Source organism: Pinus tabuliformis, chromosome 7 (genome assembly GCF_031772625.1).
Source record: "Pinus tabuliformis cultivar Carrire ecotype Pingquan chromosome 7, CPIR1, whole genome shotgun sequence".
Classification (NCBI taxonomy): domain Eukaryota; kingdom Viridiplantae; phylum Streptophyta; class Pinopsida; order Pinales; family Pinaceae; genus Pinus; species Pinus tabuliformis.
Window position 1 is genome coordinate 1893551515 of NC_142293.1, and position 72089 is coordinate 1893623603.

Consider the following 72089-nt stretch of genomic DNA (forward strand, 5'->3'; position numbering starts at 1 on the left):
CCGTCGTACCGCCACGTCACCCGGCCGTACTGCTGACGCCATCCTGCCACGTCATCGTTGTATTGGGACCCACTGCTGACGTCATCCTGCCACGTCACCGCCGTACTGGGACCCACTACTGATGTCATCGTCAAAAAGTGCGAAAGGCGCAAATCGCAGCCTAGGAAGCCCGGAATCAGAATCTGAGGCAGTTTTTCATGCGCGACTAATCACGCATGGCTACGGGAAATAGGCCAAAATGGAAAGCCCCTCACCACGTGGCCCTCAGCAAGCCCGAAAGGCGCAGAATGACCTGATTTTCTTCCTGAAGCATTTAGAAAGGGGCAAACACAGTTTTTAAAGCAACAGAGGGCCGAACAACTGCCATGAAAGATCGATGGGACAGTCTAAACCACTCAGAAGATATTAAAGACTCCAGGATCAATGCCAAAGAGTATCAGAGGGAAGATGAAGTGGCAAAGAGTATCAGTTCAGCAACATCAAAGTAGGTGAAAATTAAAAACCTTCATCAAAGTCAGCAAAGCAGTGAAGGCCATTTAAAAGCCTATCTGGTCGGGATTAGTGCGCATTAATGCCAGCAAATAGCAGCAAAACCAAGTTAGAGGTGGAGATAAAGGACAAATCACAGTTATTACAGGAGGACTACACCGAGCCACCGAGGACAGACATTAACTCAGTTTGATACAACTGCCCTCAGCGCAGCTCAAAGATATTTTCATGCATTTATTTCTGGATAAGATTAGGTTAAAGTAATCATTTTCTTTCAGACCTGTTTAGGTCGGCTGTAATAGATTAATTTTTGGATAATTTTCCCTATTTATACCAACCCTCTGTATTGTTTAAAGGGTTGGTTGGTTGATAATTTTCATTAGAGACTCGCACTGGGTATCTGAGATGTTTTACTTAATCAAAGATTGCTGAAAAGCTTTGGGGAAATGACTGTCTGCTCTGTGTCTAATGGTTTCAAGAATTGAATGTGGAATTCTTGTGCTGCAATATGAATCAATAAGTGTTCTTCACCTCTGTTATTTCAATTTCATTTATGCTCAAGTTGCAGAACGAAGGATTGGTTTAGAATTTGCTTAGCTGCACTCTATGCTCAGTTTCTGTGGCTTCTTAATGTTTTCTTCTTGATCTAGGCATAAATATGAATTCTGTTATGGCTCATGTTTGACCTATTTCACATATGGATGACTGTTATCTAGGAATTCTTAACTGCTCCTAGATAGGGCTCATTTATCTTCTTTCTGCTAACCTGAATGAGAGATTCTTAATTGCCCCTCATTCCTTAGCCTTTAATCCATCTCTTTTACCTTGAATGATTGTTTCATATGCAGCTAGCTTGCTCCATATTCCTTCTTGTGACCAAGAAAACGCACCAGCAGTCCTACTCCTTGACTCCACGCCCAATGGTTCTAAAACTTTCATGCTATCCCTGCCTCTTTACTTGAAAGCATCATCCTTCCCACCAAAACACAAACAAAACCCCTTGAACCCAATAACTAGCCTAAAATCATTGTTAACAACGCTAAATCACAAAGAGAGAGCCCTCTCTGATTGCAGGTGGGCTAGAACCTGCAGTCCAAAGATTGGTTTATGGTTACCTCGGCCGTATCCTTTTGAGCCGACCAGAAGGACAACCTGAGTGATGACAGGGCTCACCCATTCAGATTCTTCCACAAGTTTAATTATTCTAGTTGCAACCATCTTCTCAAGCTCCTCCTTCACCTTCTCTTTGTATTTTGGGTTTAACCTATATGGTCGTTGTTTTATGAGTTTCACATCTGGCTTCAAAGTGATCTTCATTACGCCCAGATCGCCTACAATGCCTTTTAACTCAGTGAACTTCATCGGAAACAACTCTTGGTACTCATGCAGTAATTCAACAACCTTACCTACTGTATCCTCATCCTAGTAATCTCCGATGCACGTGAATTTGGGCTCCGCTTCTGAGCCTATATTGACTTGCTTCGTCTTAACAAGCTGTGTTATGTCAGGTATCTCAACTTTTGGTCCCACAACCTCGCGTTGTCCTTCTAATTCAAGGATGTTAATGTTGTGCAGATCTTCCTCGCCCTCTTCCGTGGTCATATTATAGCATTCTATTGTGTGCTACAACTATGCATTCCAATCAGGCTGTACCCAAGTCGTTGGCTCATTTGGTGTCCGGAAAATTGTTGCTTTGATTTCCTGAAGGGCATCATCGATACACTGAAAACCATCTTCGAAGCTAAAGGTCAATATGAAGCTTTCCTTCAGACCGTACCAGTCAGCAGTGCCATGGTGCAACTCCATTTCGAGATACCAATTCATCAGTATCACATCCAAAGTGTGGACAAATATGTGTACCCATTCTGGTTGAGGTTCTTCGCCCCATGTCGTAGTCCAACGAGACAAATGTTCTCAGGGATCATCCTTACCATTATATTTCTCTGTGAGCCTTGTGTTTGCATGACCAAAATTGAGCCTCATTAATTGGTGATACTCCTTCCAATCTCCTATATTGTCTTTATATGTGCCCCACCATTGTGCAAGTGTAGACCTCAAAGCTATATCCAAGGCCTGGAATCGTTGTTCTTCCGGTACATCCCTTTCAAACTCATCAAAAAATAAGATGACATCACTTATCCCATCATAGTAAGGTAAATTACGTACCTCTGTTGAGATGTAGCGAAGAGATTTTGTAAGTCTATTACAACACAGAGTAGAAACTTTGTGCAACCGGTTCTGTCAGTTCTCCAATTCCTCATCAGAGTCCAAGACACACAAACTATCCTTTTCCTAACTTATCCTCCCATCTGTGGTGGGGTTGATCCAATCCTTGTCCTGTGTAATTAACTTATAGATATTGTCAATATCTTCATTGACATATTTGTCGGGGACAAGTTCTGTATATCATGCTCCTTCGTAGGGGTCCAAAGGAACAACGACCCTAGTACCATTCTTCTCGAATACCATACTTCTTATTTTCAAATTGATTATGGCATCCATATCAAAATCCCAATCGATTCCAAGTAAAGTCGGATACAGATTTCTGTCATCCACAATCTCAATGACTTTGAAGTCCGCCACCATGCTTTCTCCTTCAATGTCCACAACAACGCCATGCAATCAACCCATCAGGATGATTTTCTATTGATTGGCCATGCACAGCTAAATCGGTGACCATTGTAGCTTTGGTTGCCCCATTCGTTCCCAGGTCTACTTCAGTAATACATTTGTAGCTAATCCCATGTCTGCTTTGGTAATACATTTGCATCTGATCCCAAGTCAAGAATTACTTGATCCATTTCGAATTTGCCGATCTATGCAGTGAATCGCATCTCTCTGGCATTTCTTTTCTTATTTATGCATACTTTGTTTACTACGCGTTGTTTAGGTTGTGGCTTCTCTTTACTAGCACAATTGTCGATTAGTTCTTGCAATCCTTCCACTATTTTTTGATCCCTTAACAACTTCATACATGTCTGCAGAAAGAACTTCATAATGGTGGAATCAGGGTTATCCGTTGCAGTAACCACTTAAGGGTTATTCTTATGTGGTACTAGTTGCATCTACGTCTTCGATGTCGAAGCTCCTGGGTCCATGAAACTCTTCTTCACTTCCATGAAGGTTTCTTTCTCTCTCTGCATATTGAATATGAAACTCTTTTATCAAGCCTTCCTAACCCATGTATCTGCCATAGGCTTCTTTCCTTTTGTTTTATCTTCTCCTATAGTTGCGACACTTCGGGTCACTATGTTAACTCTTGGATCATCTTCGCGTCGTTTAGCCCTCATCATTTGCAAGTTCTGTGCAGGTTGTTGATTATTCTTTTCCTGCATTTTAGCCATCAAAACAGGATAATCTTCTATTACATGGTCGAACTATCTACAATACTTACAAGAAGGGGTAGTGGGGTTCTAACAATCCAACGCAAAATGTCCAACTTCACCGTAGTTATAACATATAATATGACCCCAACCTCGTCCAATGCCCCCTCCTCGACCTCGTCCTCGACCCTAAAATCCTCCGCGGGCAGCAGGTGAATCGTGATCTTCCTATGCACGGCCTTCAGCTTGCATTTTGTACGTCGCAGTTTGCTCTATCATCAAATCATAACTGCGACAATTTATTTCGTCATGTCCTACTGATCGGTAGAGGTTACAAAATAGCTCCTTTGGCGACTACACATACTTCTGTAAAAAATAACAATGGTTAGTCAGGTGTTGGCCTGTGACTCAACAAATACTACACCAGACACTCGATCTGGTACTTGGTCCAACACTAGGTTTTGACTTCAGAGGATTAGGACCTCCAACAACCAAATAATCACAATAGACAAGACATTGGTCCTTATAATGACCTTCCACTTTACACTTTATGCACCAAACATCTAAGTGCATATCAGGTCAAACTTCTTTTCCCTTCTTTAAATCTTGTAGCTCCATATATAAGCTCACTAACTAGGTCTATATCTGCTAAACTCCTACGTGAGTATCCTGTACCAGCGATGCTTCTAGCTTCATCGCAATTTCTAATGCCTCAGCTTGTGATGCGATCTTTTGTTGTGATAGCGGTAACCTAAGATGCGATAATAACGCAACTATATACCACTCTTTGTGTTTCTCATCGGAGATCTAAAAGTTGACTTGTCCCAACAAACATTTTAATCTCTGATCTAATTCCCAGGTAGTCTCATTGATTGCTTGCTTAATCTCTTTTATCTCCGTAATGCACTGCAACTGCGACTTTGGTTTCTTGAACTCTGTGTTCAGTGCTTTCTTTGTCTCAGCTAGCGAAGCGGCTAGGTTTGTTGTACTATACTTAATATACCATGACAACGCTCTATCCTGCAACGTTGTGACAAGCTGATATTTCTTCATATCTTCATCATTGATTTGTTGCGCTTTCCATACAAATTTTGCAACAAACCAAAATTGCTTGGGATCCTTTGATCCCTGACCCTTAAAAACAAGCATCTTTACTGCGTTAGCCATATTAAATGGGGGAAGTGGAGGTGGAGTGGCCGGATGGGGAATCCCATAAGTGCCTTGATTATCTGATTGCAACACACCTCTAGGCGTGCTTGTTGAAAATGCAACAAGATGATGGAGCTTAGTGAAAATAAGTCGCCTTCACTAAGTGGGCTCGCAGGCTATTTTTGGCGCAAAGTCTATTTTTAGACTATGTCTATTTTTAGACATATGGATCATGGTCTATGAGTTGCAGGATGCTATTTGTGGATGATTGGTCATGTTGGTAAAAATAGATGGACTTCTATTTTTAGACATATGGGCGGAGTCTCTTTTTAGACTGCCAGGCTAAAAATAGAACAATCGAATATTATTAGCTCATAATAATATTTGGACTATAAACATTATCTTATCCTCTTGGAGCACTTCAGTTTGAGCTACAGATGTGGCACATGCAGCTGTCAGAAGGAAATACGCTTTTCTTATGAGTCAGTTGAGCTATTGCATGGTGGACTTCAATTAGAACTCAAGTGGTTGAGTTTGGTGGAGTTGATTGAGGAGTTGATGGAGTTGTGTTCAGTTTGACTTGGTTAAACTAGTTGTATTTTGTCTAATTGCATAATACACTAGTGATGAGTGATGTGAATTGATTGTTAATTAATTCACTAATTATTAACTCATAAAGCAACTAAAGAATACATCAGTTAACTCAGTGCATGGACAGTTCAGTGGAGACAGGTGTTAGAGGTTGAGATTGCTGTCAGTTGTGACTATAGTTGTGCATCAGATTTGCACAATCAATGGATTGAGTAATGCCAATGAGGATTGCGTGGTTCAACCAAGGAAATACGAGTTTGGTTCAGCCATTCATCATTATTCTCATGCAGGATTGCGCAGTGGAGGCAGGCAAACAGTGGAGGAGATTTGGGGCATCAGATCTGAGCTAGTTTGTGTGTAACAGGTGGAGATAGTACTAAGTACTTGTGAGGAGTATTGTACTATGTATTGTTACATGTTCTCAATCATTATAATATACAGATAGTGTGGGGTTTTCAGTTGTATGCTTTCCCTGGGTTACATACTGTGTTAATGTGTGCATGCGATTGATGTTTCATTGTTTTTAATGCTGCTAAATTAATGATCAACATAGAGGAGGTTATGTATTATGCATGTATTCCGCAATAGTGTATAATTGGGATTTGAACCTGTGACTTGTTCGGATCTGAGCTAGTTTTGTGTGTAACAGGTGGAGATAGTACTAAGTACTTGTGAGGAGTATTGTACTATGTATTGTTACATGTTCTCAATCATTAATATACAGATAGTGTGGGGTTTTCAGCTGTATGCTTTCCCCGGGTTACATATTGTGTTAATGTGTGCATACGATTGATGTTTCATTGTTTTTAATGCTGCTCAATTGATGATCAACGTAGAGGAGATTATGTATTGTGCATGTATTCCGCAATAGTGCATAATCAGGATAATCTCTATGAATAAGTGTTTATTATTCAAAATTTCTACATGGTATCAAAGCTAGTTGATTTGTAGAAAAAGTTCTACAGGATATCAAAGCGAGGATTGATCATCAGATCTATTATTCAGAAAGTGTTTACATTTTATTTCTTCAGGCAGAGTTTGTAATCGGGCCAGGTAGCCTCTGGATTCATCCTTCCTTTGGAAGGTGAGATATCCGGTAAAAGCCCATACAGTCAATCTCTGTACGAGAAATACTTTGTTCTCACGAATTTTAGATCAGAAGCGAATGAGTTTTGAGCTGGTGGAATGGCGCTCAAGGATAAACTAAGAAACATCTAAGTGTGAGTGATTCTCTTCAAGCATTGTGCAGTGGAGGCAGGCAAAGCAGCGGAGGAGATTTGAACTTGTGACTTGTTCGGATCTAAGCTAGTTTTGTGTGTAACAGGTGGAGATAGTATTGAGTACTTGTGAGGAGTATTGTACTTGTTACATGTTCTCAATCATTAATATACAGATAGTGTGGGGTTTTCAGTTGTATGCTTTCCCCGGGTTACATACTGTGTTAATGTGTGCATGCGATTGATGTTTCATTATTTTTAATGTTGCTCAATTGATGATCAATGTAGAGGAGATTATGTATTGTGCATGTATTCCGCAATAGTGCATAATCGGGATAACGGACTGTAAATAGCTTCAGCGAACTTATCGTAGTCTATTATGAATCTCTTTCCCCTCCATGTAGATCTAATCTTGCTTTTAAACATCAATCCACTTGCATGTGTAGTACGCCCAACATCTTAATCCAAAGCTTTAAGGAATTCAAATACTAACCTCGTAGACCCTTGAAAAACCGACGCTCAACTTCACTGTAGGATACTGATTTATTAATCACAAATTCCATAATAAAGCCTCCGAGAACACTATTGATCCAGTGATCAACAACTCTTGTGATCTTATTTTCAGTCTCCTTGAGTCGCTTAATCAGCTCCGGGGTCCACGCAGTAGGCTTGTCGCGCTTCCAACGGGTCTTACTTTCAACTAGTTTTGAAATCCATTCGTGCAACTCGTTAGCGAACGATGTAAAAAAGATCTCATGTTGTTCTGTAAAGATATACCTATGCAACGACCTTTCTTTTGACAGGCACGAATTTCTATTCTTTTGTGCTGCAAATTCGTGCAACTTCGTATCGAACCAATCTTGAATCTCTTTTCGGGTTGGATGCCACATCACATATCCCTCTGATAAATCCCTGTCTTGACAATGGAACCATTTGTTGGCTTGAGGGGCTGAGACCCAAGTTCAGAATTAGCTGCGCTAACCAACAAAAACCTTTATCATCGGCCCTTTCAACAATGATTTGCTCGCGCAGACCATAGTCTCACCTGAGGCGATATTGGGGGATGCTGGAACCAGGTTTCAGCATCCAGAAGGATACGGAGTGTGGATCTTGGCTTAGTCTGTGTTGAAAATAGCAACAAGAAATGCTAAAAATAACATTCAATATATTCCAATTTTAGTTTGTCCTTGAATTAGAATTTGAATTTAGTCTCGCTAGCTGCTTGAAAAATAATTAATTAATTCATCTTGAGTTAATTAGTTGGAGAAATTCAAGCTAGAAGTCTTTGTGAAGTCTTGCAACAATTATCCCTTAAATTAAGGAGATAAGGATGAGTTGTATTTGAATTGTAATTAGTTAGCTCAGTTAACTGAGTTATGTCCAGTTAGATTAGTTCCAAACAGTTTGAGGAACTAAATGTGAGTTCAGTCAGTTAATGCATGCATGCATCAAACTAGTGTACTCAAGATAACTGAAGATTCTCTCATAAATAACTCATGCATGTCTATTCAGAGAAAGACCCAGTTGAGATTAAAGACAAGGACAATGTATTATCAGTTGGAGGAATTTTCCTATAAAAGAAACTCATCCATGTAGAAGGAATAAGGTTCCTTGATGATTGTGCAGTTTTACAGGGTGTGAGATCAGTTCGAGTGATCAGTGTTACACTTGGTAATAGTAGGATCACCCAAGAGAAACTACGCAAGGAAATAGGAGGCTTGGAGGGTTGAGGAGAAGGTTTGTGAGAAGCCTTGATTGCATGTGAGCATCCGGGAGGATTGTACTAAGAGCTGGTTAGCTGTGAGAGCTAAAGCTTTATGTAATTCTGATGTATTTCCACCTTGTATGATAATACAGTTAATGGGGTTTTTAGCTGAGGCTTTCCCTTGAGTATTCTCTGTGTTTCATGTGTATTGATTCTTCTACTTCTAGTTATATGTGTTCAGCTTTGATTCATCTCGATCTTTAAGCTTCCGCAAGTTTGATAGTAGAAGTAGATTATAGTATTTTGCTTTGGTATATTGCATTATCGAGTTAATCTACAATCAGATTTTCTACATAGATCTTAGAGGTATATTTGTAGAGAATTTGCAGGAAATTCTACATGGTATCAGAGCAAAGGTTATCGGAGTAGTGAACAGTATATGAAGAAAGGAAATTCAAAGTTTGAAGTTCTTGGTTGGAGGAGTAAAATTAAATTCGTATCATACTTCTAAGTTCACCAATGGCATTCTATGGCTTGAGACTCGAGTATGCTCTGGATGGCAGCTTGGATTACATAGCATGGAAGGATCGCATGGAAGCGGTATTAGAAGACAATGGTTTGAAGGATTTCATTGATTAAGAAATCCCCAAGCCAACTGCAACTAATGCACAATAATTGGTTGAATGGAAGAAGTGTGTGGTGAGGGCGAGACAGATCATCCTCAAGGGAGTTCGAGATCATATTGTCTCGAGTCTCCATGGGAAGGATACTCCATATTCAATGTGGAAGACATTGAAAGACCTCTACCAGAACAGTAGCGACCAGAGGAAACTTGCGCTCAAGGATAAGCTTCAGAGAATCAAGATGGAGAATGACGATACTATTTCCACATATCTGAACAAGCTCACCACCTGTAGAGATGAGCCTGGAAGTGTGGGAATAACTAATGCTGATGAAGATATGGTGAGCCTTGTTCTCCTTAACCTTCCAAAGAGCTAGAATAGCTACCAGGACTCTATGAATTGAAAGGAGAAACTGCCGGATTGGGAATGACTGTGATCGGATCTCATATAGGAGGAGATCTGGAGGAGCACATGAGATGGTTCTTCATCTAAGGATGATGAAGAACATCTGGCCTTAGTAGGTAAGGCAAGGAAAGGGAGGAGAAGGATTCTCATTCCAAATCGAATTCTTCTCATGGAGGGAAGAAGATTGACAAATCTAAAGTGAGATGCTTTAATTGTCATGAGATGGGTCATTATGTGACTAATTGCCCATCGAAGAAGTCCAAGAAGGGATCCTTGGAAGGATTTGAAGGTGAGGTAATAGCCTCTCAGTTCGAATTGGATTTTACCCTCATCGCATGCATGGTGTCATCGATGATGGGTAGTGGTTGGTTTCTTGACAGTGCAGCCTCATTCCACATGACTAACGATAAAAGTTTATTTAGTACCTTGGAGGAGAAAGACCTCAAGATACTCATAGAGATGGGTGACGATGAAAGGTTTAGTGTTTCAGGAGTGGGCACGGTTGCTTTTCAGAGGGAGCATGGAGCTCTCATCACCTTGACAGATGTGAAGTATGTGCCTGGACTGAAGAAGAACTTGGTATTGATCGCGATGTCGGAGGACAAAGGCTACGATGTTGTCTTCAGTAAAGGAAAGGTTTTTCTTAGACACATCACCACGAGACAAGTGAAGCAGATCGGTTCACGAGTCAAGAACCTATATGCTCTTGAGGTTCAAGATGCATGCAAAGCCTTGAGGAGCAAGGCAAATGTTAGAGACTTGGTGGTTGAGAGGGAGAGTAAATTACCTCTCGACATGTAGCCCCAAAAGAAGTCTGAGATAATTGTGGAGGAGCCATAATTGGAGATGGTGTGAGGAGATCGAGTGGAGGCATCCACTCACGTAGAGACCTCCAGTAGGGGGAATTTTGATCCAAGTGGGCAGAGGGATCACATGCAACCATACCTCCAGGTGTGAGGTGGGGCGATGTGAAGTGATAGTCTCAAGAAGGCTGAAATTGGGTAGGGTCCATTGAGGTTTTATCTCATGGATCGTACCTTGCTACGGGAGCCCAAAGTACAGAGTAGCAGGAGGAATCAGTGGGATTGATGCAGTTAGAGATCAAAGTGACAGAGGCTAGAGCAATTAGATACTGAAGAGTGCAGGGAAGGACTGACTAGGCCGAGTCAGCAGAAGCGCAGAGTTTTCAGTCGACAGAGGCAATAGCAGTCAGAGGCTTTGATGACAGAGGCATATTCTAATTCAGGTTGGATTTTTTTTTTTTGTTTCTAGAGTTGTTGGAGCAACAACACTAGTGAGAAGTGTTGCATGCATAACATTCCAAAGGTTCAGGATCGGGATCGAGTTGAATTCCTTTCTTGTTGAGAGGGAGTGTTGAAAATAGCAACAAGAAATGCTAAAAATAGCATTCAGTATATTCCAATTTTAGTTTGTCCTTGAATTAGAATTCGAATTTAGTCTTGCCAACCGCTTGAAAAATAATTAATTAATTCATCTTGAGATAATTAGTTGGAGAAATTCAAGCTAGAAGTCTTTGCGAAGTCATGCAACAATTATCCCTTAAATTAGGGAGATTATCCCTTAATTAAGGAGATAAGGATGAGTTGTATTTGAGTTGTAATTAGTTAGCTCAGTTAACTGAGTTATGTCCAGTTAGGTTAGTTCCAAATAGTTTGAGGAACTAATTGTGAGTTCAGTCAGTTAATGCATGCATGCATCAAACTAGTGTACTCCAGATAACTGAAGATTCTCTCATAAATAACTCATGCATGTCTATTCAGAGAAAGACCTAGTTGAGATTAAAGATAGGGACAATGTACTATCAGTTGGAGGAATTTTCCTATAAAGGAAACTCATCCATGTAGAAGGAATAAGGTTCCTTGAGGATTGCGCAGTTTTACAGGGTGTGAGATCAGTGTGAGTGATCAGTGTTACACTTGGTAACAGTAGGATCACCCAGGAGAAATTGCGCAAGGAAATAGGAGGCTTGGAGGGTTGAGGAGAAGGTTTGTGAGAAGCCTTGATTGCCTGTGAGCATCCAGGAGGATTGTACTGAGAGCTGGATAGTTGTGAGAGCTAAAACTTTGTGTAATTCTGATGTATTTCCACCTTGTATGATAATACAGATAGTGGGGTTTTTAGCTGAGGCTTTCCCCTGAGTATTTTTTGTGTTTCATGTGTATTGATTCTTCTGCTTCTGGTTATATGTGTTCAGCTCTGATTCAACTCGATCTTTAAGCTTCCACAAGTTTGATAGTAGAAGTAGATTATAGTATTTTGCTTTGATATATTGCATTATCAAGTTAATCTACAATCAAATTTTCTACATAGATCTCAGAGGTAGATTTGTAGAGAATTTGCAGGAAATTCTACAAATCACCTACAAATCTATTCTTGCGCTACGCGATCTTACTTAATATTATACCGAATCTGATCTATTCATACAAAAATACTACTTCGCAGATCTAAATCTCTATCTATTGTGCATAAATCAATGGATCTTAATTGTAATTAACTATAACAACATTCATATACTAATTCTGATCTTATCTTTCATTGCACAACACAAAAGTAAACAATAATTGCATAAAGTAAAGTACAAAATGTAAGTACATAGATATGCCTTCAAAATCTTCTTTATTATCTTCAGATCTTCACAATTACAATCCTTCTTACCCTGCACACACAACGACAGGGGCCTGCACACACAACTGCAGACTTACTAAGGTCTCCGCGCACACAGCTGCAGGAGCCTTTCCCTTCATTTTAACACACAAAGATATGACAATTACAAACTCAAAAACACAATCAATTGATGATCCTTCACTTACTAAGACAACCCTTTATATATCTTTTTCTCTTACAATACCATGGTCCGCAAACCATGGGCGGAGCTCAAAACATACAAATTAATCCCATCATTTTACAAAATAAGGGGCTTTGACCCGCCCTAAAACCTCCATGACTCCTAAAACACTACGCGAATTGTGCTCCTCTCCTTAAAATACGAGCTCTTTACAAAAATTTGACCTAGGGGGACCCTACCCAACAACTATAAATAACACATTAAGGGTGTATGGCTAAATATTTATGAGAAAACATAATGAAAATATCAAATTTTGACACAAGTGCTCAAAAAATTTCAATATTTTCCCAATAACATTGTTTACCTAACAATTTCAAGCATTTAAGCTTTCATTGCAACTACTCTCCTTTCCTTTCCTTATTGCATTATTGACAGCAAATTCATCACAACTATAGATCATCACAATGTTTCCATCATTTCCTTTCCTTATTGCAGTATTGACAATAAATTCATCACAGCTATAAATCATCTCAATGTTTTTTTGATTATAACAAGAGGACTATATGTTATTGACACATTTTTGCATCAATACCCTCATAACCAAAGCATGAATATAGTAAGATGATATTAATTACGTTATTAAATTTCATCCAATTTTCATCATGTTTAATTAAGTTTAAATATGGAAAAATAATTATGATTGCGCTGAGAGGTGCTCTCCAACTGAGTATAAAAGAGATGTTGTAATGTCCTATCCTGTTATGTTATGTAAACATTTTGATTTGGTCAAATTACATAAGAATAATAAATAAACAAAATTAAAAATAAGTAATTATAATTATAATTAATAATTAAATTAGTCTAGTTCCATCCAAACTCAGTATCTACCAAGCACTGAGAGAGATCAAATCTCTTAAGGTGCAAACCTCTTATAGAGTGAAAAAAATTTGATCCCCTCAACACTTGGTAGATCTAGAATTAAAATAAATCTACACTAGTTTAATAGACATTAAAAAATTTGAGAATATAACTTTCTACAATTATTTATAATGTTTTGAGTTAATATTAAAGATGAATTATATAAGAGAGTGAACATTTTAAGTTTGTAATGTAAACTCCCATTATTTTTTTCTCCCAAAGGAAAGATCATAATTTCCATTAAAAGATAAAATGAAAATTACATGTAGTAGATGTTGTCAAACATATCTTGCAGTATAAACCAGATCTGCTTGGGTATAGAATATACCAATCAGACAAGAGAACCTCCCACATAGAGATCATCACTGATATCTATATAGTATGAGCCTGTTCATATATCACTTCAATGCTATATAATATGTACATAATATCAAAAAGGGAAAGATAAAAGACATAAGTAGATGTCATGAGAAGATCCTCTGTAGCCGCATACAATCATAAAAAAAATTGTCCCAAATTTTTTGTATCATCTTATGTTGTCTGTGCATGATAATCTGAAAATGGTCGATGGTAGTACTGATAAAAGTCTGTCCCATTGTGCTCATGAATCATCCATATGCCCAAAACCTGCTGCGCCCCTTCTTTGGATAGCTGATTAGAAATGGTGTTTCTCTCCTTGTAAATGTGTGAACATGAAATGTCATCAAAATGGCCTTTTATCATGAGAGTATCCTACAATAATTTTTTGAGAGTGTGTGTGTGACAGTGAGTTGTCTGATTGAACCAGTTAATGACAATTTTTGAGTCTCTGAATACTTGCAGTTTTCCACATCCCTTCTCTAGTGCGAACAACATAAGTAACTTCAAACTTAATAGCTCGAAAAGGTTATTTGTACTTGACCCAAAACCAAAACTCATTTTGAAAAAGTGATTCTCATTTAGGTACATAATGACTCCCCCTCCACTGCAATTTTCGTTTGCAGCACCATCAAAATATGCCCAAGGCTTTGAATGATCAATGACCTCAGCCGTGATCGTGCGAGTTGTACAATCGATTCATTAAACTCCACCCATTATTGAGTCGAGAGGCTCATTCTACAACCCAGTATGAGGAGATGTGTAAGTTTGTCTGTTCGTCCGTGCCCCTTTAAAAAAAATAAAAATAAAAAATATTTTCTAAATAGAAAAATAATGTCAACTATAATTTAAAAAACAATGAATATGTTGTAAAGTAATTAGAAATAAAAAAAAATGTGTGAATGTTTAAATCTTATACTTTTCAAAAACATTTCAACAAAAAATTTAAATAAACTATTTAAAGATATATGTTAACTAATTTATATATATTTATAATTTTTTTTAAAATTTTTATAGTTACATTTTTTATTTGGTCGTATATATATTCTATTTAACATTCAAAAATATAATTTAAACGGTAAAAAATAACACATTATATTTTGTACTTAAAAAAATTTAAACACATATTTTATACACGTTAAATTAACTCTTAATTAGAGACTCCGTTAACTCCAAAACACCATGGATGCTGGTTAAATTAACTCCGAAAATTACACTTTTGTTTATAACTTTTTTTTTTTGTAAGCTAGTGCGGTACTCTATTTTCCATTACTAAAAACCAAAAGAAAATTATAAAATTGGACAGGTCTCCACCCGCCCTTAAGGGAAACCTGGCTTCGTTACCATCTGAAATGTTTCAAAGCCATCCAAAAATATCTATCCATGCTAAATATACATCTATCCTTACTTTTGTTTATAACTTGTTTGCTCGTTAAATTACACTTTTGTTTATAAGGGAATGACTTTTAATTATAAAAACTATAACAATATCGCAAAAGTTTTAACTAGAAAATTTTAGTTTATATAATATATATAAACCAATTCAGTGAAATTATAAATAAGTGTATGTAGTTAAATGTATATACATATATGACCTAAAATTATAGGGATTACAAGCATAAAGATTACCAAGGCTATATAAATATTTATGGATTTAACTAATTTTATTATATAATTTTTTTTTATTCAATAAATTTGACATGAATTTGAAATAAAGGATAAAACAAATCAACACATAATTAAGTTCTAACATAATCTAAATTTTACAAATGATGTAACATTGTCTTCAAAATTTTATCTTATAGTTTTTGGCCAATTTAAAAATAATTATAAATGATGTTAAATATTTTTTCACTAATTTAATATATTATAAATATAAAAGCTATCAAAAATATCCTTATATGGTTAGATGTATATACATATATGTCCAAATTACACTTTTGTTTATAAGGGGATGACTTTTAATCATGATTCTCTTGAAAATGAGTGTGTGATGTAAATATCATTTTGACGGAGCAATAGCATATAACTTTGCGAAATTCAGGATCCGCCATTGTTGAGAACAGGAGAAAAGACGTTGTTGAGGCAGGAGAAAAGATCGGAAGAGGGATGGGCATGTTTGTGTATGGAGGCACCAAAGCCGCCGCTCCCATCGCATGGAGTGCACGCCTGTATATAACTCTTGTCAGGGGCCTCCCTGGCACCAGGCAACTCCACAGACGAACTCTCCAGGCTCTGGGCCTTCGTGTGTTGCATCGCACTGTCGTCAAGAATAACACATCCACGGTCAGAGGTATGATTAACCAGGTGGGTCATTCAATCACTCATGCCATGTCATTTTTTTTAATCTGCTATTGAAACACCCTTTGTTCAGATGGAGGAACTATGAAACTCTGTATCGTGTACAACAACAGCTTAAATGTGGTCTCTTTTTCGCTTTACATGCTGGATAACTAGGGCATAAAATGCACCTTTTTTCTGGCGAGGCATTGCTCTGCTCCAGCGAGCCAAATCCAACCCAAACACCCAAAAATGGTTGAAATATATTACACGGATGCCACAGATGCAGTCAGAGACGTAAAAAACCCTAGGGCAGCCAAAACATGCAGTCTCAACAACTGGATTTCGTCATTACATCAATGAAAAACCAAATTTTAACTGATTCCAATTAAAAAAGGCCAGAATTGGACGTCGTAAAGGGGTTATTTCGTTCACTTTTGATTTCAGAGCTTTTGCCTTATTAGTGTCGGTTATCAGACGGCATGCCTACGAAGAATAAAACCTGGGTCATAGCGGTGATTAACAGGATTGCAAACATAATTCTCCTTTCGCAGGGTATTGTTGCTTATACTTCGTTGATTTTGTATTGCTCGGCAACTTTTGCCCTATTGTCTTTTGAAACTTTTGTACACAATTTTGTTCAACGCATAGGTTAAATCTTAAAAGTGGTTGAGAGACACACCCAAGAGGCTGCACCACAAAGAGTGGGCTTCATTCAACATAGGTGCCAGGTATAAGGGGTAGTTATTTTGCCGATGTTGCCTAGCATTTGCAACCAGCCTCATCCCTTAGAATCTCATTACATTTAGTTACCTGGTGGGCAGCTAAATAATCTGTTGACCTCCTTCACTCTTACCATGGCAGTCCAGATGGGTATGGCAGAACTGTTGGTAGACATAGTAATGTCAGCACTGAAAACACCTCAAATTTTGACGCCATATAAGCAAAGACCAAACTGTCCTAGTCAGGCTAGTTCAATCTTAATTTTGGAAGCCCCAATATCGAATAGATTGGCAGGAAGCTAGTGTCAATATTACATTGGTAGACAGGGAAATTCCTGTTCTTTCGGCAAACAATGGGCCAAATAAGATTATCAGACCCAAGTCTCTCTGCTACGGGCCAGTAAGCTCAGCATGTGAATCTGTATATTCTGTATAAATGAAAATTTCCTTTTACTCGCTTAAAAAGATTCTTTTGACCTCACCAGTGCACTATTGCTCTGTTGGTACTATATCTTGCCTAAAATTTCCGGACAACTTTCTTCCAAACTATCTTTGCAGAAGGACATTGCACAAATTATTAATTGAATGTTTCTTCTTCTTTGCTCATTTGAAATCTGAAAGAACCAGCAGGCCCTCTCTTTGTTGGTTTTCCCTGTGGGAATTTTTAATGAAGTGTTAGGCACCTAAACATTTGAATATTCTGAATTTCGTTTCCTTGTTCTAATGTTGAAAAGTGTAGCGAGTAAGGTCTTCTTTGCCAGAGATTGATCGGTCGAATTGCTTATAAGGTGGATGAAGGCACATCTTTGATCGTCGTTTTGTGTGAACACAAGGTTGTGAGACAAGACAATAGAGAGCACAAGTTTGTGTGTGTGAGCTAGCAGAGCTAGGAAGAGCGTGAAGGAGAGGCCTATACGCAGTATTTGGTAGAGGAAATTCTTGCTGGTATGCGCTAAGAAATAGGAGGAAATTTCCAGGGCTAGCACAAGGATTTAGGAGCTAAGGGCAGGGTTCTTGCAAGTAGGTTTTGAGCTAAGTACTAGCAGGGAGAACGAGCTTGTTCTCTAGAGAAACAATTTTCCTTGTAATAATTATATTTGCTCAAACTTTGTCAATAAAATTTCTACAGCTAGCAGAGGGTTTTCCTAGTTGGGTTCCCTAGAAATTATTGTGTTTTTGCTATCGTGTGACTGTGTTTTATTTCTGTTCTATTCCGCTGCAAATTGGTAGAGAAATTATGTGTCTTGGGTTACAAATTAGTTTCAGATTTGTTCATTCAAGCAGTAGCAGAATTTCAAGGAAATTCTACATGGTATCAGAGCAAGGAATAGAATAAAGACCAGCACAAGTCACAAGTGCAAATATCATAAGGTGAAGGATAGATAAGGGAGCTGCAGCCTAAAGGAGTCTTGCCAAGAGAAGAAAGGACGAAATTTGAAGTATCTTTTCTGTGTTTGGGAGGTTGAGATAGGTAGAGGGCAGGCCGAAGTGTTTGAGGACAAATTTGGGCAAGTTTGCTGTGCAAGTTTAGGGTGCTCTTTCTCTGTTCAGGTGGCAGGTTGCTCTGTGTTATTGCAGGTGGACGAATCTCCTTTTTGGGAGGGCCGAGAGGCCTAGAAGGTGGCTAAACCTTGGCCGCAATCACATAGAACAACAGCACAGGTGTAGGAGCCTTGAAGTGGAGGAATTGCACAGTTGTATGAGGAGTTTTAGGGCAGAGTATTAGGGCTGATGTGGATTGTTAGAAGCCCTAACCAGAGCCAAGAAAAAAAACTCAGAATACAGTGCACAGGCCGAGGAGATTTCTAGGGCATAAATCGTCATCCAAACAGAGGTTTGTTGTGTCCTTCCAAGTTTTTTTTCTAGGTTGATGTGTCCAGGTTGGACAACTTGTAGATCAGTCATAGTACAGTATTGTGGAGGGCTGTTAGTGGCTGATTTGTGCCCTAAGTTCAGCCTATTGTGAAGGACTACAAGGCTGTTAATGGGCAGGTGTTGGAGAGCTCTCTGGGGAAGCAGGATGGTGTACCAAGGATTGAGAGCAGACCACTGTTTAGAGGGAGCCTCTAACTTTGTCTCTTGGAAAGGGAGGATCACGATAGTGTTAGAAGATAATGGGGTGGGAGAGTTTAACAAGCAAGCGATAGCGCCACCACAAGTTCCCTAACAATTGGATCAACATAACAAGAGTGATATCAAGACAAGGAGAATATTCTAGAAGGGGTCAGAAATCATATAGTTCCTCATATCCTTGAGAAGAAGACAACACATGAGCTGTATCAAGCCATCTTACAATTATATTAGAGTACTAGTGATACTAGGAAGCTTGCTCTTAAGGAGAAGCTAAGGAGTATTCAGATGAGCCCATTGTCACGTATTTGTCATAGTTCTCTAAGGTACGAGATGAGCTAGGTGGTGTGGGTGTGATTGTACCAGAGCATGACCTTGTGAGTTTTGCTTTTTAGGACTTCACAAGTCTTGGTATGGGTTTTAGGATGTTGTCAGTGGTAGAGAAATTTTCCCTGTTGGGAAAGGTTATGGATTGACTGCGTTCAAGAAGTGATTTGAAGAGGGACCAAAGAGATGGTAGATCGATGAAGACAGAGGAAGAGGAGAACTTTGCTTTGGCAGGCCAGAGTAGCAAGGCCAAGGGCAAGGAGGGCCAAGCAGTGGCGGAGTCCAGGTAGAAGGGCAAGAAGAAGGATCTAAGCAAGATCAAGTGCTTCCATTGCCATGAGTTTGGACACAATGCCACTAAGTATCCTAAGCGGAAGGAGTCCAATAAGGATCATGTAGTTGCATCAACGAAGGTAGATGTATTTTTTGCCTAGTTTGAGAAATATTTCTCTATGATAGCTTGCATGGCAAGCTCAATTAACAACAGTGTATGATATATTGATTCGACAACATCCTTCCACATGACCGGGAATAAGAAGAATTTCAGCCACTTGAAGGAAAAGGACATGTGGTTTCAGATTGAGCTAGGTGATGATTGTATGTATGTGGCTATAGGAGTTGGTATTGTTAGTTTTTAGAGGGAGTCAGGTAATCCTCTCCATCTCAGAGATGCCCTCTATGTTATAGGATTAAAGCAGAATCTTGTTTCGGTAGCTACCCTTGAGGACAAGGGTTATGATGTCATCTTTCATAGAGGTAAGGCTTACCTCCGACACTTAGCTTCTGGATGTAAGAAGAAGATTGGTGTAAGGAAGAAGAATCTCTACAAGTTCCAGGTAGAGACAAGTGCAACCTTGAGCAACAAGGTAGGGGGAGCTTAGAGTATAGAAGTGATGGTTGAGGAGAGCAAAACTTAGAGGGATTCCTTAAAGCAAGAGCATATTAGAGTACCTGAGAAGAAGCTACTCAAGATGGAGCCTCAGCTAGTATCTCAATTTGAGTCTAAACTAGTTAGCAGTTGGGTTGACCAGCAGGATGATGAGGAGTATAGCCCAGGGCGAGTGGAGGCAACCACTCATTTAGTGACTCCCAGTAGGGAGAGTTTGAACCAATTGGGTAGAGGATTTGTTTAAGGGAGATCAAGAGAGAGTCGAATCTTCCAGTACCACCTTTAGCCATAGTAAGCAGGCATAGAGGTACACAGGGTACATGGCACTTATGACTGAAGTGATGGACTCGCAGTGCATGGTTGGAAGGAACAGGTCTTCAGATCAGGTTCCACAAAAGAAAGTAGGGAATTCTTCTAGTTTAGAGGGAGCAATTGTAGTAGTGGAGAACGTGGTAGTGTTGGAAACAAATTCAGGTGGATGAGGTTCTTCCAGAAACACCTTCCTCACTAAGAGGGAGTGTTGAAAAGTGTAGCAAGTAAGGCCTTCTTTGACTTGTGCCTTAGTCAAAGAGACCACAAGCAATCTTGCCTTTAGCGTGCACAAGTTCCTAAAAGTTAGGACGAGTTCATGAAGCATTTTAACTCATGCAGATAGTTGGAGGCTTAGTTGTTTGTCTCCTAGTGCGAGTTAGAAGTTTCAATGGTTATTTGTGGCTAGTACGAGTTACATGTGTCAATTAGACTCAGTTAACTAGTCAATCACAAGTTGGAGTTCCAAAAATAAATTTTCTAGATATAGATGGGTTGAATTGCTTATAAGGAGGACAAAAACATATCTTTGATCGTTTTTTTGTGTGAGCACATGTTTGTGAGACAAGAGGAGCATGAGTTTGTGTGTGTGAGCTAGGAAGAGCGAGAAGGAGAGGCCTATACGTAGTGTTTGACAGAGGAAATTCTTGCTGGTATACACTAGGAAATAGGAGGAAATTTCTAGGGCCAGCGCAAGGATTTAGGAGCCAAGGATAGGGTTGTTACAAGCAGGTTTCGAGCTAAGTACTAGCAGGGAGAATGAGCTTGTTCTCTAGAGAAACAATTTGACTTGTAATATTCTATTTTCTCAAACTTTGTTAATAAAATTTCTACAGCTAGCAGAGGGTTTTCCTAGTTGGGTTCCCTAGAAATTATTTTGTTTTTGCTATCGTGTGACTGTGTTTTATTTATGTTCTATTCCGTTGCAAATTGGTAGATAAATTCTGTGACTTGGGTTACAAATTAGTTTCACATTTGTTCATTCAAGCAATAGCATAATTTCAAGGAAATTCTACATCTAACAGGTCATAACAACCGTTTTTTTTTTTTTTTTTTTTTGAAATAGATCTTTCATTTAAACTCTATTAATAAGAAATATGTATAGGAATTTAATACAAAAAGGTGGGTCACAATTGCAACCTCCACAGTCTTATTCCAAGTTCAAACTGAGGGTTGGTCTATGTCAACTCACTCACTAACATACAATCTACCTGACAATAATCAAAACATCGAACAACAGTTAGGCCTACATACTATAGTGATAAATAAGAAGCAAGTAACAATGATTTATGTACCAACAATCTTATTCCAAGTTCAAACCGAGGATTGGTCTCTGTCAACTTACTTACTAACATACAATCTTCTTGACAATAACCAAAACATCGAACAACAATTAGGCCTACATACTATAGTGATAAATAAGAAGCAAGAAACAATGATTCATGTACCAATTGGTTTGTGTTTCTTGCTAATCTGCTTCTTTACGTTTATCTAGCCTTCTTGTACCTTGGATTGAACACCAGAGTGAAAGGTAAGTCTGAGTTGCATTTTATTCAAATGATACACATATAAATTCAAGATGTATGACCTTTGGATTCATCTTCCAAGGTCTCTTAGACTCTTGATGACAATTCATATTCCTCACCAAAACCCTAACATATTAGGTGTCTAACATTCCATTCATTAATTTGAATGGACATATGTGACAAAGCAAAAAGATGAAAGACAATTGCGAATGGCTAAATGTGCTCTTTGAATTTGGTGGTTTGGGGATTGCCACAAACCCAATGGGAAGAAGCTGAAGTCTTCTACTAAATGGTTGTTTAAGGCTTACCACCATTTTTTTGGAATTTGACTCTAGGGCTCAATAATACCTAGAACATTTCTAAGTTTAACTAAGAGTTGATGTCTTCTGTTGATTAAGTGCTTGCCTAAGTTGCACGAAGCACTGAACCGAGAGGGAGAGAGAGAGGACCCATAAATGATAATTTAGAAGGAAAACCAAGTTTACATTAACTCTCATAAATGATTACATGATGGTCGAGTTTCAGAGTTTTGAGTATGGGTACGACCCAAAATGCTGGGTTCCTAGAAGTGCAACATAGGTGCTCGCAAATGGTGATTTGAAGATTATTGCATGCTAATGGTGGTTTGAAGATGATTGCAAACTATGGAATTGTCGATTTTTGGGGAGCATCGGAGGTATTCCCTGCATGCCAATGGGCCTCCAAAATTGGCCAAAAGATTTGTTCACACATGTGAGTTTAGAAGAAGAATTTCTGAGGTTTGACCAAGGATTGAAGCTGCTTATTGACCACCATTGACCAAGTTTGATCTGCCATCATTTGACTAAGATTCTTGCTATTGTTTGACCTAGTTTTGACTGAGAAAGAAAGCAAGTTTTGACTGCTGAGTTGGCCACTGAAATTAAGACCTATTAGACTTGTTTTGGTTGCAGTTCTAGGCGCTTTGACAGTAGGGGATTTGACCATAGGGCTAAGCTTACCTCAGGTTGAATTTTGGCGCTTTGACCAGCTGACCTCAGGTTGAATTTTGGCCTCTTTGACCAGAGTTGACTTTCATGCAGTTTTTGGAGGCTTTGATCAGTTTTGACCAAATTTGATTGATAATTTTTATTGAGGTTTTGGCGTGGAATTTGACCATATTTAATTGGTATTTTGGCACAGATTTATATGGAAATATTGGACTTGAAATTATACCTGAAGAACAATTTCTCCTTAGTAGAAAAGTTTATTGGGTTTTTCCCAAGGTAAAAGTTGTTTCTATTGTGCTAGGCTATCTCTTTTGATCTTATTGTCTTTACTATATTATTGTTGAGATTTTCTGTGTATAATTTCTCAGTGATATAAGTGGCATAAAGATAATTTGATTGGAAATCAATAGGAGTAATTATCAAAATCAGAAGATCAATTTCAATGGTAGAAAAACCAACATGGTATCAGAGCCTTGTTGAAAAAGAGTAGCCACTAAGACCAAGCATTTGAGACAAGCATTGTAGCAGCTACTAAGATGAAGCATTTGAGTCAAGTACCCTAGTAGCTTGATTAATTTTTTGGACTACTTGCTTCAAATAGCCCCAAGTGTTAGAGTTGAAGATAGGTTGGATGCTGCCATAAATTTCAGATCTTGGAACACCAGAATAATCTTTATCATGGAAGAAAATGATCTTCTAAATCATTTAGAAAAATATATTCCAGAACTAGAGGGTGCTGAAGAGAAGACCAAATATAAGAAGAATGAAGCTATGGCAAAGAGAAACCTAGTAGATTCTGTAAAGGATCATTTGATCCCTCATGTTTTTGGTCTAAAGAATGCCAAGGCAATGTATGGTGCTATAGTAAAATTATATGCAAATAGCAATACTAATAGGAAGCTAGCCTTGAAGAATTGTCTTTGCAACATTAAAATGACTGGATCAGATTTTGTTGACTCTTATGTTGTAGGGATCTATTCAATCAAAGATGAACTCGTAGCCATTAGAGAAACTATTGAGGATAAAGAACTTGTTTCAGTTGCTCTCAATGGGTTTCCTTCCTCATGGGAACCATTTATTCAAGGAGTTTGTGCACGTGGACAACTACCTTCATTTGATGATTTATGGATTGATTGTGTTGAAGAAGAAGCAAGATTATTGTCTAGAAATGACCCATAAGAACTCGAGAATGAAGAATCTCAAGCACCTACAACCCATACTAGAAAAGTAAGGGAAAGAAGAAATTTTGGAAAAATTGGCATAAGGAACTTTGGAAAAGTTGATAAGAAATCCTTTGGAAAGTTTGACAAGAACTCAAGAAGAGGACATGGTCCCTCTCAAAGAAGGAAAGATGTGTTACCCACCACCAGTTGGTGACCCCATAGGAGAATTCTTCTCCTAGATTTGTCTTCAGCTGGCAGTTAGTAGCCCTCGACAACCACCAGTGTAGCCGATATATGTGCCAATTGATCTCTGCTCCTTAAGCCAGTTGTATGACCCCTCACCCATCTGTCAAGAGTGTATGTTTCAAGGTGGGCCATCAAATCTTAAAGGTATGTCTTTCATTGTGCCCTCACCCATCTGTCAAGGGTGTATGTTTGAAGGTGGGCCATCCAATCTTAAAGGTATGTCTTTCATTGTGCAATCAGGTGCTTATGCTTTTTCCTTAGGCACATTGGGTATAGATTATTGGGTGACTTGGAAGGAGGGAGGGTTTTGACTGTAGTCTAGGTCCCTCACCTTAAATGGGGGGTTAATCCTCAAACCTAGTCCCATGGGATCTCCTTTATTAGCTTATAGCTTCAAGATGGGCACTACTTGGGAAACCCCGATTTTGGTTACGTGGTCTCGTTTACCCGTTCCACATTTTTCACTCCACTCTACACATTACATGCCCTATTTCATCATCTTCCCTCTCTGGGTCCATAAGGCTCTGACATGTTGAAAATGTAACTAGTTTTGATCTTCGTAATTGTCATTGTACTCGTGTCATTATGTATACCTTATGTTAGAAGAAAAAGAAAGAAAGAAAAATATTATTTTCTAGCATGGGTTTCATGCTTCATTAAAATAGTCATCTAGGTCAAGCATGCATTTCAAGCTTCTAGGTTTTGTCAAGTCAAGAAAATATTTATATAGAGTGTAGAGAGTCATTATCTTTTGTATAAGACCCTATTGGGCAAGTTGTAACTTGTAAATAATTTTTTTGAGTCTAAGAAAGTAAAAAAGATCTCCAAGACCAAGTCGGCCCAGTCAAGAACAAGTCGACTTAAAAGAGGCTTGTTACTTCTCAAACTAGCAGGAGGCATAAAAGGGACTCCTAAAGGGACAATTGTTACGTCAATGACAACAATGGAGGCTTAGTCCACTATCACCTCAGCTAAGACTTCCTACTCTTTACGGACTTTCACCGATGGGAGGAGACCTGGTATATAGAAAGTCACTTGTGAAGGATGAATCAACCAATGGATGTGAAGTGACCTTAATGATCCTTTTCCTAGAAGGGGGGTTAAGAATGGAGCTTACTTGCTCTTCAAGCAAGGTACAAAGATTTATAGGATAAGGAGGTGAAGATTTGAGGGTTAGGTTAGAGAAATATACCTTGTAAAAGGAGTTTCCCAATCCTAAAATCCTTATTGAACTTGACTTCCCGAATAGTTCTTAAAGAATTGACCTTTCAAAGATATGGGACCAAGTGGACCCACCATAGGTTAAGGAGAGAGATCTAGCAACCAATGATGTTCTTAACCCAGACAAGGAAGGGGAAAGGATCAAAGCAAGAATTTCCAATTGAGAGTGTCAAATTGATCCTAATGAGGTGCTAGCCTAGGGAATACCAGGGCAAAGTTTGATCTCAGAGCTAGGGCTTGGGTTATATCACAACTCCACTGTCGGAATGGCTTCAAATTTGGAGGAGGCCTTGAGGACACACCAACGCAGTAGATTGGAAGGCTTGTGATCGGTCGAAAGGTCTTTGTTTCTTTCACCGTTCGACTTATGCTAAAATTCCTCTATTTTGTAGGTTTAGTAGGAAGTAGAGATCCGTGGCATTGAGCTCAGCTGAGGCCGAGCACATGGCTGCCAGCTTGGTAGCTTGCAAGGCTTTTTGGTTGAGGAAGCTACTTGTCGAGTTGTTCAATCAGAGGTTGGAGCCCACAGTTATAAACTGTGATAATCAGAGCTTGTTAATTTTAGGTATGTTCTATGCTTAGAGCAATTTATTTCAATTTTCATAGTTAGCTCAATATCTTTTCCAAATTAGCAATCACATCAACATTAAAGTAAACTACAGATAGAACATAAATCACAAAAGACAAGCCAAGACAAGAGGACACAAGATTTGGTGCTAGTCAGGGACAAACCCCAATGTGGGGAAACCCTTGATCAATTTTTCTTCTATGTTCTTCAATAGTTCAGCAGAGAGAGAGAGAGATAGTACATTTACAACAGAAGTCAACACTTTGACTTTCTATATCTACATGAGATCAGTTGAAGACATGCTGCTTCAACTGACTCTTTAAGGTGACTTCTTCACCTATCATAGTGCTGCATCTCGTCCACTTGCTACACCTCACCGTGCTGCACCATGTTGCACTTATCATCACAGTGTTGGACCCAATGACCATACTATGCATTTCATGTTGTTGCTCCTGTCACTGTGCCGCTCCAATCATTGAGCTGCTCTTATCAAGGATCTGCACCTAATATTGTACTCATCACTGATCTGCACTCAATGACTGCTATGCCGCACTTCATCATCAATTGCACTGCTGTATTGCTGTCACCTACATGCTACATATGGCAATACTGTAGCTCTGTGATGGAACAGCCTTAGCTGCTTGCTATGGCTTGCATCCTAGCAAAGCAACTAGCTGCAACAAGAGATTCTTCCAACAGATCTCATGAACCCTTTATACATACCCAGACATAATCTTGTTACAACGCTGATTGCTATACTTGACTTTGCTGTCAGCGCTTTGATTCACCAACAAAGTGAACAGTCCTAGGAACAAATCATGTCCAAGCATCTTGCTGTAATACAATAACTCTTGCTGCAGTTTTAGATCCACTTTCCTTCCTGTGTCTAAGGGTCTTTTCATACATAGATAAGGGCTCCTTCAATTAAGGTTTTCCTCCTATATATGCTGCAGCCAGGATGTCCTCTATTAGGACTATGACAAAGGGCAACACTGGCCCTCCTTTGACAGCGGATGTGGGCATACCGGAACGCATCTTAAACCTCTGTTTGGACAACGATTTAATGGACAATTTGACACCTGCTAGGAACCTTGTTAGCAATGGCTTGAACCTCCTTGGACTGCTGTTAGGGTAGATAGGAGCCTCATTAAACTGCAAATTAGTGCTCCTAGATTGGGCTACGTAATAGTGCCTCTTGACTGCGTTAAAACTGCGGATTAAATCCCTTCCTTGGACAACATATAACTCTCTTCCTTCACTGTGTGTGCATCTCTCCCTTGACTACGTTTATGGCATCAGATTCTGACACTTGATTGAACTGCGTTTAGAGCTTGTCAAGCCTTTCTCTTTTAGCAAATACATGCCTCCTTCTGGTGCCAATGAAACCCTCATTGATTGCGGCCTAGGAGTCTTCTTTCTCTGTGGATATGACCCCTTTAGGACAACGTTAGGTTGCTTAGCATATAGGTCTCTCCTTGAAGCGTAATGGGATCATCCTTCACCTTCTTGACAACGTTATAGAGTATCTCCTTCCATGGCTGTGATTTGATCTTCCTTAGGGCATTAGGGCATCATGAGGCTTCTTCCTTTTACAGTTGATTAGGGCATCATTAGGCCAGTGTATATCCTAGGGCACTCCCTCTAGATCTCATCTTCATCAAACCCAAAAATAGGATAAAGAGAGATCACAAGAGTGAGTGTGTCAAATGACTTAAAGTCCTCTTCTATTTATACTAAAACGTAGAGCACAAGAGGGGGTTATTTGGTTGTTGGCCGACCTTGACGAATTGTCCCATAACACAAATAAATTCATATCTCCATGAATACTTATTGGAATCGGATGATCTTTAGATCAATCCTACACCTCTTGATGAGAGGGATCCAAGAAAAATATCAGTTTCCGTTAATAAGATGACCCACATGGAGGCCCTAGTTGCCAATTTTAACAGAGTTGCATCAAGCTTTTTGAAAATCCAGTGTTTCATGACTGCTCCAAGCACATCAAGATCAGGTACCACCATATCAGAGTTTGTGTTTAGAGGGGTAAAGTTAGACTCTAGCATGTGCCTACATAGGAACAGACAACAAGTATATTGACCAAGTCATTGGCAAGGGGCAGATATGTCTACCTCAGTGATAAATTGGGTGCAGTACAAAACACCTTCGTTTCTAAGAGGGAGTGTTAATTGGAGTTAGATATGGAAGGGTTTTGCTCAGTGTTACTTGGGAGCGGGAGCGAAAACGGGTGCGGGAGAGACATTTTCAGAAGCTCCCGGTTTGGGAGCGAATCCCAGAGCGTTTTTTATATAATAGATATATATATTTTTATATTTGTTTGATCAATGAATGGATTGAATTGATTTACAATGAGCAATGAAGCTCAATAAATAATACAAATGTATTTACAGAAACAACAGGTTTCTACTAAGAAATAGAAATAACAAGTTTCTAATAAGAAACTGCTAATAAGATCACAAACAATCTTATCTACATAAATGAGCATTAAACACTAAAATAACATTATTCTAATACCCTCCCTTAATGCTCAATCTATTTACAACACCTATAGACCCTTTGAATTTTACAAACTTATCAGGACTAAGGGGCTAGGTGAAGATGTCCGCTGGCTGCTCCGTGGTGGGAACATACAACAACTGAATGGATCCGTCTTCAACAAGCTGTTGAATGTAGTGACAATGGGTTTCCACATGCTTTGTTCGTTCATGAAAGACTGGATTCTTGGCAAGTTTGAGCACTCTCCTGATTATCACAGAACAAGGGAGTAGGACCTGCCTGGGAAACATGCATATCCGCAAGCATACGTCGAAGCCAAACTGCGTCACAAGATGCCTTACTGCTCCCCAATACTCTGCTTCTGTCGAGGAGAGAGCCACTGCTCGCTACTTCTTACTAGTCCATGTGACAACCCCTGATCCCAAACTAAACACATACCCAACTGTAGATTCATGGTCATCAACCGAACCTGCCCAGTTGGAATCTGTGTAACCACTGAGTGTCGGATCTGAACTCTGAGTGTACAAAAGTCCATTATCAAGAGTGCCACTCACATAACACAGCACACGCTTTGTTGCTATCCAATGATCAGCCTTAGGAGCTGCCATGAAGCGTGAAATGTAGCTCACTACAAAACTGATATCAGGTCTAGCGGCAGTAAGGTAGATGAGACTGCCCACTAATTGCCTGAATAAAGATTCATTTACAAGTGGTGAGGATGACTGAGCTGAAAGTTTGAGCCCTGGTTCCATAGGAGTCGTGGCAGGTTTGCAATCCTGCATTCTAAACATTTCCACAAGACTTCTGGCATACTTGGATTGAGAGAGAAAGATGTTGTTCTCAGTCTGCCAGACTTCAACCCCCAAACAATAATGAAGAAGTCCCAAATCTGTCATATCAAAAGTGCTGCACAAATCCTGTTTGATCCCATGGATCAAATGTGCTGAACTGCAAGTAATGATAAGGTCATCCACATAGACAACCACAAACAGAATATCATCACTAGTATGTTTGATATACAGGTTTGCATCAAATGGACTCCGCTGAAAGCCATGATCTGTTAGATACTTATCAATTTTCATGTACCAAGCCCAGGGGGCTTGTTTCAGACCATAGAGTGCTTTGACTAATCTACAGACTTTCTGTTCTTGACTGGCAACCTTGAATCTTGGAGGCTACGTCATGTAGACTTCTTCCTGTAAGTCACCATTCAAAAAAGCACTCTTTACATCCATCTGATGGACTTTCCAATTGAACTGTGCTGCTAAGGCAAGGACGAGTCATATGGTACTCATCTTGGCGGTAGGAGAAAAGGTCTCCTCATAGTCTATGCCTTCCTTCTATGAGAACCCTCGGGCAACAAGGCGAGCCTTATACTTGTCTAGGGTTCCGTCAGCTTTGTATTTCACTTTATACACCCATTTGCAGCGAATGGGCTTCTTCCTTGCAGGAAGATTAGAAAGGGTCCAAGTGTGATTCTTCTGAAGACTCTGGAATTCAGCTTCCATAACCTATCCCCACTCAGGTATACCCTTAGCCTCTAAATAGGTTTGAGGCTCAAAAACACTGTGTAGGTTAGCCATAAGAGCAAAATTTACTGGAGGTTGCTGTTTGCTCTTATTTTTGGAAGTTCTACCTTCAAGGAGCTCATTATCCCGGAGATCACCAATAGTTTTAGCCCATCATTTAGGCCGGAGAGTAGAAGAACCAATATCTGGAGTAGGTGGAGAAGGCTCAGGAACAACAGGAGCAGCGAGAGGAGGATTATTTTCCGGAGGGAACTCAAGTAGTGCATCATCAAATACTGATGCTGCATCATCCCTTCCTTCAGGTGGACCTAACGGAAGAACACTGTGAAGCTGATCCTCAGAACACTACTCAGAAGGAGGGGATTGAAAGAACCCTCTATCTTCATCAAATACTACGTCCCGACTGAAGATAAGATGACCAATGTCTATATCTATCAGCTTATAGGCCTTGTGGTGATCATTGTACCCTGTCATTATGAGTTTATGGCTTTTGGAATCCAACTTAGAGCGCTTGGCAGTTGGAATCCAAACATATGCAACTGAGCCAAACACTTTGAGGTGACTGATCTTAGGCTTACGGCCAGACCAAACCTCTTCAGGAGTCTTCCCCTTAACAGCCTGAGTAGGTGATCGGTTAAGAAGATACAGTAAACACTGCTTCAGCCCAAAATTTGTTCGGAACACTCCTGTGTTGTAACATGGAACGAGCCATTTCAACAACCGCACGGTTGCAACATTCGACAACACTGTTCTTCTGAGGAGTGTAGGGTGTAGTTAACTCGCGTTCGATGCCATGGGTATCACAGAAGTTGGAGAAAGCAGAAGAACAAAATTCCCCCCCGTTATCTGTCTTAAGAGTTATGATATTACAACCGGACTCTTTTTCAACTAAGGACTTAAACTTCTGAAAGATACTAAATACATCAGATTTATGTTTTAGAAAGTACACCCGCATCTTTCTATTGAAATCATCTACAATAAGCAAAAAATATTTGCAACCAGTAACTGAAGATGTATTCATAGGACCACAAATATCAACATGAATTAACTGGAGTACCTTAGATGCGTGCCAAGATTCGCCATCCTTCAATGAAGACCGATGTTGCTTGCCAGCTTGACAGGCGTCGCACACTCCCAAATGCTGAGTCTGAATATCAGGTTACCCTGACACAAGTCCCTTCCGAGATAGCTGAGAGAGATACTGGATGTTTAGATGCCCATATCTCTGATGCCATAGAGTGCTGATGGGAGAAACACGCGCTGCTAGAGCCACTTCTGGAGAGTCACCAGTGTCAAGAAGCCTGTGTAGGCCATGATCCTCTAGGCCAACAGCAACGTAAGACGAGTTTCCCTGTCAATAATGGAGCACTTGTGCGCACTGGACACCACGTCGAGCTGAGGAGAGTTCCTCATAATCTGGCTGACAGACAACAGATAAATTTCCATACCAGGAACATAATACACATTCAGGAAGATGAGTGTGCGCTCATCAGACTGGATCTGAACTATACCTCTGCCAACCACTGTGTACTCCTCTCCTCCGCCGAATACCACAGAATCATTGAAAGATGAGAAGTCAGTAAACCAGTCATGCCTGTGAGAGAAATGATGTGATGCACTAGAGTCAATGTACCAGGCAAAAGACGGGGCATGATCTGAGGACCTCCTAGCCATAAAGGTGTAAAAGGCAGATTCATTCTGCTCGACATGTTCTGCAACATTCGCTTTCTGATGAGACCCTCCCTGCTTCTTCTGTTCAGAAGCAATCCTCTGTCGGCAATCTTTTTTCATGTGGCTGAACTTGTGACAATAATTACATTGCACATTTTTCTTCTAAGCAGGACCAGAAGGCTGAGAAGAACCTTTCTGCTGAAAGGATTGAGAGGACTGATATTTGGCAGCGAAAGCATTTTTTGAGGAGGCTGATGAAGCACCACTACCAAACTGTTGTTTCCAACGATCCTGCTGCAGGAGTTTGGTGCATAACTCCGGAAACTTCAGATCAACAATAGTGGAGGTAATGTTGAGTGTTTCTATGAAGTGCTCATAAGGTTTTGGTAGACTTTTCAGAGTGATGATTACCATATCTTCTTCCTCCATGGTCCGACCAATGGCTTCGAGTTGATCTCAAATGTTTTTAATCTTGTTAAGATGTTCCTATAAAGACATACGTTCGTCCATCATGATGGAGAACAACTGATTCTTTAGAAAGAAAGCTCTGCTTTTGTCAGATGTCTTGTGCAATTCCTTCAAATGTTGCCAGATTTTGGCAGCTGTCTTGTCGGAAGGAATTTGTGGTAACTGATCATCAGTCACAAAGAGTTTGAGAAACATAACAACCTCTCGATTTCAATCATCAAGCTTATCTTGATCTGCACCAGGTGTACCAGGACTGAGCTCTTTGCCCAAAACGAGCTGGTCAAGACGCCTATATTAAAAAATGGTCAACATTCTCTGTTTCCATATGTTATAATTGGTGCCATTAAAGCGCTGACTGCCTTCCAACATCAGGTTGGTTAGCAAGGCCATTTGCACGTTTCCCAAGACACAGAAAACACAACACGAATTTCAATGCAGATGCCGGCTGATCCGGACAAAATCTGACAGATAAAGAAGGGGATTTGCTGCTGCCCTAGGTAGCCTCGGAGAGAAAAAACGAGATATAGAAGTGCCCTAATTCCTTCAGCTTTAACCTCGGACAACTAGCTTAATGCATGAATTGCTAGCAAAATGTCGTAAAACATCCGTCCGGCAAGTGTATTTGCAGAGATGCAATCAATTCAGTTCTTCATGCAGTTGTCACGCCTTCAAAAAATTCCAAAATCCTATACATTTTGGCAAAGAAGCGGCTGTCGAAAATGAGAAAGTTCAACGAGTAACATACTTAAGCAGAAACTTCACCGTTGCGTATGAAGTCCAATTACGAAACCAGAAATTTCACAAATAAAGCACAAAAAATGTGCTGCCGCAGCCTACTGAAATTGCAAGAACGCGTCTCAGAACCCTTTTTTCTCAAGCTTGGAGTGTCCAAACATACCACAAGAGACTTCCGCGGCTCTTGAGCAGAATGCGTTGACCAATACGAAACCACATAGAAATTCTGGCCCTAGGGCCTCTAGACAAAACCCAAACGCCTCGTTGATGTACCGCAGACTGGGTCTCAGTATCCTTCCGCTGCCTTAAGACTTCCTCAACCAGAAATTGTGGTGACCAGCCCACCGAAATTTATAGAGGAGATTTGCTGCGTATGGATATTCCTAGACGGACCGTAACCTTTGACGATGCCGAAATGCGAGGCAAAATGAGCGTAAAAATAACGTTTTCCAGATTTTCTGTAGGTTGACGCCAAAACGACCAAATCGCAGGACGAAAACGAAGAATCGCTTTCCTGCCACAAGAAAACACTAAAGTCGGTCCTTGTGAAAACCCGCGATACAAAACACAAGTGCGAATTAGCGACGAGATCGTTCACCCTCGCAGAAATCGTCCGCTTCAATTTGGGATCTCGGGGACCAAATGGCGATGGCAGCAATCTCACAATGATGATTCTCGGTCTTCTTAAGAGAATTCGGCTACAACCATGAAAATATTCACGTCTAGAGATATTAAAATCCCAACCCCATCGGACGATCAACAACGTCAGATCAAAACAACAATGACTCGATTAATACTCGGTGAATGTACCCAGTAAATTTTTTTTTTCAGACTCCTAGAGAGCGATTTCGAAATGAAGCACGAAATTTTTCAAACAATGAAAAATTATTTTGAAAAAAATACTCGAGCTTTGATACTATAATAATGAATGGATTGACTTGATTTACAATGAGCAATGAAGCTCAATAAATATAACAAATGTATTTACAGAAACAATAGGTTTCTACTAAGAAATAGAAACAACAAGTTAAGAAACTGCTAATAAGATCACAGGCGATCTTATCTACATAAATGAGCATTAAACACTAAAATAACATTATTCTAATATTTTTATATTTTGATACATATATGTTAACAAAAACATGTAGAATGATGAATTAGATATAAAAAACATAAAAAGACATAAAAAAACATAGATTGATCATTGAACTATATAACAACAATCATCTAGAAGTTATAATCTTCATCAATCACATCCACAAGTTAGTAACATACAACATATTAAGTCTCATGAATCATGATTCATAAATCTTAAAGTTTCAACTTCAAGCTTTCAAAATTGAAAATTCAATATATAACATTTATCATCATTGACCACCAAAGTTGTAAGCTAAGTAACCATTACAAGAAATAATATCTAACATGAAATGAAATGTTATAAAATGAAATGAAATGAAACAACTTTCATGAAGCATCATATTCATAATTCAGAATCATTACCAATGAGTTATAATTGCCAACTTCAAACTTCAAACTTAAATTGTCATATATTGTTTACAAAAAATATCATAATAAATATGAAAGAGTCAACAGTTATGAAAACTACTAGAAACTAGAAAAGACAAGTAAATTGTAAATCTATTATCTACTACTTCATGTGGCAGATCGTGGTGGTCTTCTAGGAGTCTCCTCCCGCACAGACCGACGACTAGAACCAGAAGGCACATGCCCTCCACATGAGGGTGTAGATGGAGGCAGTGACAACAAAGGAACAAGACTCGGAACTCGAGCACTGCTACTGGATGGTGGAGGTGGCATGGTTGTTGCTTCATCTTCCTCTCTCATAAGTTTTGCTTCCAGTTCTTCAAGGTGTATAGTGCCATCCTCCAAATTATCATCCTCTGGGTGGTTGTCCCAAATTTTATATGTTAGATCCTCATAAGCCCGATCACAAAAAATATCATAATAAATATGAAAGAATCAAGAGTTATGAAAACTACTAGAAACTAGAAAAGACAAGTAAATTGTAAATCTATTATCTACTACTTCATGTGGCAGATCGTGGTGGTCTTCTAGGAGTCTCCTCCCGCACAGACCGACGACTAGAACCAGTTGGCACATGCCCTCCACGTGAGGGTGTAGATGGAGGCGGTGACAACAAAGGAACAAGACTCAGAACTCGAGCACTGCTACTAGATGGTGGAGGTGGCATGGTTGTTGCTTCATCTTCCTCTCTCATAAGTTTCGCTTCTAGTTCTTCAAGATGTATAGTGCCATCCTCCAAATTATCATCCTCTAGGTGGTTGTCCCAAATTTTATATGTTGGATCCTCATAAGCCCGATCACGGTAATGACTTAACAACCTCAAGTTGTAGTGCACATAAACCAAGCTTTCTGCCCGATTTTCATTGAGTCTATTTCTTTTCACATTATGTATGACGCTATGGGTGATCCAACACCTCTCTGTAGAAGAAGTATTTACAACCCGTGAGAGAACTTTTTTTGCCAATTTTGGCAAAAGTCCCTGGCCGCCATATGCTTCCCACCATGTGAGAGCATCAAATCTGTCTCTATCTTCCATTGCATGGAAGGTACCAAACAAACCAGTGCAACTGAAGTATCTGCCTAATTCAAGACGCAGACTAGCACATTCCTCCCTGTCAGGTATCAACTTGTCTAATGCTTGCAAATATCCTGTAGATACCTCTTCATCTATATGGGGTTTGACCCTAACCCCACCCCCTGGTGCAGGTTGGCCCAACCAAGATGCATAGTAGTATTTTGGCGTAATGATATACGCCAAGGCATATAGTGGAACATTAAGTTTATCCCACCGCATAAACACACAATTGTGAATCAGTGTATACAAGTTGGAATCAATTTTATGAACAATATCTTTTATTTGCCCCAACATGGTATCGATTTGCTCATACACCTCCCCAATCACTGGTTTATCTGTATTTGCAAACCGAATCATGTGATAAACGAGCTTGGTGAAATCCAATACTTGCCTCACATGTGCCCAAAACATACCATCAAGAGTGGTCTCCTCCACTTGTTCAAAACCTTGCCTGTCAACTGCATTTGTAGCCCTTTCCTTTAATACTTGCCAGTGTGGACTTGATACCATGCTAGCCAATGACTCTCTTACCTTCAAAAGGCCCCTGAAGGCGAGGTAATAGCTACCAAATCTAGTTCTCGCAATCTTCAACAACTCCAATCTTGAGTGGCTGCAGAAAAGGCCATCGGAATTGCTATGATTTGTAATAAATTTTATCATTTCTTTGGCTCTCTTGTACAAATCACCAATCCATTTGTATTGTTGGTTTTTGTTCTTAACAATATCATGCATCAAAAGGTTCATTGTGTGAACCAAACATCCAGACCAAAATATGTTGGGGTATTTATCCTCAATAATTTCTCACAATTAGGAGCATTATCAGTGATGACTTGGAGGACATTGTATGGCTCAATACGGTCAATTGTTTCAAGTAATGGTTCTGCAATGTTGATGACGGTCTTGAACTTGTCTGAGTAATCATATGCTGAAAGAAAGATGGCACCACTAACAAACACAACAAGGACACTTATCAATGGTTTGCCTTTTACATTTGTCCATCCATCAGATACAGTGGACACCCCATGGTCGGTCCAAGAACTTGTCATTCTACTCAAAGAATGTGATATTTTTGCTTTTTCATGATCGAGTCCAATGGTTCTAGCCTTGTCATACCCAGGGCTCTTGTATCGTTTAGGGGCATCATTTATGGTAGAAACCATTTCGTGCCAATAAGGTGAGCGAAGAACATTGAATGGTATCCCACATGCATAGAGAACCCTGTAAACTTTTGAATCCACATCATTCCTACACCCTTCATCAAGGAAATCTGATATGCGTCTACGCCTTAAACTTGGTGACGCTGTGTCTCCATATCCACTGCCTTGGGAGGATGTTGAAGGAGTTCTTTGTGCATGTGATTGTGAGCTTGGTTCAAAGAAACCCTTTGACTTTTTAGATTTGTATTGGGCTTCCTCCTCTTCCCTTATGCATTTGGCTTTATCTGCTGCTGACACACCTGTACAAGTTTTGATTCCTATTTGTTTATCTCCATCCCATGGCCTTTTCCCGCAGAGGTGCTTTCTGGCACGGGTGCATGAACCTATGTAATTATTGTTGCAATTGGGGCAATGAAATTTAGTGGTTCCACCCCCTTTTTCTGCTTCAGGCCTATTAACATATTTCCACAATGGAGTTTGGTCTTGTTTATTTTTTTGAGACTCATGTTCACTCTCCTCCAGCTCCTCCTCTCCGGGGTTTTCATCAAATCCACTATGACCCACTTCTTCATCCCCTTCTTCATTTTCAACCCTCCTTTTTCTACTCTCCAACACCATAATAACCAAAAAAGGAACCAAGAAGAAGAAAATGCCAAGAAATATAACCATGATGTTTGAAATTTGAAGTTTTGAATCTGCAAAAAAATGGAATGGGAATGGGAGAAAAAAATTTATTTATTTATTTAGGAATGAACATAAAAAAAAATTGCTAGAATAGAGCCTACCTCTTTGGCCTCCAATCTCCCCTTGCAAGTCCTTGCTCCTTTCTCTTTGCTCTCTCCTTTCTCCTTGCTTTCTCTTGCTCCTTGCTCCTTGGCACTTGCTCTCTCCTTGCTCCTTGCTCTCACTCTTGCTTTCTCCTGCCCCTCACTCTCTCTTGCTTCTCACTCTCTCTTACTTTCTCTTGCTCTCTTACTCTCTCTTGCTCTCACTCTCACTCTCTCAATTTCTAAAATAATGAAATTCATTGGAGGGAGGGTTTATTTATATTCGCTCCCTCCCTCCCTTTCCTCCCTTCTCTCCCTTTTTTTTAGTAGTTTGTTTATTTTTTAATATTTTCTTTTGTTGAATTGGTTTTGTTATCTTAATTTATTCATAAATATCTTATTTGAAATGGTGTTCTTGTTGTTCTTTAATTTTCAACGCGATTTTTTTGGGCGTTGCTCATGCTGCCGGGAGCAGTCAGGAGCGATCACTCCCTGACCGCTCTTGAGCTATAAAAATTGCTTTGGGAGCGATGCTCCCCAATTTGATCCGGAAATAGGTAGGGAGCGATTTTTTGTTTTGTTTTTGTTTTTATTTTAATTTTTGGGAGCGTGCTCTCGACCCGCTCCCGCCCGGAGCGCGGATTGGGAGTGGGGTGGGGGGGAGGCCACTCCCCAGCAAAACTGGTTTTGCTAATTTTAGAAGTGCGCTAAATTTGGTAGAGGGACCCACAAGTGATGGTAAGGCTTAGCACATGATTATGCACTGGAGAATTGTGTGTTTCAGCTAGCGAAGAAGGGTTTCCAGATCAGCGCATTAGGGTGGGAAGAGGGGCTGAATAGCCTCAGCGATTTCTTCAATCAACATATTTTTCTTTCAGGGCCGAGTTAGCTTGTGTAGAGAGGCTGTGTTAGCCTTTAACAAATGCGAGTTAGCCTATAACAACTGTGCAGACAGGAGGGCCGAGTTAGCCTGTAACAGCTGTGCAAACAAGGAGGGCCGAGTTAGCTGTAACAGCTGCGCAGAAAAAGAGGCCAAGTTGGATAAGAGTGTGTAGATCAGTGTGTTGAGGAACAACGAATTGAAGGGAAAATTTTCCCTCTGATTTGTAATAATTATTTAAGATCTTTGTTGAGCAGAATAATAAATATTAAAAACACACAAGTTGGCAGGTTTTCCCCAGTTGGGGTTTCTTGAGTAATGTTTTGGTGTATTGTTTTATTGATTGCTTGTGTCTTCATGAATTTATTTTCTGCTGCTATTATTTGTTAGAATTCTCAGTGTACTTAATAAAAGTGTATGGAGTTCAGTTTTCAGTTTCTTCATTGCAGAATTTTTATTAAATTAGCAGCTGGGTATTAGAAATTTAATATGATTTAAAGCATTACATTTTTGTTCTTCAGGTAAAGAGGCTTGTTGCAGTTGAAACTGAAGAAATGTACAATGCTAGAATGCAGGCACATGCTGCATCACGTGCTCTTAGGCCACCTATTGTTATCTATCATCCACCACCTTCCTCTGCTCCCCAACAATCCCAGCAGTTGGAGGGACGAGTTCAGTCCTGAGCTGCCAGTTCTCAGCTTTTATTGTGTTCAAAAAGTGATGAATTAACATTTTTTATACTTCGTGCTTTCAAACTGCCATATACCGACCAGGAACACTAGTCTGTGTTCTATTTGGACCATACTTGTGATGGTTTGATTATACGAATCATTGTCTCAAATACAAAATTTGTGTTCCATTTTATGTGAGACCAAAGGAGGGTTGTTTGTTCATTGAGAACTTAACCACATTTTGTTTTCTTTTTGGTTGTAAATGCTCAAATTATTGGCCACTAATATTATGCTGTTTCATTCTCTCCCTCTTTTTGTTTGTTTATAAATATATACTTCTTTAGTCGAAGATGTAAATTAATTTCTGCTGTTGTAGGTCCTTAACGCTGTAACAATCAGCCCATCTGGCAGATTATAACAAACCATGCAAGATACAGATGTCATTTGTTGTCTTGGTTTTACTGGAATATGTCAATCTGGACTGCTTTTCGTATAGCTCTTCCAGTTTTTGGTTTACAATTCAGCACAATTAAGAGAATCTTTATTAGTTGTTTCCAGAATCTGACTGATTTGTTCGACACAGGCATTTATATCATGTCAGGGTTAATAGCAATCAGAAACTTGCATTAACTAACTTTCTTGTTAGTGACATTTTAAGTAGGACAAATAGATGTTGGTGATGACATTTGTAACTGCCTGATTTATCTATTCTAAGACTCGAATTAAAGAGGTGACATGATGATCTATCAAAAGTTGTCTGGAACAGATATCCGACAAATTTGAGATACTGGGGTATCTAGTACCAAATCGGTGTCATGACAGGCTACTGATGACATGAACTATCCTTTCAGTAACATACCATTATAAACTTTTTATATTTGTGCCAACTTTTTGAATTGTTTAGCATGAACGAATTAGTGTCCTGGAGGATGCTGTCAGATTAAGTGCTCTTATTTGTCTAGGTAGTGATATATGCAGTGAGTAATTCTTCATGGTCAGTTAATTATGTTGCCTGTGGAGTGAAGTGAGGACTAGATGATTGAGATGATGAATCCAAGTGCAAAATTTTTGTATGAAGTTTCATCACAATATGAAATGTTATGAGTCTTTATATTCAATTTTTTTAAGAAATTACAGTGAAGATCTTATTACAGAATGAGCTAGATCATTAGATGAGGAAATCCTATAAATAATGTTGGGTCACATAACTAAGCTCAAAGGAAGAATAACACATATTATGAATAACTAGTGCATCTATTACAATAGAGTGTACCTTCTTATACATGATTGCTCATCGAACAAGTAATTTCCACTTGTGAATGTGTGATTTGTTCTACACAAAAAATGAACGAAAGTCTAAACTATAATCTAAAGTCTTAAAGTGAATTTTAGTATAAAAGCAAGCTTTATATCCTAACCTCTATTATGGCTCACAATATTGACTTTAGAAGCAAACATTCTTTAGAAGCTTCTTATTTGAAAACAGTTATTGGCTTAGGTAAAGCTCCATCAACTTGCCTTTAGTAATCCGCATGCATACTCAAAACCCTAATGAGGGATAATTTCCAAGGTGCACAAGATCTCAAACTATCTAAGCAACCATCCATATCAATCCGTATCTACACTGCATCCATTCATGTCTTGAAAGCACAAACTTCTTAAAATGCATAAAATTCCCTTTCTTCACTAAGATCATCATTTGTTAAATATGGCTTGTGTTCGAACTTTCACTTGAGAATGTTATTAGCTCGAAATCAATAGTTCCAAGCTGTGTGAGCTGTTTTCTCACAATAATGATATTCCATCTCCTCTTTGTCTTTAATTGATCTGCTACAATTGTATATAGAGTGCAACATAGTCCTAGGTTGTGTATCACTCTTGTGTCACATGCAATGGTCTTTTCTTCAACTAAGTTGAAATCATGTCTTTTGGAGTTTGAGAGGACATGTTGGTGACGCCCCAATCCATTTTTATTGGCAATAGTCACTAGGTGTTTGTGCTTGTACAAACTTTGTGACTATTAGATTGCTGAAGTTGCAAGAGTAGAAACCTTATCTTTGAAAGGTTTGAGACTTTTGTTCTGGTTACAGATTCTTGGACTCTTCTGTGCTTTGACACGATATTACAAAATGAGCTTGATCATTAAATGATGAAAGCCTAGATAGGGTTGAGTTGCATCACTGAACTCAAAGGGAGATGCAAAATAACACAATATGATATTATCAATGAAGTTCTATAATTCCACTTTCTTGAAGTCTTGTAACCTCATTATGGATAGTAATCCGCATGCATGCCTCAAAACCCTAATGAGGGATAATTTCCAAGGTGCACAAGATCTCAAGCTATCTAAGCAACCATCCATATTAATCCGTCTCTACACTACATCCATTCATGTCTTTAAAGCACAAACTTCTTAAAATGCATAAAATTCCTTTTCTTCACTAAGATCATCATTTGTTAAATATGGCTTGTGTTCGAACTTTCACTTGAGAATGTTATTAGCTCGAAATCAATAGTTCCAAGCTGTGTGAGCTGTTTTCTCACAATAATGACATTCCATCTCCTCTTTGTCTTTAACTGATCTGCTACAATTGTATATAGAGTGCAACATAGTCCTAGGTTGTGTATCACTCTTGTGTCACATGCAATGGTAATTTCTTCAACTAAGTTGAAATCATGTCTTTTGGAGTTTGAGAGGACATGTTGGTGATCCCCCAATCCATTTTTATGGGCAATAGTCACTAGGTGTTTGTGCTTGTACAAACTTTGTGACTATTAGATTGCTGAAGTTGCAAGAGTAGAAACCTTATCTTTGAAAGGTTTGAGACTTTTGTTGTGGTTTCAGATTCTTGGACTCTTCTGTGCTTTGACACGATATTACAAAATGAGCTAGATCATTAAATGAGGAAAGCCTAGATAGGGTTGAGTTGCATCACTGAACTCAAAGGGAGATGCAAAATAACACAATATGATATTATCAATGAAGTTCTATAATTCCACTTTCTTGAAGTCTTGTAACCTCATTATGGATAGTAATCCACATGCATGCCTCAAAACCCTAATGAGGGATAATTTCCAAGGTGCACAAGATCTCAAACTATCTAAGCAACCATCCATATCAAGTCGTATCTACACTACATCCCTTCACGTCTTCAAAGCACAAACTTCCTAAAATGCATAAAATGCCCTTTCTTCAATAAGATTATCATTTGTTAAATATGGCTTGTGTTCGAACTTTCACTTGAGAATGTTACTAGCTCGAAATCAATAGTTCCAAGTTGTGTGAGCCATTTTCTCGCAATAATGACATTCCATCTCCTCTGACTTTAACTGATCTGTTACAATTGTATATAGAGTGCAACATAGTCCTAGGTTGTGTATCACTTTTGTATCACATGCAATGGTGTTCTTTTCTTCAACTAAGTTGAAATCACGTCTTTTGGAGTTTGAGAGGACATGTTGGTGATCCCTTAATCCATTTTTATTGGCAATAGTCACTAGGTGTTTGTGCTTGTACAAACTTTGTGACTATTAGATTGCTGAAGTTGCAAGAGTAGAAACCTTATCTTTGAAAGGTTTGAGACTTTTGTTGTGGTTTCAGACTCTTGGACTCTTCTGTGCTTTGACACGATATTGCAAAATGAGCTAGATCATTAAATGAGGAAAGCCTAGATAGGGTTGAGTCACATAACTAAACTCAAAGGGAGATGCACAATAACGCATTATGATATTATCAATGAATAGCTAGTGCATCTGATACAATGGATGTCACCTCTTTATATGTGATTGTTCATTAAGCAAATCATTTCTACTTATTTCTGGAGTATTTTATACAAAAAATAAACAAACACAAACTGTAACTGAAGTCCTAAAGAGACATTATTATAAATTCCAGTTGCATTTCCTAATAGATTTAGTTACACAAGTGATGAGAAAGCACAATAAAGTTATTATTTAGTTACTTTAAAATATTTCTGGTGACATTCAAATAAAATACTGCTGACATTTTCTCCTAAAAGAATTTTGTTACAAATTATATATTATTGAATATTTTTTTGTTTAAAAAAATTATTTTGTATGTTTTTTTTCACTTGTAATTGAAGTTGAGAGTAAGATAAGATCTAAGTATAATATTTTTAGCAAATTATGCATGTTAATTGCAGAATGGTTTTATTTAATCCATGTAAAATGTCAATTTTATGTAATTTCGTTTTTTAAGGAACTCCTTGTAATGTAATAAAGGCTTGCCAATGAATTATAGTTAAGATTAATAGATGTATGGTAGTTAATTATTTAGTGTAGCCATATATATTAAATGGCTAATAAATGTCGATAGCCATCAATACTTATGTGCCATATGTAATGTTGGGATAGGAGTGGAGGTTGGAAATAGAAAAATAGTTTGGAAACCCTTGAGTCCCATATGTAATGTTGGGATAGGAGTGGAGGTTGGAAATAGGAAAATGGTTTGGAAACCGTTGATTTCATTTGGTGGATTGTGTATACGATGAAAAAAATCTTCACAATATTAAATCTATGCCATACATATTTAAAAGAAATGGAAATTTTAGAAGCCCTATCCCAAAATATACCACACTTATTGGTGTAATTAGAACGGTCCCCAATCATTAATAAAGTCACACCATACAATTAAATAAATGAAAAGTTCACTAGAGGTGGATTAAGGTAAGGGTAGCTACTGTAGTGATAAATAAGGATGGAGTTGTTATGCAATTATGTAATTTTTATTTTCCCAACATTTGTATTAGAGGTTGTTCTCTTGAAGTGGTTAAAGGGAGTTCCCTCGCTCTCTAATAGGGTAAATACTATTCTTTTGGTAGTGAACTATTGACTCTTATTATTATTGTTCCCTTTGGTTCTTAGCCAATGGTACAAGGGTAGTGACTTCCACAAGCATACATTTTTTTTGGTTTTTTAGATTATGGTGTGACGCAATTTTGTTTTTGATTGGGAATTAGATTACAATTGCACTAGTGCCACGAGAATCAGAGTGTTGAGTGTCAGATGCAATTTTTAGAATAGGCTCATATTAGAATCTTCAGACAATACTGATATTTTGGACAATATTGAGGTAGATAATTCATTGTGAAGATAGCTTTCCAAATCTATGATTTTGTTTTCAAAAAAATGAAATTTCTATTTTGTATCATAATTTTTTGCCTACTTACAAACTTTATTGGAGTTGCATTTTCATAAAATGTAGAATTTTGATGCCATTTAAAATTAAGATCATATTAACAATTCTAGGTGGTGTCAAGGGAGATAAGTCGTCAAAAAGTTGACCTTCTAAAGGTATTACCTTTTGTTTTTTTATTGTTTTATTTTGAGTCAAATTCATAGCTCTATCTTCTAACATGATTTTATCTATGCTTACAAATCAAATTAAATTTGTACTTACACCATTAAAAGCATAATGCAACTTCTAAATTAGAATAGTTCAAGTAAGGATTAAGAGCCATACATCACAAAAAGGAGGCAAAATGATAAAAAATACCGACAACAACATATCAATGAGGATGAGGAGGAAGTACAAGAGGTGCAACATGATAGCCAACATATTCATTCATGTGGAAGTCGATGTGCTCAACTCCAGATCGCGAAGGCGCTCATTAGTGCAACGAAGATTGTCTAGCTGTTCCAGAATCTCCTTTTGACTAAATTGAATGTCATTCATATATGCAACTAGATCATTATGGTCCTCATACTGGTGTTCTATAATAATGTCCATATTGGCATGAATGCCTCTAAGTTGCTCAACTATGGATTCCAATGAAGTTGGAGCATCCACATGGCTTGGAGAATGGTCCGGAGTGTGAGCCACCTCATCTTCACATTCCACACCTACAAAATTTCCTGAAGAAGAAATTTGGCCATTTCCAGAAGAAGAAATTTGGCCATTGGCTGGAAGACTTGCAAGGAAATGATCGCCACCCCCACGACGTGGTCGCCCTCGATGACGCGACATTACCACTAGACTGGGAAGAAATTCAAACATGATTTGAGAAGGGACCCCAAACCCCCAGGAGGAACAAAAGTAGGAGCACCGACCTGAAACACAAGGAGACTTGCCTTTCCTCGAAGCGTTAAACACCCAGAGTGGAAGGGCCCTGGAACAAAAGGAGATAGACTTACACCAATCTAAGTAATTTCCAGGGATACCCTCGGCAACTAAACCAATGACCTCCCAATTACTTGCTTCATTCACCCAATTAGTCGGAGAGCCTACCCACAAGGAACTGACCCCAAACCAACAACAACCCAAAGAACACAAGGGGCGAAAGATAGAAATTAGCAACCACTGACTCAAGACACAAAAAAAGGTGGTCACAAGAGCCAAACCAAAACAAAGACAGTGATGAAATTCGAGCTTACAAAAAAACCAGCAAGAAGCTATGACAACGACCAGAGCATGAGAAATTGACACCCCAAGACTCAGACCCTAGAGCGCCCTTTGGAGAAAATCATTGAGGCCACCCTCCTGGTCCCTTTTCCACTCCACAAGACACCATATGGAATGGTCCCAGAATTCATCCACAGAGTAAATGACAAACCAACCAGAAATACAGAAACATAATAGCGGGGTTACCTTCGTGATACAGAGAGAACAATCCACCTTAAACCCATGGTCCAGAATGGTGAAAATTTTCCTAATTGCCCAGCCAAGCTCTGTGCCAAGAATAATCCTGCTGCCCAGAGTCGTGCCCGGGTCCCAAATGCTATTTTGAAAATCAAATTTAATCCAGACCACTGCAAGACGATTGACCACTGCGCTGTGCCAACTGAGCCAACACCCAGGCAAGCACACATGGTCTCCGTCGCAAACCTCTCTATTCTCTCCCCACCCAAAACTCATCGCCCAGGTTACAAACATTGGAATGATTTCCATAACAACTTTTAACGCCCAAGACTTGGCTTATGGAGAGTTCACACGGTAGAGGTACCATCGTCGTGAGCCACACTTAAAACCTAGCATGCTTGTTGCATGGGATTAGGGGACAACCCTGATACCCGATTGCCAATCATTTGTCCACCCCATCGGGGGAAATATATTTTAATATTACATGAATCCAGTTCCCTTCTTTTTCCAAATCCATTTTCTTTCTTAATAATATACATATTTTTAATTTTATTGTTTTTTTCTTAATATATATATATATATATATATATATATATATATATATATATATATATATATAGTTTTAGTGTTGTATATTTAAATATAACTTCACAACATTATTATTTATTTATTTTTTTCAATTTATTTTAAATTTAAGTTCAATTTTTATATAAAATATTCTCATCGGAATGATGCGATGGAATATTTTTTTGAAAAAGTTTTTGCCTAACCCTTTGTTGGAAATACTGAGAGGGGGAAGGGGTGGAGTGAATCAATATTTCTTTACAATTGTGATATTATTCCAATGAAGATATTGATTAATCTAGAGCACAATATGTACAACAAGAAATTAATTTTATTAATAAAAATGATGATGACTCCAATATTCTTATAAACAAGCACGCTCCAACTTGTGCAATAAAATTCTAACTCCTTCAAGGCTCCAACCTTGGTCTCAATGACGATCCAACCTCTTATGAGGACTCTAATCCTCAAAGACAATCCAAGCTCCAACATGATTTCCTACAAGGCTCCAATCTTGTATAAGGACTCTAATCTTCTAGGGCTCCAACCTTCTCTACTCAATCCTGTAAGGTGACTTCAATACTTCTTCAAGTCTTCCAAAAGCTTCTTCAACAATATTTGAAAGATATCTTCAACGATACTTCAACAATTCTTCAAGCATGTCTCCAATACTGCTCCAACAATGCTTCACATACCACTTCAAGATCAACTTCAACAAATGCTTCTAGAGCTGCTACAAATTACCTCCAAGATACATAAAAATCTAGTGCAATTCAAGGTCAACTCCAGCAAAGCTCCAAGATTCATTGAAAGCGTCTCCAAGGCTCTTCATGTTTGTACAAGGAATACTTCAAATGTCTTTAATGACTGCTACAATGTCAACTCCAAATTTGTATCAACTAATCCAAACATCAAACTTGAGCTAAGAGACTCTAAGGTCTCAAGCTTCCCCAAAAAATCTGCATCAATTTGCCCAATTTTTCCCACAAAGTTTTGCAACTTCTCAAAGTGAATTAAGAAACCCTCTTCAAATCTACCTCTTAATTTACACTGTCAGTTAGATATATACTACAAAGATAAGCTCTCTAAGAGGGACAAAAGTGTCCTCCATCTCAGCCTTAAAATGTGCTCTATATCATAGAACCTTTGTATCGCTCCACAGGGAAATATACCTTAACTTTTGCAAAATTCATTTATCAAGTAGTTCTTGTATCCTGATCCAATTCTACTCTTTAAAACTTAGATTTGAAATATTATAAGGAGACCACAATCCAACTACAATTCTACCACAATTCAAGCTTCAGTCCAATAATTGTAGGAGTTCAAGTATTGCAGAGGGCTGAAGGTTTGTACGAGATTGTGCTGTTGGTCAATAATTGTCATTGATGAAATATAAGCATACTTGATGGACGCTGCACTATTGGAGGATTATAATTGATAACGCACCTGATGACATATATCGTATTAAACCAAAGTTAAATTGGAGAAATATCATATCAGAGTTTTTATTGTGTGTCATCACTCAAAACCTCCAATCTACGATATGCGATATCATATATGCGACTTGACTCCGATCTCCGATATACGATATCATATATGCGACCCGACTCCGGTATTCGATTTCTGATTTGCTTCGATTTCCGATATGCGGACCCGACTTGATTTAAGTTACAATTTAATTATCTAATCACATCCGCCACTTTATTAGAACTTTTGAAATGGAACCTTCGATAAGACCTAAGCTCCGATTTCCGATATGCGGACTCGAATTAATTTAAGTTAATGATTTAATTATCAAATCACATTCGCCACTTTATCAGAACTTTTGAAATGAAACCTCCGATAAGACATAATCTCCAATTTCCGATATGGTTGCGGAGACGATTAGATTTATCATAACGTTTTAATATAATATCACCTATGTTCCATCGACACTCTAAGAGAAATTGATTTTTGAAGATCATATGTCTTATTTTTACAGTCTAGCTGACCTATACCCTGCCTCTCAAGTTGGCTTCTTCCATAGGTCACGTATCTTCACCTCAAGGTGAAAACCATATATATATGAACTCAGATCTTCATTTCACTACCATCCAATTCAGTGATCCATCACAGAGAGTAAGATACAGTTCACAAATCATGAAATTTACAGCACCGAGGAAAGGAAGCTTAACGCCGAGAAGAGGAAGCAAATTTTGATTAGGTTAAAAATTGTTGAAACAAAATCTCTCGGACCCATGAAACATTCAGGCCAACAACAAGGAACATTATGCTTGATATATAACAAAGCTTTGTAAACCTTCATGACATATCTGAAGAAATCTCAGAAATCTTAGATCCGAACTCAGTAGGCCTTTCATCCATTGAGAAGGAATAATATTCGAAGCATTCTGATGCTGGTCGAAAATTGGTAAACAAGTACTATTCGAAGTATTCAGATACTAGTCAAGAATTTGCAAATGAGAAACACTTGAAGCATTCCATTAATAACCGAGACAATTTCACACAGAAAATGATTAATACATTACCCAGAAGAGACGAGGAGATCAAAAGGCCTGTATCCATTGAAAAAGTGAGGTGGTCATCAATAGTGATCTACCATACCCTTGAACTTGTGATAAAAGGAGCACGTAAGTTGTTTGTTGAAGATAAGATTGTGGCACAACATTTGGATAGGCCATAGAAGCTGGGTCTCATCCACAGTAAGCTTGGACTCCACTACAAGAGCTTGGACCCCATCACAGTGACCTCAACATTAGCTCAGAGCATCTATAGACAGTCACAATTGGTTACACCTACAGTTCATTAATTTAAGGTCAATCTTTCAGACCTATTGCAGTGACACTTTGGAGGATAAATCAGTGAAGACACAATAATGGAATGACTCTGGTGGCATCATTCATCATGATCATCTAGGGAAGGACGTAAAGGATTGATAACCTTCGACAGTGAAGCACTAGCTATTTTGGAGCTAATGAACAATTGAAGTGCAGAACAATATTTGTGAAGAAATTCAAGTAACTTATATATCTTTATTAAGAAGACAAAAGGGTTAGTGCCTTAGGGGTTGGAGCTTTGAAAATGATAGGGTTAGAGCCCTAGAGGTTGGAGCCTCACAAAAGTCCAAGTTGTTGCTTGGCAACAGGTTGGAGCCTGGAAGATTGAAGGGTTGGTGCCCTCAAACATAATTGTAATCAAATTCTTGCAAAAGAGGATTGTCATCCTCACATGTTTATAATAAAATCCTTACTATTTATTTTTATAATCATCATTGTGAAGAACCTTAAGTGGTAATCTTAACAATTGAAAACAAATACTGATTCACCCCTCAGTATTTCCAAAAATTGGTATCAGAACCAACCTCTTCACAATTAACCTAATAGCCGGAAGAAGGATTCTTAAGTCACAGTGAAGAATCAAGATTCAGGAAAAAATCCCCAATTTGATGGAACAAACTTTGGCTTTTGGGTGCGTAGGATCACAATTCTATTTAATGCCTCTTGGACCTGAAGCATGGAAATTAATTACTGATGGATATAAAGTTCCAGCCACTCCACCAACAGATTAGGATGGTTAGAAAGTTTATATAGAAAATGCCAAAGCACTAAATTACATAACAAGTGGAATTACTAATTCAGAATTTACAAAAGTTATGAATTGTGATTTTGCCAAGGAAATATGGGATGCACTTGTTGTTATCTATGATGGAGACTCCAAGGTCAAAAAGGCAAAACTCCAAACACATAGAAGAAAATTTGAGTCTTAAGATGGATGATGAAGAAGATATTGCAACCTTTTTCCTCTAAGTATATGAAGTTGTCAACTCACTCAAAGGTTTATGTGAAACCACTGAAGAAAGCACGGTTATCCAAAACATTTTAAGATCACTTCCAAAACATTTTGATTCCAAAGTCAGTGCCATAGAAGAAATGAAGGACTTGGATAAACCTAAAAATGGACGAACTTCATGGGATTCTCATTGCATATGAAATGAGAAAAGGAATCCCTAACTCTAAGGAAGCTACATTTAAAGCTTCAAGGTCATCAAAGAAAGGGATAAATTATAATTATAACAATGATGATTCCAACACTGAATCTGAGCTAGCTCAATTCGTAAGGAAACTAAGGAAAGGGTCCAAGCTCAAAGGTAATTATGCTCTCATTTGTGAACTAGCTTAATTCGTAAGGAAACTAAGGAAGGGGTCCAAGATCAAAGGTAAGTATGCTCTCATTTATTTTAAATGTGGAAGAATAGGACATTATGCTGCAAAATGTCGTCATAAACATGATAGTGATGATGAAGACGAATATAAAAAAGAATATGTTAAAAAATAAAGGGTTTAACAAGAAGAATTTCTTCTCCAAACAAGATGACTCTGGTGAAAAGGAATTCGTGATTACTAAGAAGAAATCAAATAAAAATGCATTTCTACACAAAAGAGATGATGATGAGTCCGATGAAGAAGATAAAAATGCTGGAAGAAATGAAGTATTATTTATGGCATTTACAAATGCAGATTGTCCAAACAAGAATAAGAAGGAAATGTGGATGATTTGCTAATAAGTGCTATTGAAGAAAATGAGAAATTACAAAAGAAGGTCATTTCTCTCAAAGTGAAAAAAGAGGAAGAAAAAAGGAAGAAGAAAGGAAGAAAAAAGGAAGGAAGGATTCTCGAACAAGAAACTAAAAGAAAGAGAAGAAATCTGCGAAGAACGTGAAGTTGAAATTGTTTCCCTAAGAGTAGAGTTGGATCAAGTTAAAAAGAGTTGGAAAAGCTATCAAACTCTTGATAACATCCTTCATACTCAAATACCTCAACATGACAAGTCTGGAATTGGTTTCAAAGGAGAATCATCAAGTACAAAGGATAATGTAAATGAAAAAATCCAAAGAAGTTATGCTGGCATCCTTTACAGTCATGCAAAAGAGGAGAAGCCATCCCATCAAGATAAAAGGTCCATATTTAACAACCCAAGGAATGAAGGAAGGTTAACTCAAAGGAAGAATACTACATCAATTCAAGGCTATCCTAATTGGTATCAAACAATATTTCCTGGTTATTGCTTTCATTGTAAAAACTTTGGTCATCAAGCTAAGCATTGCAAAGCTCATAAGGATAATATTTCAAGATATAAGATCAATCATCAAAGCAAGCCACGTAGACTAAAAGCACAAGGACAGATCAAAACTTACAATTCATTTGATCCTTTGGCCATGATACACAAAATTGTTCATTCAAAAGAGAAGAATTAAAGGAGAAACACACAACTGATAATGTGGTCTAGATTTGTGTGCACATATTGATTAAAATCAATGGTTTGTGGATAGTGGATGTTCAAGACACATGACAAGTGACCAAAAGAAGTTTATCTCGTTAAATAAGAAGGATGGAAATGTATGATTTGGAAGTGGATCTACTAAAATTGCTGGAAAAGGTATTGTTGCTCTTGTTAATGGAAAGGGAAAAGCTCAAAATGCACTATTACTGGAACGATTCAAACACAATCTTTTAAGTATTAGCCAGATTTGTGACCAAGGACATAATGTTTTCTTCATTACTAAAGATTGTGAGATAAGGAATTCCTCCTCGGGAGAACTTGTGGAAAAAGGAGTAAGAACACTAAACAACTTATATATTTTGAGTAAAATTCAAGAAGATAAACACTATATGATTTGAGCATATGAAAACTGGTTATGGCACAAATGGTTGGGGCATTTAAAATTTGATAACTTGGCTAATATCAACAAAACAAATACAGTAAGGGACATTCCAAAAAGTTTCAAGACAAATGAAGTTGTGTGTGGCCCATGTCAACATGGAACGCAAACTAGAACCTGCTTCAAGCCTAAGGCACTCTCAACATCAAAATCTTTGGAGATCATACATGCAGATTTATGTGGACCAACTAGAACTCCAATTCTACAAGGCGAAAGGTACTTTTCTCTATTTGTTGACGACTATACTAGAATGATGTGGGTATTATTTATAGAGTTTAAATCTGAAGCATTTGAATGTTTTAATAATTTCAAATCTCTTGTGGAAATTGAAAAAGAATAACAAATCAAGTGTCTTAGAACAAATAGAGGAGGAGAATTTACTTCAAAGGAATTCAATGATTTTTGTGATCCATATAGAACTTTCCGTAGCTAGAACTCCTAAAAAAAATTGAGTAGTGGAAAGAAGAAACATAACCGTGCAAGAAATGGCAAGAACAATGTTACTAGCAGTTGATTTACAAGCCAAGTTTTGGAGAGAAGCAGTTGGAGCGACAATGTATACATTGAATAGAGCCCAACTAAGACCAAATAATAACAAGAATTCGTATGAATTATGGAAAGGAAGCCCTGCTTCAGTAAAATACTTCATAATTTATGAAAGTAAATGCTTTATGAAGATCAATGATGACTCACCAGGAAATTTTGATTCTCGGGTCAATGAAGGAATATTTCTTGGATATTCTACAAGGATCAAAGCATACAAATGCTACAATAATCGACTAAGAAAGATAGTAGAAAACATTGATGTGAAGATTGATGAGGCACTCCCAGAAAAGGAGATTGAAGTCTGTGAAGAAGATTCTATTCTTGAATATTTTGAAGAAGATACAAAAAAGGAAGAAAAGGATCAAGAAAATCAAAAGGAACCATCTCAAACTCCATCAAAAGTAAAATTTGTTTAAAAGCACCATCCGGAAGAACAAATTATTGGGAATACAGATGATGATATACAAACCCAAATAAGGATGAATAATATACTAAGAAAAGATAATGTTTCCTTACTATCCATGGTAGAACCAGAAAACTTTGCTCAAGCTAGTAAGGACCCTCATTGGGTGGAAGAAATGGAAGAAGAAATATTCCAAATAAAAAATAATGAAACATGGGAACCTGTACCTTGTCCAAAAGATAAAAAATATAATTGGAACCAAGTGGGTGTTCAAAAACAAAATGAATGAAGATGGAAAAATCATCAAAAATAAGGCAAGGCTTGTTTGTGATGGTTATTAAAAAATAGAAGGAATTATCGAATTTGAAGAAACCTTTGCACCTATAGCTCGTATGGAGGCTATAAGGATGTTTTTGGCATTTGATTTTTCAAAAGGATTCAAGGATTATCAAATGGACATGAAATCAACATTTCTAAATGGTGATCTAAAAGAAGTCTACATGCAGTAACTGGAAGGGTTTGATCTAGTAGAAGGAAAATACTTTGTATGCAAGTTGAAAAAGGAATTATATGGGTTGAAACAAACTCCTAGAGCTTGGTACGCAATATTGGATCACTATCTACAACAACAAGGCTTCAAAAAGGGGGTGGTAGGAAGTAATCTCTACATGAAGACGGACAATGATAAATTACTAGTCACTCTTGTATATGTTGATGATGGATCACTATCTACAAAAACAAGGCTTCAAAAAGTGGGTGGAAGGAAGTGATGTCTACATGAATATGGACAAGGATAAATTACTAGTCAATCTTGTATATGTTGTGATCTGACTTTTTCTAGCAATGATGACGAGATGAGCCATGAATTTGCTCAAAATATGTCAAAAGAGTTCAAAATTTCGATGAGTGGTGAGTTATATTACTTCCTTGGACTACAAGTAAATTAAACTACATCAGGTATGTTCATATCTCAAGAAAAATACCTTAAATACATGCTTAAAAGATATGGGATGTAATAATGTGCACCTATGAGCACACCGATGACCATAGATTGCAAATTGAGCAAAGATGATGAATCCCACTTGGTAGATGCAACTCTTTATAGGTCAATAATTGGAGCTCTCCTACACTTAACTACTACAAGACCCGATATTATGCAAGCAGTAGGAATGGTGGGAAGATTTCAATCAACTCCTAAACAATCCCATTTGTTGGTTGTGAAGATAATTCTCAAATACTTGAAAGATAGTTGTGATTTTGGTCTATGGTATCCAAAAGCACAACTGTTACCGTGACATATTACATTGATGTTGATTGGGTTGGAAGCATAGATGATTGAAAAAGTACTAGCGGAAATGCATTCTCCATGGGAGATTTTCTAGTTCCTTGGCTCAGCAAAAAACAATCTTCTATATCTCTCTCCATAGCTGAAGCTGAATATATAGTTGTTGCAGATTTTTGTACACAAATATTGTGGATGAAGGAAGCATTGAAAGATGTCAACATAAATACTAATCAACCAATCACCATCTATTGTGACAACATTAGCATCATCAGTCTTTCTAAGAATTCGGTAATGCACTCAAATACCAAACATATTCCAATCAAATACCACTTTCTCCGTGAACAGGTTGCTGAACAAAATATCAAGTTGGAATACATCAATACAAAGGAGAAAATTGTAGATATCTTTACAAAACCCCTTCCACGAGAAGAATTTGAATATCTTCGCCAAAAGATGGGGGTCATTGCTCTTGCATCACATTAAGAGAACACATTGAAAAGAGTAGGAGGAACATGAAAGGGGGAACAACTTGATAGGGGGAGTACTTGGGCACCCCATTTGCCATTGATGTCAAAGGGGGAGAGAATGTTGAAATATTTCCATCAATGACAAAGGGGGAGATTGTTGGTCAATAATTGTCATTGATGAAATATAAGCATGCTTGATGGATGTTGCACTATTGGAGGATTATAATTGATAACACACCTGATGACATATATCATATTAAACCAAAGTTAAATCGGAGAAATATCATATCAGCGTTATATCATATCTTCATTTTTATTCTGTGTCACCACTCAAAACCTTCGATATTTGATATGCGAATCATATATGCGACCCGACTCTGATCTCCAATCTTTGATTTCCGATATGCGGAACCGACTTGATTTAAGTTACAATTTAATTATCTAATCGCATCCGTTGCTTTATCGAAACTTTTGAAATGACACCTCCGATAAGACCTAAGCTCTGATTTCCAATATGCAGACCCGACTTGATTTAAGTTACAATTTAATTATCTAATCGCATCTGCCACTTTATCATAACTTTTGAAATGACACCTCAGATAAGACCTAAGATCTGATTTCTAATATTTAGACTTGACTTGATTTAAGTTAACAATTTAATTATCAAATTGCATTCGCCACTTTATCAGAACTTTTGAAATGACACCTCTGATAAGACCCAATCTCCGATTGTCGATATCGTTGCGGAGCCGATTGAATTTATCATAATGTTTTAATATAATATAACCTCTGCTGCATTGACACTATAAGAGAAATTTATTTTTGAATATCATCTATATTTTTTTTACAGTCTAGCCGACCTATACCCTGTCTCTCAAGTTGGCTTCTTCCATAGGTCACGTCTCTTCACCTCAAGGTGAAATCCATATATATATAAAAACTCGGATCTTCATTTCACTACCATCCAATTCAGTGATCCATCATAGTGAGTAAGATACAGTTCACAACTCGTGAAATTTACAACACCGAGGAAAGGAAGCTTAAGGCTGAGAAGAGGAAGCAAATTTTGATTGGGTTAAAAATTGATGAAACAAAATCTCTCGGACCTATGAAACATTCGGACCAGCAACAAGGAACAATATGCTTGATATATAACAAATATTTGTAAACCTTCAAGACGTATTTGAAGAAATATCAAACCTCTTGGATCAGAACTCAGTAGGCCTTTCATCCATTGAGAAGGAACAATATCTGAAGTATTCTGATGCTAGTCGAAAATTTGTAAATGAGAAGTATCTGAAGTATTCCGATACTAGTCGAGAATTTGTAAATGAGCAGTATCTGAAGCGTTCCATTAATAACTGAGACAATTTCACACAAAAAATGATTACTACAATACCCAGAAGAGATGAGGAGATTAGAAGGCCCACATCCATTGAAGAAGTGAGGTGGTCATCAATAGTGATCTACCATACCCTCGGACCTGTGATAAAAGGAGCACGTAAGTTGTTTGCTAAAGATAAGACTGTGGCACATCATTTGGATAAGCCATAGAAGCTGGGTCTCATCCATAGTAAGCTCAGACTCCACTACAAGAGCTTGGACCCCACCACAGTGACCTCACCATTAGCTCATATCATCTACAAACAATCACAATTGGTTACACCTACAATGTATTAATTTAAGGTCAATCTTTCAGAACTATTATAGTGACACTTTGGAGGATAAACAATGAAGATACAATAATGGAATGACTCTGGGGGCATCATTCATCATGATCACTAGCGAAGGACATAAAGGATTGAGAACCTTAGACAATGAAGCACTAGCTATTTTGGAGCTAATGAACAAGTGAAGTGCATAACAATATTTGTGAAGAAATTCAAGTAAGTAACTTATCTATATTTATTAAGAATATTGAAGGGTTGGTGTTATAGACATTTTTGTGCCTTACAACATTGAGCATGAAATGTCCATAATCTAAGGGATCCAAAGTCCCTAAACATGTTGTTCCTACCCCTAGAGGAACAAGGCTAACAAACCACAACAATTCACAAAAGTTCTCCACCAAAAACTGCTCAAAACAAGTAAATTCAGGATCATTTCAGTGGCTACACTAGCTGTTTGCACTGAATGTCAAAGCCAACACTGGCTACCTGCGTTGAATGTCAACTGGAACACTGGCTACCTGCGCTGAACCAGAGTGGACAAGTGGCAGGCTCATTTCTCAAGGTGTCAAAACCCAGGAAGCTTCCAAAATGACACTTGCCTCAGGGAATTCGACTGGTGATGAGTAAGAGGTTCCAAATCTCCAAGTGGAAGCAAGAACCTCCAAGTGGACTCAAGAACTAACAGAGGGAGAGGACACTAGTAAGATCTCAAGCTGACTCATCCTCTCTCCAAACATCTATATATGGATCTCTTCTCCGTGAGATCAAGAGGCTGGAATCTTGTTATTGCAAAGAATTGCTGTTGGTTTGAGATTGGACTCATTGGGTGCTTAATGCTTTGAAAGGGGTGAAGATAGGAATTCCATTTGCTGGGAAGGAGATGCTGGATTGGAGCCCTCTGGGTTGTATCTCTTCCTGAACCTTGTTATTCATCAATAAAGCTATCTTGGTTTCTCCTATATGCTGATGTATTTTGATGTATGAATGTATTAATGTATTTGGTTTATTTCTAATCCTAAACTAGTTATGAATGTGAATATCTGTCTTTGTGTAGAATTCTTCTCTTGTCGCAAGTAGCTGTTCTCTTGTCGCAAGTAGCTGTTCTCTTGTGATCTTGCAGGAAGTTGAAGCTGGATAAGAAAGAAGGCAAGTAGCTGTGAACTCCCAAAGAGAAGAGAGACCGGATCGAGGGACAAACGGAAGACACCGGTAAGTCTATTGATCTCTCTTCTTTCACATTTCATAAAGGAAGAAACCAGAATAGCTGTACTCGTTTGTTGCTAAGGCACTGTCACACCTTAGGTGGATAGGATCGTCCTGCATAGGCATTTTTCCCCACAACAAATTGGCGACTCCACTGGGGAAATCTGTTTAGTCATTTTATTTGTGTTTCTATCATTGTTTGCATCATAGACTTGACAGCAACAATCGAACTGCATCTTTCCCGGATGCAAAGTAGAAAGTTGCTGCTTTGATCCAGTCACTGGACTTGTCTATGATCTGAACAATGGATTCAAAAATGATTTGATGATCCTTGTGATAGATCTTAGTAGCCCTTCAAAGCATCCCTTTGATTACACCTTGCTTGTTTCTTTTATTTGGCCTAAAACAGTGAATTAAATAGCAATCTGTGACCCAGAACCTAAGGGAAACGAGAGTTTCTCCTTCAGCGCAGACCCAGTGAAGGGATTCTGCATTTCAACGCAGGTCCCGTGAAGGCTACCTGCGCTGAATGTCGAAAACCCTGTGTTTAGGTTGCGCTGAACCAGTTTGCCCTTGTGCAGTTGGGGTTCTCTGCTCTGGTTTGCCTTGTTTTGATCTCTGATTTTTGCAGCCTGTAACCAACATAGGTACCAGTCTGATAACTCCTTTTCTCTGCTTAGATTCTGCCTCCTTTTGTACAAAAATACTGTGAGTGTTTTTATGTGTTTGTGGCATCATTTACAATTTTCCTTTGCATGAGTGAAATAGTCATCCTGTAGCCCTTGATTCAGATCTGTTGATTGTGATCTTAGGAGAGAGTTCATTGGCTGTTTGCAGTTGATTATACATTTACTTTTGCATTTGGTTTGAGTTTGTCTCTTTTAAATGTCAAAACAAGTATTCATTTCGAAAATCGTTAAGTGTTGTAATCTCTTCTACCCTCTCTGATTTCGAAAAAGTAAACTTGTTTGTACTTGTCATTTAAAAGCGAATTCAAAGTTGTACAAAAAGATTTCTTTGTAGGCATCAATACTAAGAAAGCGGAAAACAAACACCTGCATTGTGCATTTGCATCTTGATAGTTTGCATGTTTGATTTAGGAAAAGTGTATTAGAGTGTGCTGATTGCTCTAGATGGTGTCTTTCTTTTCCCTTAGTAGCTAGGATTTTCAAAGTTGAAAAGATATAAAGCTTGCTTATCATCTTTAGACTGAATTTAGGAATTGTATCATACATCTCGTGGTGAACCTTGAAAGGCAAAATTCTAAAAAGATCAACCTAAAATAAATTGAATGAACTTAACAACGCTTTGCAACATAACACACAACATAGAGGTCTAGGCTAGAGACGTGTTCCAGCGTCATAAAGCCTGGTGACTGTCGATCTCGTGGATGGTGGGTGATTCCTCCTGAGGGACGATAGCGCCAGTACGGATTGTGCTCCCACGTACCGTCGCGTATATATTGGGAGACCCCTATAGGCATAAAACCTTTATCCTTAGGAAGCCGTGTCGACCGCCCTACTAATTGCAATGCACTGAACACAACATTCAGGAAGATCGACCGCCCGTACCTTAAAAAGTATTATGCAGTTTTGCGAAAAGTTTGGCACACCCTCTACCTAGAAATCCAGAGCAGTTCCTTTTGGCCTTTTTCAGACTCTATAACGGAAAAAGTCCATTCGAGCATTTGTCACTTCGGGCTCATTAAAATATCGAAGGAGACTAGAGCCATCTTTTGCTTTTTCTCGACTCTTTAAAATTGAAAAAGCAGGTTGTGTCTAAGCGTCGTTAAAATTTATTTTAAACGGAATAATCATCACCATTCCCTCGTTGATCTTCGAAGTTAGTCTCTTTTCACCGTAAGTTCTTGTAGAATCGCTAGAAAATCTTTTGGATAGACTAGATATGTCTGAACAACCGTCGACATCCAGGACTGTGTCATCCGACACAGCAGCGGCAGAGCCCCCTGCTGCTACCCTAACGATGTTCAATGGTATACCATCTGTCCCGGAAAGTTATCAACAACAAGCCGGAGTCCCATCAGGGACTGCTTCGACGACATGGTTAGTTCCTATTTCTTCATCCGGATTATCATCTGGTATTTCTTATGTTGAAACTCAACAAATTGATCCAATGTGTCTTCAAAGGCCAATCTGCCCTTTAAGTACTGGATTGCCACCATATGGAGGGCAGTATGCCTTTTCATTGTTCCCTCCCGGAGAACAACTATATGGGAGTTTACAACAAAGTTCATGTCAAACTGGAATTACATCCAGCGGTTGGGTACCAATACTGCCTCAGCAACCAAGGGTTGCATATTCAATGCAACCAGTCCACCCTGTGTCGAATATTCCCACTGTACCTGGTATAGTGATTGTGTCACAAGTACAAGCGCTACCTGTTGTATGTCAACCCCAAGTTTCTCAGGTTGCAATACAACAACCTCTTGTATCGAAAACTCAATCACAACCTCAGCTTAGTGCCTCCTTATCTGGAGCGACTCAGGCTCAAACAAGTACTATGACTCCTCATCTTGGTCAATCATCCAGTATTGGACAACCGCAAATGGTCCAACAACCAGGGCTGGTTCAATCTCAACAACCGCAATTCCAGCAATCATATCAAGGACCTGAGCAACAAGTCTTTGTAAGTAATAGGAAACTGCATTACCAAGGCGGTTATCAACAACCATACGATAATGGTTATGCCCATCAACCTTGTCAAAGTTGCCAACATCATTATGTTGGTATGCAAAGACGCACTGCTCAGGCGATTCCATCTTATCCTGGATATGCTTCGCCTAACCTGAATCAACAGTTGCCCTTTGTAGCAACTCTAGAATTACCAGATCTAAACCGGCTGACGAATGATCCAATTGCTTATGCCCCTTGGTGGCCAGCGATTCCGCATAAACTTCCATCAGATATTCCTAAGTTTAATGGAAATCCGGGTGAAGATTCGTCGAATCATGTGATGACATTTCATCTGTGATGTTCATCAAACACCCTGAATGATGATTCGATAAGGCTTCGCCTCTTTCAGAGGACGTTAACGGGTCCAGCGGTTAAATGGTATATTGAATTGCCTAGAGCTTCGTTCGACAATTTCAGCACCCTAGCCACGACTTTCTTAACCCATTTTCAATTACCGATAAGGTATGAAACGGGAATGGAAATCTTAACCAACTTCAAACAGACAACAACCACTCACATATCTGATCATATACATGAGTGGCGACGTCTTCGTAGGATGGTAAAAACGTATGTTCCCGATAAACTATTAGCTGAATGGTTTATCAAGTCGTTACTTCCTGCTATAACGGAAGATGTGGCAAAGGGGGGAGTCGTAACAGAAGAGCAAGTTATCGCTCGTGCGCAGTGTCTAGACTTAGTCTATACTCAGTCTGGCACGCTCTATGACAAAATACCTGACACCCCTAGACCAGAATTCTCAATTCCTCCTCCTCCTAAATCAAACAATGACTCTCATGCCATTGATGGCGTGATTGGCACGACAGACACGAAATCGACAAAGGCTACATCTAAAAGGGCCCGTAAGATTTCCAGTCAAAATGCAAATGAGGAACTTCTTGCCTCGGAAGTAAATGCTGCATCGACCGACAAGGGCAAACAACTGAAGCAACCAGGGGGCAAGAAGAAAAAGAAAGGGAAAAAAAGGAAACCCCCTGCGGGGTGTCATATATGCGATGAGGATCATTGGACGAGAGATTGTCCACATATAGCTGAAGTTAAGAAACTCTTTAAGAGTTCAAAAACCTCAGCAGTATTGACTGATCCGTTTCCAAGCCCGGGAACCAAACTGGTTGCTAATCAAAATGCTTCCCGATCCCAAGTGCTTATGTTGTCTATCTCAAAGCAGCAAAATGATGCTTTGACAAGGAATAAAGATTACGGAAATCCACAGGTGTCGAATAACAAGGCTAACGAACAACCTAATATTTCGACAACAACTTTGACCGAAGTTGTGCCACCCATCATTCCTGAACCAATGATAAAGTCGCCAAAGGGAGTAGTACACAAGTTGACATTTAATCCTCGTGCAAAAATAGCACATAATTATAATATAATAGAGGACCTGGCCCAATCGCCGTCCGCTATGTCGACACTTGAGGTACCGCAAAATTGCCTCTCCCAAGAGCAAGCTTTATTATCAGCAATAGGTGGGATTGGCCCAAGGGATTCCAATCTTGTGGCCTTTGATCATAAAGGATATGACCCTCAGTTACCAGCTCAACTAGCTTTCCTTATTCAAGTGAAAGCCCTCAACAGAACTGTTCATCGAACAATTATTGATGAGGGAGCATCTACGTGTATTATGTCGATGAGTTGCTGGAAGAATTTAGGCTCACCACCCTTGTCAAGATCGTCAACGACGTTAAAAGCATTTGATGGACGATCATACACTCCATACGGGATTTTAAGTAACTTGCAAGTTGAACTAGGGGGCAAAATAGTAGGAATTGATGTTGAAGTGATTGGTGGAAACCTCGATTACAACGTCCTACTGGGAAGGCCCTGGATATATGCCATGGCCGCAGTTGTGTCGACCTACTTCAGGAAGATCACATTTCCCTTTCAAGGAGGAATTACAGTCGTCGACCAACAAACTTTCCTCCCCGACAGTTCACAAGTTACGGGAAGCAATCCAATGATCCATGAAAGCAATCATTCGCTTCAAAATATTGGAGTAGGTCTCCTAAAAGACCCTGCCTTAATGGGTACTTTTGCCCTACCGCCTGCAAGTAATCTGGCGGAAGTGGCCACAGTGGAAACCTACAATATGAAATCTTCTATATCTAATGGATTCGGAAGATTCCTAAACATTTTGTCAGCGTGGATCATCGCCCTAATAGAAATACTGTAAATATAGTGGGCTCCGAGGACGGTTCTTATCTCGTGTCAACCTCGTTAAAAAATGAAACAAGGAGTCATGAGGATAGTTCTTTTACTGTGTCAACCTCATTAAAAAATGAAACAACTCCCCTATCCAAATCTCAAAGGTAAACCTTCATTCCAACCACCGAGTTGAATGCAATGAAGCTTGGGGGGCATGTACCTCGATTTGCGTTATTATGCTGGGGGCATGCAAACTTAATCGAGCAGTTTTAGCACACAGTTCATGCTCGTTAAAAAATAAACGCAAGATCCAAGCAGTTTTAGCACATAGTTCATGCTCGTTAAAAAATAAACATAAGATCGAGCAAATGTTTCCACCCGCGTTTAAGCTCGTTAAAAAATGAACTATCCCGGTAAATAACCACTGTGAATGTAATATCATCAGCCATTAAAGCCTTGGTGGTGTTTGCACCATCACCTCCACTTTTCCATTAGCTGATCATTTGCCTCCATATGATTGTTTACCCATTTTGAGGAACAGCTGCGAAGAGTGATTTCACCTAGCCATCCTTGTGACACTGCCGTGATTGGAAAATTCCAACTTGTACCTGGAATCAGCTGCTAACCCTGTTTATCACTCGTTCCTCAAAAGACGAGTCTTCTTTAAGCTCTTTTCAACTGACTTGTAAAATATGAAAAGATTGCCGAGTTTTGGCCTTCCAGCTCGTTAAAGCGACAGGAAGAGCTATCCCTCCTCTAGATTTTAATCTTTTTGGACCTAAGGGATTATTGCACAAAAAGATCGAGCGCTTGTTTTATTCGGCTCGTTAAAACTATCGAAAACTCATCCCTTCTGTATTTTTTTATACTTTTTCGGACTTAAGGGATTAGATGACGAAAAAGGACTTTTGGAGTTAAATTTATGTACCTTTTTAGACTCTCTAAAAATGAAAAGGACCGAGTTATCCTTGTCGTTAGACTCGTTAAAATCATTAAATTGTGACAAACATGTCTTTAGACGAGAACGAGTTTCACTATCGCTAGGTTCGTTAAAACATAGCGATGGGCTTGCCCGAAGGGCAGGTTATAGAACAAGCATATGTTATCCTTCTCAAGCTTGACAAAAATAAAGAGGTACTGGTCAGCAATGACTGGGGAAAAATTGGGAGAAACTAAAGAAAACTTTGATGGTAGCAAGTCGCTCTTGAACATGACACTTTTCCTCCGTACCACAATTGGGTTGGGTTGTTTCATTCACCGGTCACATCCATGGTCTCGCCATACCATCCATATTTGGGGTAATGCTACCGATCCATCGTATCAGTGTCGCCATATGTTCAAGAGAAGTCGTTCAGAAAAAGTCAACCGTGTCCCATCCACTGCCATACATTATCCTTCATCCTTTCATGACCGCCACCCTGAATCATATGTCACAGATCGTTTTCACCTCCATTAAAATCATTAGCTCCGTTCCGTGTCACAGATGTGGGATTCATTAAGGCCCTCCTGTGACGGATCGCTTCTTGTCGACATCAGCTCATTATCCAAGAAGCTGATCTAGGAACAACCCCTTCAGTATTTGAAGCTTGCATGCCACAATGGCAAGTTTCTCACTTCCGGCAACAGGTATACATCAATGACCTTCGACCGAAAGATTTTGCGTGGTGTTCGACGCCAAGTCCTTTATTCACACCACGTGAATTGTACTGCAGTACCTTGAGGGTCATTATCATTATCGGTGATTCCTCTCGCGCTTGTTAACGGTTTACATCATTGACCGGTAATCAAGCGATGTCTTTCCATGTTCGACTTCAGAACATTTCTCACATGGATCGACTTGTACTTAGAGTGAAGATCGAATGAGTTTGAAGACCCCGGATCTAGTTTCATCCATCCGGGCTGCGATATATATTCAGGAGATATAAAAACATTGACATGTACATCATTGCAGCAGATAATCATCCTAGTCAAAGGATGATAATTTCATCAAAATTATCAGTCTATCATCAGACGATTGTCTGTTCTATATACAGAAAAATGAATTTATGAAGCTGAGCATGGGAATGCCTGCCTCAGCTAGATCATGAAAGCAGTATGAAAAATAATGTATTGTATTGTATCTTATTACAGGTCTCCTCTCAGCATTGGATGAACTTCGGATCCCCCTGATAAAGCATTTCACCTGATAAACAGCCTCATACTTTAGGGGGCAACTGTTATAGAAATTTTTGTGCCTTATAGCATTGAGCATGAAATGTCCATAATCTAAGGGATCCAAAGTCCCTAAACATGTTGTTCCTACCCCTATAGGAACAAGGCTAACAAACCACAACAATTCACAGAAGTTCTCCACCAAAAACTGCTCAAAACAAGTCAATTCAGGATCATTTCAGTGGCTACACTAGCTGTTTGCGTTGAATTTCAAAGCCAACACTGGCTACCTGCGTTGAATGTCAACTGGAACACTGGCTACCTCCGCTGAACGAGAGTGGACAAGTGGCAGGCTCATTTCTCAAGGTGTCAAAACCCAGGAAGCTTCCAAAATGACACTTGCCTCAGGGAATTCGACTGGTGATGAGTAAGAGGTTCCAAATCTCCAAGTGGACTCAAGAACTGACAGAGGGAGAGGACACTAGTCAGATCTCAAGCTGACTCATCCTCTCTCCAAACATCTATATATGGATCTCTTCTCCATGAGATCAAGAGGCTGGAATCTTGTTATTGCAAAGAATTGCTGTTGGTTTGAGATTGGAATCATTGGGTGCTTAATGCTTTGAAAGGGGTGAAGATAGGAATTCCATTTGCTGGGAAGGAGATGCTGGATTGGAGCCCTCTAGGTTGTATCTCTTCCTGAACCTTGTTATTCATCAATAAAGCTATCTTGGTTTCTCCTATATGCTGATGTATTTTGATGTATGAATGTATTAGTGTATTTGGTTTATTTCTAATCCTAAACTAGTTATGAATGTGAATATCTGTCTTTGTGTAGAATTCTTCTCTTGTCGCAAGTAGCTGTTCTCTTGTGATCTTGCAGGAAGTTGAAGCTGGATAAGCAAGAAGGCAAGTAGCTGTGAACTCCCAAAGAGAAGAGAGACCGGATCGAGGGACAAACAGAAGACACCGGTAAGTCTATTGATCTCTCTTCTTTCACATTTCATAAAGGAAGAAACCAGAATAGCTGTACTCGTTTGTTGCTAAGGAACTGTCACACCTTAGGTGGATAGGATCGTCCTGCATAGGCATTTTTCCCCACAACAGTTGGTGCCCTAGGGGTTGGAGCCTCTAAAAATCAGGTTGGAGCCCTAGAGGTTGGATCCTCACAAAAGTACAAGTTGGTGATTGGAAACATGTTGGAACCTGGAAGATTGAAGGGTTGGTGCCCTCAAACATCATTATATTCAAATTATTGTAAAAGAGGATTGGTGTCCTCACTTGTTTATATTAAAATCCTTATTGTTTATGTTTCTAATTATCATTGTGAAGAATCTTAACTGCTAATCTTAACAATTGAAAAGAAATACTGATTCACCCCCCTCTCAGTATTTCCAACATGTGAATTATATAGGAGGTCGAATATTCTACTCCTAGTGAAGGTTGAAAATTCTGTTTAGATAGGCTAATAAGTTTGTTCTCCACAAAGATGAGATATATATATCACAATATCAAAGTCCATTCTTCAATAAGTGTTGAACTATTTTCCTGAAATAGGGCCAAGCTATGGACAACAATTTTGGTCCAAATATCTCAGATCCTGCTCAAAAAATGTACCAAGACCCCTTAACCCAAAACTGGAACAATACCAAAAAAGTCTCTTCAAGTTGTTTCTCAGGTCTGTATCCTTCTTGTGCTTGCTTGAGTTCCTTAATTAATTCAATCTTCTCCTTCTTGACCAAATTCTTGTACCTTGGGTTGGAATAATTTTAGTGCAAAAATGATCCGTATTTAAACAGGAACGCAACAAATTACAGAGATAACCATAAAAACAGGTATGTAGCGGAAATAATACTTCATTTCATTAATGTAAAATACTGAAATATGCTTACAAACCGTAATGGAAATAAACTAGCTAGGGCGATGGTAGCTTATCTCTGAGAAGAGATGTGGTGGCTACATGCCTCTGAACTGTGTTACACTGAGGCTCGAAGGCCTATTTATTGTTGAGAAACAATGGAAAACCCTTAACATTCCAAAACCTAACCCCAGAAGATGAAATGCCAAACTGTGGGCCCCGTTTGGGTAAATTGGTACACCAACTTCCTGGGGTTGTAACTTTGGCATACGATCTCCGTTTGACGCGTACAATAGCTCGTTAGAAAGATCTATCCAAGCACTACCACTTTTGGAGGCAACATGGGTCCATAGACCCATGTTGCCCCATATTTCCCAAAAAACGTCGTTTAGGGCCAGTAAGGCGTTCCTTTTGCAAATGCAACCAGACTTTGTCGCCCACCTAAAACTTGTGTGGCACCTGATGTTGATCATGTCGCTGCTTGTAGTTGGCATTTGATTTCTCCAGAATTTCATGGACCTGCTGGCGAATATGTTGGATGCGCTCAATGAAGCTAGTGGCCTTATCTGTTTCGGACTAGACATGAGCTGAATTTATATGAGTAGCTGCAAGTGGCATGGCCACATCAATGGGGTAGAGTGGCTGGAATTCCAAACCCACCTTAAAAGGACTATGCCAGTGGAGCTGTCAAGAGCTCGGTTGTAGCTGTGCTGAACATAGGGGAGGCTCTCGTCCCATGTGCATGGATGCTTTGAGTTATACATGCGCAGAATGTGCACAATCATCCTATTGACAACCTCTGTCTGGCCATCAGTTTGAGGATGGAAGGCTGTGGACTTCGTGAGTTTGGTGTCTAGCATTGACCAGAGTCTGGACCATAATGCGTTGAGGAACCGACTGTCCCGATCTGAGATGATAGACTGTGGGATCCCAAAGTGCACCCACACTTGTTCAAAGAAGATTTTAGCAGTGGATTTTGCTGTAATATTCTTCTTGCAGGCCGCCATAATGGCCATCTTCGAGAACCTGTCGACGACCACGAAAACACAGTCATTTCCATGCTTAGTGGAAGGAAGGCCTGACATGTAATCCATGGAGATGGATTCCCAAGGTCGACTAGGGGTAGGCAACGGGGTATAGAGGCCGTGCTTCTTGATGGTCGGTTTGGCAATGTCACAGGAAATACATGATTTGATGTACTTCCCAACATCCTGTTGAAGTACTGCCACTGTTTTCTCGACCCTGAAATGCCCAGCAACCCGACTGTAGTGTGCTTCCCAAATCATCTTGGCATAACAGGGTATCCTGGAGGTGAAAATCTGGAACATGCTGACCCTCCAAGAGTTTCTGGTATGTGTGGCCGAATTCTGGGTCGCTTTTGTAGAGAAGTGGCCAATCAGAGGTCTCGTGCCCACAAGAGTTGAGCACGGTGGTTAACGCCATGATTGGTGGTCGACTAAGGCAATCTGCAACATTATTGGTGCTGCCCTTCCTATACTTGATATTCAAGTGGAACTGTTGCAGGTATGTAGACCACTTTTGATGGCGATCATTCTGCAATTTCCCTTGGTTCTGTATGAACTACAGGGGTCGGTGGTCTGTGTGGATGATCGTTTCCTTCCCCAAAATGTAATGCTTCCATTGTCAGCATGCCTGCACAATGGAATACATCTCTTTATCATAAGTGGGGTACTTCCGAACTGTGTCCGAAAGTGTTTCACTGTGATATGCCACTGGATGTCCATGTTGAGTAAGGACTGCCCCAATAGCATAGTCAGAGGCATTTGTCTCGACCTCAAATGGTTGTTGTAAATCTGGTAACGCGAGCATTGGTGTCGTGTAGAGGCGATCCTTCAACTCTATGAATGCCTTCTGTTGAGATTCAGACCAAAAGAATTTTGCTTTTGCCCCTCCCTTGGTGACTTGACTCAAGGGCCAAGTAATATGAGAAAACCCCAACACGAACCTGCGGTAGAAGTTGGCAAGACCTAGAAAGCTGCGAAGCTCTGTTAGAGTGGTTGGAGATGGCCAATCTCGAATGACTTGAATCTTGGCTGGATTCACATGCACCCCCTGTTCATCAATGATGTATCCTAGATACTGAACCTGCGTCATGCCAAAAGTGCATTTCTCCAAATTGGCACATAGCTTGTGTTGCCGCAGTGTTTGGAGAACCTGTCGGATGTGGTGGAGGTGCTCTTCCCAACTCTGGCTGAAGATCAGAATGTCATCCAAGTATACTACTACAAATGAGTTGGTGAATGGCCACAAGATGTCATCCATTAGCCTCATGAAGGTTGCAAGAGCATTCGTCAATATGAAAGGCATAACCAACCATTCGAAAAGGCCCTCCTTGGATTTGAAGGTAGTCTTCCACACATCAGACGGTTCGATTGGTACCTAGTGATATCCTGACTTCATATCAATCTTGCTGAAATATTTTTCCCCCTTTAGTTGGTCCAGGAGGTCATCAATCCGCGGGATCGAGTACCTATTACGGACAGTGATCTTGTTCAGTGCCTGATAGTCAATATAGAGTCTCCACGTCCCATCCTTCTTCTGTACCAACACGATCGGGCTCCCACAAGGTGATGAACTCGGACGGATGTGACCTTTATGTAGGAGCTCCTGAATCTGCCTCTTGATTTCATCGTTCTCCAAAAAAAAGCGCCAATAAATTGGTCCATTGGGTAGCGGTGTACCTGGGGTCAGATCGATGGAGTGCTTGACTTGACAGTGCAGAGGAACCCCTGCGGGGGAGGTGAAAATGTCCTCGTACTCCTCCACGACCTTGTCCATTTGTAGTTGTCGTGCAGGGGCCCTGTCTGGAGGTCGCAGCTACCATCTTCTTCTTTCCTTGAGGGCGTATCATCAGGAAAACAAATTTCCTGGTTTTGGAAATGAGCTTACTGCATTGTTTTGCAGTAATCAAAGAGATGGCGGTAGGTGGTGCTACCTCTGGTATCTTGTACAACTTATTTCCCAATGTAATAATAATAGCACGGGGCCTTGATTCATACACAACATGTCGCTTCCACAAGTATGGCTGTCCTAATAATACATCACAAACTTCAAGGGGAGCAATGTCACACAATACCTCATCCGTGAAGGGCTTGATGTTGTATGGAAGGCGACACTGCTGGCTCACACGAAGATCTCGTCCTTGGTGAAGCCACCCAATGGTGTACGGTTGTGGATGTGCTGTGGTCGGTAAGCCCAACCGCTTCACGACCTCTACCAAAATGAGGTTCTTTTGGCTCCCGCTATCAACAATGAACTGTATCGGGGAGCCCTTTACCCACATCTGGGAGTGGAAGAGACGCTCCTCCTACTTTGGATCTTCGGGTTCATTTTTCTGGATCTTGGCGGTAGCAACAGTGGCGTTGGGATCCGCATCAATGATCTGCTTCCCTTTGTCATTCCCCTTATTAAGTTCTGACTCAGAGTTAGAACATGCATCTGATTCTGAAACCTTCAACTCAGCCACCAGTGACTGCTTGGCCTGACACTCACTTGTGTTGTGAGTGGAGCTCTTATGGAACTCACACCATTTTCCCGTGTCCTTTTTCGGCTTCGTGGCGCTGTTCTTTGCTTGCAGCTTCGGCTGGTTGTCTTGTGCTGCCCCGCCTTGGCTTTGTCCTTTGTTCTATGGTTTAGGGGCACCTTTCCCCTGCTTTGGATTCGCAGATCCAAAGTCTCACTTCTTTTGTTTAAACTTCTGCTCGACCTTGACGACATATCGGTATGCTGTGCCGTGCGAGGAGATGTTCAGGAATTGTATTTCTTCCTGAATGTACTTGTGCAGGCAACCACGGTATTTGAGTATCAAATGCTTCTCCGAATCCTTGATACCCAACTTTGTGCGAAGGGTATGGAAAATATTGGTGAACTCCGGCACGTCTTGGTCCCTTCCTTGCCGCAGCGTGGTCCACTTTATGTATTCATCCTCATAGCTTCCAACAGGGTAGTACTGCTCCTTGATGGCCTCCCGGAATGAATTCCAGGTGAGTGCGGCTGAAAATAGTGAGCCATTACTTTCATCCTTTTGCTCGCAGTAGGTTTCCCACCAGTCCTTGACGTGGGGGGCTGCTTTGAGAAGAGCGAAAACAATCTTTTCCCGACTCGAAAATGCATGAACAAAAAAATAACCCCCTAGCATATTTAACCATTTATCTACGACATCTGCGTCTATCTGAACCTCGAATATGGGGATTTAAAAATTAACTTATACCTTAAAGGGCGTGGCATTTCCAGAGTAACTGTTGGAAGCCGATGCGTCACTTCTGGGTAGCCGCTGAAGGATTTGGGCAAAGCTGTCCATCATCGCGTTCCGTTGTCGTTCGAGGGCTTCTTCGAGCAAGATTTTGATAGGATCTCCTGCCCCCTCGTCTTTCTTATCATCTGCCATGGGAGGCTGTTGGGATTTGCGAGGCTGGTCTTGCAAAGGTTCGACGAGTTCAAGCCCTAACTCCTTATATCCCGACCTTGTTGGGGACATGCAAAGAAAAACAGAGAAAAAGCAGACCGCTCTGATATAACTGATCCGGATTTAAACAGGAACGCAAAAAATTACAGAGATAACCATAAATACAGATATGTAGCGGAAATAATACTTCATTTCATTAATGTAAAATACTGAAATATGCTTACAAACAGTGATGGAAATAAACTAGCTAGGGCGATGGTAGCTTATCTCTGAGAAGAGATGTGGTGGCTACATGCCTCTGAACTGTGTTACAATGAGGCTCGAAGGCCTATTTATTGTTGAGAAACAATGGAAAACCCTTAACATTCCAAAACCTAACCCCAGAAGATGAAACACCAAACTGTGGGCCCCGTTTGGGTAAATTGGTACACCAACTTCCCGTGGTCGTAACTTTGGCATACGATCTCCGTTTGACGCGTACAATAGCTTGTTAGAAAGATCTATCTGAGCACTACCACGTTGGGAGGCAACATTAGTCCTATGTTTCCCTAGATTTCCCAAAAAACGTCGTTTAGGGCCTAAAAAAGGCTCCAGAAGTTCAGGACCTGAAAAATTGCTAAAAATAGTAAGTTGTTCTACAATTAAGGAAACTGAAAATGATGAGAGAAACAATGGTGGGGGTCCAGGTGGACTTGGCAGGTGGCCACCAATATCCACCGGGCTCAAAAAATGAGGTCGAATAACTTGTATTTATGTTGGTTCAATCCATATTGAACAGACATGAATTTTGGTGGGAGAGCCGACCTATATAATGGTGAAGCCGCCCTGTAATTCAATGACAAATCCGACCTATAATTCTTGACTTGTGCATCAAATTTTTGCATTTGTTTTTAGATACACATGCTTCAAAAAATGTTAAAATATGCATATTCATAATTGAACCAAAGACACTCAAAAGGAATAAAACTAGCTTCAATATGTTAACCCACATAACAAGATTTTTCCTTCTGATTCTTTGTGTTCTGGCATGTAATACACATATTCTTTGATATGTATCCTTCCTACAGTTTCTTTAAATTTCACTTGATCAAAACTTGTTTACCTTCATTTGTTGATCCATAATCTATTGATTTATGTAGCTTAGGAGGTACTCCACAATCCTGAGTACTGGGTTTGTGTGAGTTGGCACCATAAAATCACTTTGTGGGCAAAGTACCCAAGCAATGGGTTCTGAACCCAAAGTTGTGGGTGTGAAACCAAGCATGTTTTTGATGGTTTGAACATTGTTGCAAGTGTGGCACCATTAATGGAGCAAGGGGAAACGAAGGCAACCATGGAAGATGTGACGAAATGAGAGAAAATACTTTTTATTTATTTATTTTATGTGGTGGGCTAAATAACATAATATACAGGTCAACTTGACTTGAAGAGGTGTCTTTTGAAGGGTGGTGGTTGCACC

The 72089-nt window shown here is 39.2% G+C and overlaps 1 protein-coding gene across 1 annotated transcript; it reads left to right on the forward strand.

The window, feature by feature from the left end:
* Positions 1–15539: 15539 nt before the first annotated feature.
* On the forward strand, positions 15540–39191 carry LOC149256030 (uncharacterized). The gene is made up of 2 exons (XM_089460644.1): positions 15540–15890; positions 38735–39191. The coding sequence occupies exons 1-2, from the start codon at positions 15693–15695 to the stop codon at positions 38894–38896; spliced, it is 360 nt and encodes a 119-aa protein (XP_089316770.1). The 5' UTR covers positions 15540–15692; the 3' UTR covers positions 38897–39191.
* Positions 39192–72089: the final 32898 nt, after the last annotated feature.

What these genes read in the sequence shown, in the direction of transcription:
- LOC149256030 (XM_089460644.1), top strand. Translation starts at nt 15,693, where the DNA reads ATGGGCATGTTTGTGTATGGAGGCACCAAAGCCGCCGCTCCCATCGCA. An exon ending in TCAGAGGTATGATTAACCAG is followed by an intron (nt 15,891 to 38,734) that starts GTGGGTCATTCA and finishes TTTGTTCTTCAG; the next exon opens with GTAAAGAGGCTTGTTGCAGT.